General features: G+C 38.2%; 2 protein-coding genes and 1 non-coding gene across 4 annotated transcripts; 1 reads left to right on the top strand and 2 right to left on the bottom strand.

The window, feature by feature from the left end:
* Positions 1 to 16,353: 16,353 nt before the first annotated feature.
* Positions 16,354 to 22,325, bottom strand: LOC111891651 (methionine S-methyltransferase). Of its 2 annotated transcripts, none has more exons than XM_023887712.3 (11): positions 21,960 to 22,325; positions 21,002 to 21,195; positions 20,578 to 20,784; positions 20,384 to 20,479; positions 19,922 to 20,299; positions 19,207 to 19,443; positions 18,969 to 19,103; positions 18,578 to 18,898; positions 18,189 to 18,368; positions 17,082 to 18,041; positions 16,354 to 16,939 (listed from the first exon to the last, which is right to left on the bottom strand). In XM_023887712.3, the coding sequence occupies exons 1-11, from the start codon at positions 22,204 to 22,206 to the stop codon at positions 16,643 to 16,645; spliced, it is 3,252 nt and encodes a 1,083-aa protein (XP_023743480.1). In that variant the 5' UTR covers positions 22,207 to 22,325; the 3' UTR covers positions 16,354 to 16,642. The 2 variants fall into 2 exon arrangements, with proteins under 2 accessions (XP_023743480.1, XP_023743481.1); XM_023887713.3 differs by lacking the exon at positions 21,960 to 22,325 and adding an exon at positions 21,491 to 21,630.
* Positions 22,326 to 55,871: 33,546 nt separating this feature from the next.
* On the bottom strand, positions 55,872 to 55,977 carry LOC111891658 (small nucleolar RNA R71). Its single transcript, XR_002850276.1, has one exon. It is a non-coding gene; the product is annotated as a small nucleolar RNA R71 (small nucleolar RNA).
* Positions 55,978 to 57,065: 1,088 nt separating this feature from the next.
* LOC111891655 (uncharacterized) lies at positions 57,066 to 57,464 on the top strand. Its single transcript, XM_023887715.1, has one exon. It carries the CDS (start codon positions 57,066 to 57,068, stop codon positions 57,462 to 57,464), a length of 399 nt encoding a protein of 132 aa, XP_023743483.1.
* The last annotated feature ends 14,625 nt before the right edge of the window (positions 57,465 to 72,089 follow it).

Below are 72,089 nucleotides of genomic sequence, written 5' to 3'. Positions count from 1 at the left end.
ATAATAAAATATTTAATTTCCTTATATGATAATTAATTAATTATTTTGATTATTTTGGTAATTATCTTAAAAGAAATCTTGAATAAATCAAATATAGATAATTAGGATATTAATTGTTAATTGGAATTATTTGTTATTTGATCCTCCATGTTTTAAATGTTTAAAACTTGCCCTCAAGTTTTGAAATTTATATTTATGATTAAAAGTTTTAATTTAGACAACTTAAATTTCAAAACCCTAGATTTTAAAAGATTTAAAATACAACCCTATACTAATATGATATTACTAGTATAATATATATATGTATAACTAAATGCTAGTCTTACCGTTAGTATGCCTCATTCACGAAGCCGATCTATAAGGTGGGTATAAGGTTGCGGCCTATAAAATGGCGCTTAATGGGTGTACACTCACACCCACCGCTTGCTTGATTGGTGGAGGGTCGTTAGCCGAACGGGTAGGATAGGGCAACCTCATCCTCTCATTAAAAGTATAATAAGAAATATAAAGTAACTACACATATTTTTAAAATTTCCCAATCCTAGTTACTTTAGGAAAAGTGAATTGATGCAATCCCATGAAATTACACTTTGCACCTTGCTAAGATGTTAGTGGAGCGTGTGTGGTTTACCGGCACACTAATTGGTTCTAAGCGAAGGTGGCAAAGGGTGATTCATTGTTTATCATAGTTCGATGGAGCGTGTGTGGTTTACCGGCACATCGAATAGGTGATCGTTACAATGAAGGCACCATGTGAATTTGCATGGTAATTCACACCCGCTTTGTGATCCTCGGCATCCCAGTCACAAACAAGAGGGGCATATCGAGATTTAAACATGTCATTGAATAGTTTCAATGAATCTCATCCGAACCTAGGAATTCTCAAAAACACTTAGGACTAATAGTTTAAGTTTTGTGATGGAGAATTAGTGAATCGTCATTCACTTACCTTCAATTTATTTGCATGTTAGATTACGGCATCCCTTTTCTAGTATGTAAATGTTATTGTTGGATCCTATCCCTAATTTTTATTATTGGGTGATAATTAGGGATTCTTATTCTAATCTATCTTTGTCCTTTTTCTAATCGTAGATGTCGAACGCAAACAATGCTGCTGCTAGTTCTTTCACGTTGATGAGCCTTTGCCAAAAGGTCACCTTCGATGGAACGAACTTTAGCGAATGGATAAGATACATTCGCACCATTGCTCGCTATGAGGATAAGGAGTATGTCCTCGATGAGAAGCTCGAGAAAATCAACCCCGAAGTTGCTACTCCCGCTGAAATCACCGCCTTTGAAACTCATGAGCGAGATGCAACGAAGGTACATTGCATCATGATCGCCACCATGAACTCCGAATTCCAAAAGTCCTACGAGGACATGTACCCGTACGAGATGCACCAAGACTTATTGGAGAGATACCATCAAAACGCGAGACAAGAGCGTTATGAGATTTTCACCAACATGATTTCCGCAAAGATGGGTCATGGAGAATCTCTTACCGTGCACCTGCAAAAGATGCAAAGGTATGTCGACCGCCTTCGCAAGTTAAATGTTGACTTCGGTGAGGACTTGGCGATCGACATGGTGCTTCACTCTTTGCCTCCGATGTACAACCAATTTAGGATGACCTGCCACATGAACAAAGAAGAGGTCACCCTAAGCAAACTCCAAGGTCTCTTGAGGGTCGCTGAGAGCAACTTCAAGGACAAGGCTGTTGCACCCACTCCCAATCCGTCCGCTGCTCCTGTCTTGGCTATTGGTCAAGGGAAGCGAAAGAAGAGGAAAGCTTCATCGAAGAACTATCGCAAGGTGAAAGCCCGAGATGGTGCCTCTTCTAGTGGGACCAAAGTTGATCCCGCTAAGCCCTGCTCTAACCCAAAGGAGGCAGAGTGCCACCACTGCCACAAGATATGACATTGGAAGAGAAGCTGCCCGGATTACCTGCAAGCAATCAAAGAGTGAAAGATCAAGCCGTCTTTCGCAGGTATATACACAATCAAATGTAACGATTCTAATCATGCTATTTCTTGGGTTCTTGATACCGGTTGTGGTTATCACATTTGTTCTAATGTGCAGGGACTAAGAAGAAGTAGGGATGTGGAGCAAGGAAGGATCAATCTAATCATGGGGAACAGAAGATCGTCGCCTGTGACCAAGATTGGAGTGTATTCTTTAGTTCTTAGGAATAGTTTGGTTTTAGATTTGAACAATTGTTGCTATTCGCCAGAAATGGCTAGAAACATCATTTCATTTCATGGTTTATATAGACAAGGATTTAGATTTTCTTTTAATAATGAGAATGGTTCTATTTTAGCTTATCTAAATGGTGTCTTTTACCTTGAAGCTATACCATGTAATGGAATATATGAAACCTTTATGATTGTTGATAACTTAGGAAATGATGTTTTGAATATTGATTCTTCCACTAGTATGGATAAAGCATCCTTGTGGCATTGTCGTCTTGGACATGTCAACAAGAAACGCATAGCCCAACTCCAAAAGGATGGAGTGTTGGAGTCATTCGACCTTAGGGAAGATGACACATGCGAGTCTTGTTTGCTTGGAAAGATGACTAAGTCACCCTTCACGAGTACATGTGAAAGGGGCGAGGGTCTATTGGACCTAATACATACCGATGTATGTGGACCATTTAGATCAACCACGAAGGATGGGAACCGCTTCTATGTGACTTTTACCGATGACTATAGTAGATATGGGTATATCTACTTAATCAAGCAAAAGTCAGACACCTTTGAAAAGTTCAAAGAGTTCAAGAATGAAGTGGAGAATCAATTGGGCAGGAAAATCAAGATGCTTCGATCCGATCGAGGAGGAGAGTACCTAAGTCTTGAATTCCACGATTATCTCAAGGAGTGTGGAATAGTTTCACAATTGACGCCTCCTAGGACACCGCAGTTGAATGGTGTGGCAGAAAGGCGTAATCGAACTTTATTGGATATGGTTCGCTCTATGATGAGTCGTGCTTCACTACCAATCTCTTTTTGGGGGTATGCCTTAGAGACTGCCGCCCATATCCTTAACCGAGTCCCTACTAAGAAGGTTGTCAAAACACCTCACGAGATGTGGACAGGGAAAGCTCCCTCGTTGGCACATGTCAAGGTTTGGGGTTGCGAGGCTTTCGTAAGACGAGATACTCACGACAAGCTTGAACCTCGAAGTGAGCGATGTATTTTCATCGGCTACCCGCAGACATCCTTTGGATATCTCTTCTATAGACCGAAGGACAATGTTGTCTTCGTTGCGAGGAGAGGAGTTTTCCGGGAGCGAGAACTCATAAGCCAAGGAGACAGTGGGAGGCAAATCGAACTTGAAGAGATTCAAGAGTCGATAGATGAAGGAACCTCTACCGCTGGCACTCAACCCGAGGAGGAAACTCCGGTTAAACCGATTGACGAATCCTTACCTCTTAGACGTTCCGATAGAGTTAGAGTTCATCCCCAGTTTTATGGCCTTCATATTACCACCGAAGGGGACACGTATATTAGTGATAGTACACTAATAAATCTTGATGAACCTAATAGCTATAAGGAAGCCATGGCAGGCCCGGAGTCTGCGAAATGGAAAGAGGCAATGGATAGCGAGATCCAATCCATGTATGATAACCAAGTTTGGAATTTGGTTGATTATGTGCCCGGACATAAGACCGTTGGGTGCAAATGGATCTTCAAGAAGAAGACCGGCGTGGATGGAAACGTGCACACATATAAAGCGCGATTGGTTGCGAAGGGCTTTACTCAAACTCCTGGAGTTGACTATGATGAGACCTTCTCACCAGTTGCGAAGATTAAATCTGTTAGAGTGATGCTAGCTGTTGCCGCATTTCATGATTATGAGATTTGGCAAATGGATGTCAAGACCGCTTTCCTTAACGGGAAGTTGGCTGAGGATGTTTACATGGCTCAGCCAGAGGGGTTTGTGGATCCGAAGCATCTGGATAGAGTGTGTAAGCTTGAAAAGTCCATTTATGGACTTAAGCAAGCGTCTCGCAGATGGAATCTTTGCTTCGATGAGAAAGTCAAAGAGTTTGGATTTGTACGAAGCGAAGACGAATCTTGTGTATATGTCAAAGCCAGTGGGAGTATAGTAAGCTTCCTCGTTCTATATGTCGATGACATATTACTCATAGGAAACGACATCCCGACTCTGCAGGAGGTTAAGTCCTGGCTCGGGAAGTGCTTCGCTATGAAGGACCTCGGAGAGGCTTCTTACATTTTGGGAATAAGGATAGTAAGAGAAAGAAGTAAGAGACTAATTGGACTTAGTCAGAATACTTACTTAGAGAAGGTACTAAAACGTTTTAGTATGGAAAACTCGAAGAAGGGAGAACTACCGATACAAAGTAATGCCAAATTGAGTAAGACTCAAAGTCCGAGTACCATACGCTTCCGCAGTTGGCTCAATCATGTACGCTATGACTTGTACTCGCCCTGATGTAGCCTTCGCTTTGAGCATGGTTAGCAGATATCAAGGGAATCCCGGCAAAGCACATTGGATTGCGGTGAAAAACATCCTTAAGTACCTTCGGAGGATGAAGGAATGGTTCTTAGTCCTCAGAGGGAGTGATGACTTGAAGGTGCGAGGGTATAGTGACGCCAGTTTTCAAACTGACAGGGACAACTACCGTTCGCAGTCGGGCTGGGTCTTTACCCTAAATGGAGGAGCAGTGACATGGAAGAGTTCCAAGTAGGAAACCGTAGCTGATTCAACGTGCGAATCAGAGTACATTGCAGCGAGTGAAGCGTCGAAGGAGGCAATATGGCTAAAGAACTTCATCGGTGATCTTGGAGTTGTACCTGCCATAAAGGAGCCCATGGAGATTTTCTGTGATAACGAAGGAGCGGTTGCCTTAACCAAGGAACCGAGGGATCATGGTAGATCAAGACATATCGACAGAAAATATCACTTCATTAGACATCGTGTAGAAGAAGGACAACTCGTAGTGAAGAGGATATCATCAGAAGATAACCCAACAGATCCGCTTACGAAGGGACTGAGTAGGGTTAAGCACTTGCAGCATGCTAGGAGTATTGGGCTGAAGGATGATATTAGCATAGATTAGATAGTATTAGAAACGTGTAATAGATAAATGTAATTAACATTTGATGATTAAATAAAGGAGTTTTATTTATAAGTAATGTTACTGTCTTATGTTAATTGTTTAACTATTGTTTCATTTTGCATGTTTTGACTTCCAGAATAATTGAAATTATTAAGAATAATGGAATTGTTCAAATTGTCCACAATCGTTCATATGTTGGAAGTAGATATGAATGAAGATTGTCATGAATTGGTATGTAGATTGTCTAAATGGTGTTAGACATAGCAAAGGGTTGCTGCAACGTTCATGAGTGCTTATGAACTAGTTTTGAGCATTGGAACAAACCCGCGCTTGCTGGAATCACCTTATGGAATATGATAAAAAAAAGGGTGATCGCAAGACGATAATATCATATAGTCTTAAAACCTAGATATATGGTTTGTTATTTGTTAATTGATTGTCCATTGATAATGCGAAAATGCATCAGTAACTCGGTGTTATAAAACGCATTGTTGTGCATAGTTGGTTAATGAATAAGTAAATGCATATAAGTCGAAGTTTATCTGTAACTTTTATCTAAGAAGGTAAAAGCGATATCTCGGCCGCTCGATGATTTGATTTGACTTATGTGCCGGGCCCGGTCAGAACTGAATTGATGTGTTCGATTAAGTTCTATGTCGAATAAATCAGAGATCGAGAAACCTAAATGCTTGACTAACCATTCCATAGGATTGTCAGCATGATATCTGACAGAGGACTGTACGATCCCTTATCTAAAGGACAAGATTGATTAGATCAGAGTTGACAGCGTCTTTGAGAGCTACGATTGCAAACCGAATTGTACTTATGAATATAGTTACTAGACTTATCCAAGTGGGAGACTGTTGGAATAGTGTCTAAGACTGCAACTATATTAGACAAGTATTTGACCCGGTTGTGCATGGTCCTTTTGGGTTGCCTTCACCATAGCAACTTGATAGAATGATTTAATAAGAGAGAGTAAATATTATTAATATATTATGAGAATAATATAATGAATAATATATTTGTTATTTGATTAATATAAGTCATAGAATTAATTAGAATTAATTTGGTGACTTAAAGAGATTAATTAAATAAAGGGGTATAAACTGTCAATTGTTTGATAATTAAGCTTTAGACTGTAAATCCATTGGGATATGCTTTGGACGAATTCTAAGAGTGTTAGGATAGCCAAAATCGTCCAAAGGCTTATCTATGGAATGGATTTGGATAGCCTTAAGAGAAGATTATCCAATTAGGGTTTAGGTTGTAACCCTTAAGGAGTCTATAATTATAAATAGACCCCATTGCATAGGGAATTCGATACCTCTCCTAAAGTAAGAGAACTCTGGCCGAATTCCTCCCCTCTCCTCTCTCCTAAATCATTCTTCTTGCTATTGGTGTTTGTAAGCCATTAGAGGAGTGACATTTGTGACTCTAGAAGCTCCAAGACAACAAGGTCAACAAGGAACTCAAAGGTATGATTCTAGATCTATTTCAATGTTGTTATTTAACCTAATTAGTCATTAGAAGACTTGGATTCAAAGCATGTTTATTAGAAAGCCTAGATCCGAGCATTAGGGTTTTGCATGCGCACATAGGAAAGTTCTTATGGCTAAAACTCATCAGTTATAAATTTCGGGTTGTCACATATTGGGACACCATTTTTATCACTTAGGACCTCTTCTAAGGTCTGAAATGACAACTCATTATGTCCAAATCATAACATGCACCATTTGGGACTTTTGGGACAAGAATGCTTCCATAAAGCTAAAATGACTAGATCTAACTCATACAAGTATAAAGTTCCAAACTTTTTACCTTCTGGAGCTTCTAAGGCACAAACCAACTTCAGATCTACAAGCTTGATCTTCTTCTCCAACTCCTTGATGCAACACCCTTTTCTTAAAACACTCAAAAAGCTCAAACACTCGAGGAAATAGCTAGGGTTTGGGGAAAACAACTCTAAGCAGTGGAGGTTGGGATAAGGGAGGGTCTTGTGCTCATAATGTTGCTTATATAGCCCCCAAACCCTAAATATTAGGGTTTCCTTCTGCCATGAGTACACCCTGCGTACAAAAGTGTACGCCCAACGTACTAGGGCGCGCCTAGTACGCTCAGCGTACTCCTCCTAATCCCAATAATTGAAATTTAGCCCTTAAACTTTCATGGCTTCACCCTTCTAATTCCAGGGACTATAAATGAATAATCTTGGGATTTTACAAAAAATTATACATTCACAGTCATATTCTCAACTTAAAACTTACATATATACCTTTAGATTTATATATTAGTGCTTTTTCTAATGTTTATTCATGCAAATATTTATAATTTAAGTTTTACATACTTCATTTAAAAGTAGATAAAATAATATATGTATATAATGTTTCTTCAATCTTATTTTTTAGAAGCAAACACAAAATTTATAAAAAATCACAGTTTAATACAAACTTAATACAATTAATTCACAGCTAAACACATTCAATTCACAGTTTAATAGAACTAACCCACAACTTAATATAATCAAATCACAACTTAAAAGGCTAGTTCAAACACTAATTCACAACTTAAAACTTACATTTCAAGATTTTAATTCATAATTTTATTAGGTCTGATTCACAATATTTATAGCTTAAAAAACATAAATGATTTTGTTAAAGCATTTCATAAAATACCTTACGTGCCTCACACTAATTTACAGTTTAATACAAGATGGAACACGGGAATTAAAACTAGAGGAGCCAAAATCAAATCCTTAAAATAAAAACATATAAACAAGTTATATTTATTAGTAGCAACTCGATCGACTAATTGATACTTTATTAGTACTTTATGAACCCCATTTATAGAACAATGGTGATAAATATGGTTAGATTGTTTATTTGAAAAATAATAGATTCCTAGATGGTAATCCGTTTGCTAATAAAACAAATACAAATGATAAAAAATAAGTATATTATAAAAATGTTACTATTCTATACAAAAGAAAAGAATAAGTAAAATAAACAAATAAATTCATAAATCCTAATATGTCATGGACTATACAATATAATTAATAAAGTTAACGTGATAAAAATATTGTTATATGCATATTAGTCTTATGATTCATTGTACTTTTATACACTTAAAGAAATAAAAAAGTGACAACACTTGATCATTACATCTATTTTGTCAGTCAAAGTATGATGATAGGTTATACATCATTTAGGAATAGGGTAACAGAGAGCACACCCTTTGATTTATTATAACAATAAAGTTCTTAAATAAATGAATAAGAGCACGGGAGAGAGTGAAAAAGGGTTTAATAGAGAACTAAAGATGTGAAACCTGGAGATACCATTTAGCAAGGTTGTAAAAATCGATTGACGGTAGTTCGACGGTCGACTGGTGTTAAGGGATTAATCGGTCATGATGGGGATTAATCGAGGATTAATCGGGGACCATAAATTATTAATAAAATATTAAAATTACTTAAATATTAATATATCTTAAGAAAAACAAATACTTCAAAATTAGAAAATAAAAAAAGTTGTAATTTGGAAATTTGAAAATACGAAAATATGAACATTTTGGAATAATATTTGAAATTTTGAAAATTTGAAAAATTTGGAGTAAAAAAAGAAAGTTGGTTTTTTGAATTTTTTTTTAAAAAAAAGTTAAAATTTTTTGACCTTATTTTTTACTTTTTTCGATTTTTTTGACTTTTTTCGACTTTTTTGACCGATTAATCCCGCCAAGGCCGATTAATCCTAAATTTCCGATTAATGCCCCAATCCTCGACGGTTGGAGAACGTCAAGCGATTAATCCACGATTAATTGCCAATTAATCCCGATTTCTGCAACCATGTCATTTAGCTACCGTTGTCATGACTTCTAAGCGACGGGAAGGGCAGCTTTTTATGGTTTTTTTGTTTTTAATAAATTTCATATTAAATAAATCTAAAAGTACTAATACCATGAGAAGTGATTATTATTTGTTCAAATTTAAATTGTAGATTTGGATTACCTATTACCTTGAAAACTTTTAATATTTTTAATTTAATTTGAGTTTTAATTTTCGCACACATATATCGTATAAGCAAGTATCTGTCACTGGATTAATAAAACATTTCAGTACTATCATTATAGTTTATAAAACAATTTACAACTCTTATTTATAATATTTACAACGTAAAAGATATTAATTCACTATTCACAACTTAAAACATATTAATTCATTCATTCACAGTTAAAACGAACTTTAACACTAAATGGTTGAATCATTAAACAACCTAAAAAACTAACTTAACATTATTTGAAAAAACATTAACTAAATAACACACATTTTAAATTCAATTCAAAATATAACCATAAAATGTAAAGTGTAAATAACAATTTGATGTAAATATTATATCAAATAAGCAAAAAAACATGAACTCACAACTTAATAGTAGAAAAAAAATATAATTAACAAAAAAAAAAAAAAAAGAGATTAAAGCATTAACTTCACAGCTCAAAAGACCTTGAGAAGAGATCAATGGTAGTGGCGACGGTCGTCAGCAGTATAATGTCGTCGGTAGAAGGTAACAAAATCCTTTGTGAAATAGAACAAAACTCTTGAATATATATATATATATATATATATATATATATATATATATATATATATATATATATATATATATATATATATATATATATATATATATATATATATATATCAGATTTGAGCATATATGGTGGGAGAGAAGGGAGTGATGGTCGATAGTGGTGGTGGTGACGGTGGTTCACGACAGATCTGAAGTTGATGAGCAGGTGATGAGCAACGAAGATGATTTAGGAAGCATAAATCTTAGATATAGAAGACAATATCTTAGATTTGACTAGATCTGAGGCGGATGTTATAGATCTAAAGGTGACGGTCGGTGGCGGTAAGATTGAAGACGGTGGCAAGAGGCGGCGGTCACACAATGATGACAGATCTGAAGGCGATGTTATATATTAGAAGGTGTAGCTTGTAGATCTGACCATATCTGGCCTAAGAACATCACCAGGCATGACGAAAAATCACCGAAATCATTTAGATCTAATCAGATCTGAGCAAAAAAAACACAAAAAAGAAGCGACGGAATCACACCACCGGAGACGACAAGTAGATGTGTGGTTCACCGCTGATAGGAGACAATGACGGGGGAGGTGATGGCGGATGACGGTGTTGGCGGCCGGTAGTGGGTTGTGGCCGATGGTGGTGGTTATTGGTATTGGTAGGAGAATTTGAAGGTGTTCATAAGTTGGAGATTTAGAAATGTAGGATAATGTGTCTGATCTATTCTAATATTTTACCAATTTATTTGTTGTTAAAATTACCATGATGCCCTTCTTGCTTTTTGTCCACTAATAAAAAAAATCAAAATGTTATAATTTATAAATATATCTTATTTATAAGCTAAAATAATGGTTCTTAATCTTTTTTAGTTCTTATTTGAACATATATATATATATATATATATATATATATATATATATATATATATATATATATATATATATGTTGTATTCTAACTAATTATTGTGTGGATGTAGGAATCAATATAGACCAATCATTTCAAAAACCTAAATAAGGATAAAATGGTAATCTTACCTATTAATTAATTTTAGTAATTAAATGATATTTAATTAATCCCTAAAATATTGGATTACTTTCCCTCAAAATACTACCTGCTTCTCTATAACCTATCAATCACCGATCTGTTTCGTCTTCTCAACCTAACCCTAAACCAGGAAATTCTGTTAGAATTTATAGCTTTATTTGTAGCTGAATTGTTTATTATATTATAAAATTTTGAAAGAATTAGAGTTGATGATAATTTTGGGGGAAATGTAGTGTATTTTGGATTGGAAAAGAAGATCAAACACATTTTGGATTCTGGAAGAAGATAAAGTGTATTCTAGATCTCGTTAGAAGATGAATTCATTAAAAGAAGGAGATGATCATTCTTACAACAATTTCAAGAATGTTCTGGTGATAATCAACAATTTCAGAATAAATGTAATTTATATTCATAGTTGTATTTTTTAAGAAATGAATGTAATTAATTATTTTAGTAATATTGATAACATCAGAATAAAATGATTTTTTAAGATAACCATAATCACATTCTCTAAGAATGTCTGAATTATCAAAAAAAAAAAATCAGAATTTTAAAGTTAAGAGAATTAGTTATTCCATAAAATCTCTAATTTTCCTTTTTTAAAATTATGTTAATTGACTAAAATACCCTTATCATGAAATTAGATGGTATTTTGCAGTTATCTTTAATTCAATAATATGTATTAATCACTTTCTAAAAATAACTAAAATGATTGGTCCACAATCAATCCTACATCCACACAATAAATAGTTACAAAACAATATATATATATATATATATATATATATATATATATATATATATATATATATATATATATGTGTGTGTGTGTGTGTGTGGAAAAGTTCAATACAAAACCATAATTATTGGTTCTCTAATGAACCAAATATATTTTTTTCAAATTCTAGAGCTTATTCTTTATCGAAAAAAAACTAAAAATATCTAAATTCATAACTTGACATTGTGAATGTTAAATATATTTTCCGGATTCACCGTGTGAACATAGATTCAAATTGTGAATGTTCAAATATTCACATTGTGAATTTGACGAAATTTTTTTTTATCGAATTTGATATCATTGGAAAAATAATAAAATGTCATGAACTTTTTGTATTTTATAGGTTTTTTTTATAAATAATAAGTTCTAAAAATTGAAAAAAATATTGGTTCCTTGGTTATTATGGTTCTCTATTGAATTTCACCCTATATATATATATATATATATATATATATATATATATATATATATATAGAAAAAACATTATAAATGGTCCCTGTGTTTTCCCAGATTCTAAAGTTTAGTCCCCGTGGTTTAAAAATCTCATAAATGGTCTCTGTGCTTTCAAAACTTTTGACAGATGGTCCTTATTGCTAACTCCGTTAACTTTTTTCCGTTAAGTGAGGGGCATTTTCGTGGTACACCTCCGACGATGGAAAGGTAAGCTACAACCTTGACTACTGATCGAAGAACAACGATGCGTGGTACACCTCCGGCGTCGTTCTCGAAAATGGAAAGCGGCTGCGCGTCAAGTTCAAGGATTTCAAGTCAGGCGACGCTGATGAGGTATTCTCTAAGGGTAATTTCTCCAAACACGATGAACTGGATGAATTTCTCCGTCGATTTCGTCCGGTGTCCGTGCCGGTCGAGGAGAACGAGTGCTCCACAGTGATCGAAGGCATGACGGCGTATGCTACTTATAAAGTCGATGGATCAATTCGATACTTCGACGCCATTGTTGATGGTGTATGTATCTTACCTATAATTTAGGGCAAATACGCAGTTTTCGATCACCTGCTCGAACAAGTAGACAATCGCATTCTGTTCTCACTAATCATTTCAGTATCATCTTCGTCCAATTTCGACACCTTTATCTGACATAAATCATACTGAGACGTTAAAATTCTCTCGTTCCATTACTCATCCGTAGCCTTCTTGTCCCAAATTGAAACTCTCTTCTTACTTAATCTGAATAAAACTAACTAGAAGAAGAAGCTTCTGTATAAGAAATCTGTAACGCCCGCAAATCCGGGCTAGTCAATTTAGAGGCAATAGGGGTCGAAAACGACTTCTCGACAAAAGATTACTTAGAATAAATAATCTTAACCAAGTTGTAGTATATGTCACGAGGTTTCCGTACATATAAAGAACGCCGAAATCCGAGTTATAACGAAGAAATTATGACCCGTCGAAGTTTCGCGACAGAACCGGCACGATACCGGGAAGCGTAAATAGTGAATTTACGATAGAGCGAGATTTAGCCTTAGCGATCTAAACGAAAGTCGTAGAATATGTTAAACTAAGAACATCGATAAAAAGAACGCCCAAATCTGACTTCGTATGCAGAAGTTATGATTTTTCGAAGTTTCGGACTAGCAGTGTACAACTCGAAATTCGAATATTAGATCGAGCGGTTTTTAGCCGACACGACCTAAACGAGAATCAAAGATCTCGTTGAGAGTAGCGTAACGAGAAAAAGATGGGCGAAAACGGATGTCGGATGAAGAAGTTATGAAGATTTAACGGACCAATCGTGCCCCGGCCCGTTAATAATATAAAATTTAAAATCGAGCCAAAATTAGCCAAACGAAAGTTGTAGAGTACGTTCCCACCTTGGCGTGGATATAAAGAACGTCGAAAACAGAGCTCGTATGCGAAAGTTATGATTTTTAGAAGTCAGGAGTGGAAATTGTGAAATCTGATGCGAGATGGATGACGTGGTTGCATCTGGGCCGTCGCTTGTTGATCAAGGCTTCACTTCGGATTGTGACACGCCACCCTCGCAGTACGCCCCGCGTCCGAAGAGGTTACGCCCCGCGTAGGTCCGATCTGATCCATCCGATGGGTGTGAGACAGCTGGGTCCGAGCTGGTGATCCTATCCGAGGAGTACGCCCAGCGTACCCTCGGTACGCCCAGTGTAAATCCGAGCTTCGGTCCCTATAAATACCATGCAAATTCTTCCGGATTTTTCACACATTTTCACTTCTCTCTCTAAACTACTTTCTCTCTCTAACCCTTTTGGAGTCCCCTAAGCCCTAGTTAAACCCTTAGCACCCTAGGGAAGCCCCGAGGCTCCCAGAGTCCCGAGAAAAAGGAGTTTTTCGGTTTCGAAACGCTGCTCCAATTAAGTCCCGGTTTTCGATAAAATTCGCTGTAAGTGTGCTACGCTTACGCAATTTTTAATATAGCTTTCAAATAATTATAGGAATGTTATTAGGTCATTAAAATAATTATTTGGGCTATTATTATGAGTTATATTGAGCGTTATTAACGCTTAATAATAGTCAGACTAATTAATTTGTCGCGGTTATCGTTAAACTAAACCCTAGTGGTATCGGTACTAGGTTTTATCGAAGGAATATCGTTTTGAGAGTAATCGAAGCGCTGTCCAAGTGCTGAGTCACCACCTACTCAGGTGAGTGCATAGTTACTTTCAGCTTACACATAGATATGAAGTATTTTATATAAATTACGTGCTGTGTGTGTATATTATCTGTATACTTGCTATCTATGCTGGATGAACGTTTTATACATGTTTTCAATGATTTAAACTGTATATGTATTTTACATCTACAAAATGTGTTGGGTAAAACATGGGTAGATGTATTAGTTGTTGTGTGATAAAATGAAATAATGAGATGCCTCGTTATAGCTATTCTTGATGATCTAGTCATCTAGCGGAGTATAGATGACGACCACGGACTATTCTAGACAGTCCAGTGGAACACTAGCAGGCTCGCAACCTGTAGGTGTTTATTCGAACTGTGTGTTTAACCGAACTATGTGTTTATTCGAACTGTGTGTTTATTCGAACTGTGTGAACTGTGTGCTCACCATATATACTCCATCCCAATGATAGTTCTTTGACTAAGTCCCTTGTGTTAGATGTTTTAGGGACGTAATGTGAGGATAACGGGAATGGGTAATTGGGTTGATTGTTTGATGTTTAAAAATAATAATTATATTATTGTGGGTTGAAAACCCTATGTGCTCACCAGGTTTCCCAACCTGACCCACTCAGTTTATTTATATCACAGGTGTTGATATGAAGTCACAATACACTGATAGATTTAAAGAGATGTAGATCACTAGTGTAAATATTTGTAAGTTCTGTTTATGCTTATGTTTCTGTATTAACGATGACATCCCAAACGTTTTAAAATGAAATAAATACGTTTCTTCGAAAATGTTTTAATAACGTATTTACCATGTTTTTCTGGGAACAAATTCCGCAACATTTTTATGAAATGAAGTACTCTGATTTTTATAAAGCATAAACAAACCGGTCTTTTCTGGCCGTTATTTTGGGGATGTCACAAAATCACTCACCAATCACCACAACTTCCGAATTCATATCAGTAGATAGATAGATTCGAAAATGCATATTACTAGTTCTGTTTTGTTTATTTAGGCAAGCAATTGTTCTTCCCATTTTGTTCATAGTTTGTTGTTATCCACTGGATAGGTTTGTTGCAAAGAGCATAAACTTGAGAAGTGCGTATGCACTTTTTTACTATGCTGGAAACATGGCCCTGGTGAAGGCACCGTAACTGCACAAAGTATTGTTGATATATGCTTCATTATGTCTGGTGCCCCTGATCCCAGAGTTACTGACTTTGCAAAGCTTGTGATGGAAAAACTCTCTTCTCAATCTAGTCTCACACCCAAGACTCCATTTTTGTCTAGAAAAACAAGCTCAAACCAAACTCTTAACAAGTCACAAGTAAGTTCTTCAGTGCATGACATTTTCTCTTGCAGTTTGTGATTTCTTGTAATAATTTGTAAAGGGTTCTTTCCTTGATTTGTAGGGATTCAGTGGTGATGTAGATCAACTAGCTGAGAGAGAGAGAGAGAGAGAGAGTATTGGTTTTAATGTCTGTATATGTGTTCTGAGAGAGAGAGAGAGAGAGTATTGGTTTTAATGTCTGTATATGTGTTTTGAGAGAGAGAGAGAGAGAGAGAGAGAGAGATTTTATATATTAAATAATTATATTTAGTTTTTTCTTTTTTAAAAAAATAACTGAAAATATCATAAATGGTCCCTGTGGTGTGAAATGACGAAAATGCCCCTTACTTAACGGACAAAAGTTAACGGAGTTAGCAATAAGGATCATCTGTCAAAAGTTTTGAAAGCACAGGGACCATTTATGAGATTTTTAAACCACGAGGACTAAACTTCAGAATCTGGGAAACACAGAGACCATTTATGATGTTTTTTCATATATATATATATATATATATATATATATATATATATATATATATATATATATATATATATATATATATATATATATATATATATATATATATATATATATATATATATATATATATATCTTATCTTAATCTTGAAAATGAAGGAATCTTAAGGAAAATGTAACGTAACCATCAATTTCTTGTTAAAATCCTATGAATGATTACCAGCAAACCAGATTTAGAAATTAATTAGACAAATAACAAGGACAAACAAATTCCCACGTCTAAGTGTAGCATAGGATAAACCAATCAATACTAGGCCATAAATATAATGGATTCCATGTCTCAAAAGTACCAATGAAATTCAACATAAACATTAAGAGAACCTAGTTAATGCAAAATGAGAATCAAAGGATACCAATTTCTTCAAAAAAGCCACAAAGAAGTAAATGTCAATTTAATTAACATTAAAAAAAATACCCTAGAAAGCTTGTTCTAGTACCATATAGTCCAGTCAATTTCAATGTTTGTATAAAATACAACGGTAGGTAACTAGGTGTCTTTTACATACACCCATACAAGAAAATACGTATACAACACTTGAAACTTGTGGAACATCACACAATAACTATAGTTCAATAACATGAACACAAGTAGTTTATTTCGCGACACCTAAGTCACAAAAAAAGAAGATAAAAACCAACAGCTTCCACAATGGGAAACGATTAGAATTAGTTGACAATTTGCTTGAATTTGGCAATGCAATCCAAAGCACGATCAAAATCAATGTCTTCTAGGGCTAATGTGAACCTGCAATAGCCAGGGATCCCGGTCCATGAAGCTCCATTGATGCATAAACCTGTGGTTCTCAGCATTGCTTCTCGGATGTTGGTGTCATTCAGTTTCACTTCCCATGCTGAACCATCTTTGTCAGTTTTAATGGTTTTGCCAAGATAAGCGGAGGGCTTTGCAATTAGGGAAACGCCCCCGTGAGCTTCAATGACTTCCCACCCGCAACTCTCCAGTGTCTTTTTCATGTACATGCAAAACAAGCAAAGAATAGATGATGTTTGTCGGGAGTAAAGGTTGTGTAGGCAAAGACTTTCTTTTTTGGACTGAATAAACTGTTTGAATGTGAGTAAATCATTTTGCTAAATTAAAATTTTTTACCTGTTTCAAACGCTTCAATCGATCAGCCAGAATTTTCCCCTGTTTCTCACCATCACCCGTTAGATCTCCATTTTGCTCTCTAAGATCCAGCAATTTCTTGGCAGTGTAGCGAATAGTACTATGAGGCTTATTCAACCCCAAGAATCCATAACAAGCATCCGCCAAAAACCTCTGATTCAAAACTAGAAACCCAGACGCAAGCCCTCCAGTAGGCATTTTAAAAAACAACCCACCAAGCAAACACACACAAAAAGACGAGTTCCCCTTTAACTCCGCCAAACTTCCATCCAAATTCCAGCCTTCCCAACCCTTCAAATTAAACTCTACCCCCGAAAAGGAAGTATCAATAATCACCCTCGCCCCATATTTAGCACAAGTTTTCAACAAACTTTTCATTTCTTCATTGCTATAAAGTAACCCAGTCGGATTTATCGTGGGACCGGAAATGTAAACCCATGGTTTCGTGACAGTTTCGAGTGCTTTACCAAGTTGGTTTTCGGTCAGTTTAAATCCGGTTTCCGGGCAGGTCGGGATGGAGACGATGTTTGCGTTTAAGAACCGGGCAGCGGCGGTGTAAGTTCCGTTCGATCCGGTGGGTATGCAGAGGGTTCCGTGTTCTTCAATGCAGCAGAGCACAAGTTTATTGAAAAGAGCGAGCGGGAAATCGGCGTATATGAATTCAGCGGTGTGATCGGCTGAGAAACCGTAAGCGGTTTTGATGAACTGTTTGATGCTGGGTGTTACATCGCATTCGGATTCGGTTACGTTTTGCCTTGCGAAGCTTTCAAAGATGGCGGCTTTGACTGGGGTTGGTGTAGGGAGGAATATTTGGTCCACATCCATGTGGATTAGAGAAGATGTATCGGTTTCTTTGATTGATAATTCTGCATCTGTTAGAACTGAGATTGCGGAACTTGAGAATCCAATCATGTCGCTAGATTTTGTGTTTTCGGTTTCTCTCTGAAAAAAATTAAAATAAATGAACCCAATGTACACGTTAGGTCGAAGATGTCAGATAATACAATTGAGATTATAGATTTCATGTATTTACAATATAAAGAATGATTAATAATTTATTGCTTCAAGTAGACGATGCAAAGTGCAAACCTCTGTAGGTGGACGTCTGTCAGGAAGCTTAAAGGACAGAAGCTCATTGAAAAGACAGCCATAATAATATTGGCTAATCAGAGCAGTATTGCCTTGTAATAGTTCCACACTTTTTGACAATCCATCAAAAATGGTTTGTTCTTCAGATATCACAAAAGCTACTTCAAGATCTGCATAAACCTGGAAAAAGAATAATAAAACTATGATGATCAGAGACCATAATGAAGATAAACTATGTGATAAAACTAACTTAATGAAAGTAAATTCAAGAGCTTTTCCTACAAAATGGATGTTTACAACCTATGATGTTTATACTCGCACCCTCGTCTACTTGAGCAAAGATAGTGGGGCTAAAGAGGTCTTTTTGGTGAATAAAGTATAAAAGATACCTGATTTCTCAACAAGCCGCATATGATGGCTGCATGAGAAGGCAATGGAGTTCTAGCAAGATATTTCAAGACTCCAATTGAACTGGGGAGACTGGAAAGCTCAAACTGGTCAGATATGTCGATAAAAAGACGAGAACCGATTTCTCTTGTGGTACGTAAAAGATGCTCAAAGGCTGAACTAGTAACAGCCTCAAATGGTGCAATCCCTGTCACCACCACTTGTGGCCTTAACTTTTTTATCAGCTCTATCATCAAATCCGACTGACGTGGCGCTTCAATAACAGTGATTCCATCTGTAGAAGTTTTCTTGTCTCCTTTTTGCTATAAACAAAGAAAATATTAGGTATAAATTTCAAATGTAGTGGGTAAGTAAGTTCATAAATTACCTTACCTCAATTTCTAATGATGTTAACCATTGCTTTGGTAGGTGTCGGGTTAGATGCTCATCAACAATGGCAAGACGTGGAGTGAACAATCGAAGGGTATTCTCAATAGCTGTGGCCCTTGAAGGAAATATAGCAACATTCTTGCAGAATAATCAAGGTTAAGCAAATCAGAAAATGCAACTTCCTTGTTACATATTTACATAAGACTGTTGTAAGATAAATTATTAAGAGAAGTCTGCTTACATCAGCGCTAATTGGTACATGGTGGTATGTTTTCATGAAGCCTGCAATAAGATCACGGAACCTTTTGCTTCCAGTTGGAGGCTCGTATGGAAAACGTGAGCTGTCTTTTAAAATACCAGCAAGATATGCTAGAAATGGGATCTTCTCATCAGCAACAGACTCGTCTTGAAAAGATAAATCCAAGGAATTGCTGATATCTTGAAACCCATTTTTGAGAAAGTCAAAGATTTTCTTAACCTGTTGATTTGTTTGTTCAGTATTTACCCAATTATGCAGTAACCAGAAACAATACCTTTGTGCTTTTAGACTCCATTTGTTATACAAGACAAGACAAGATTTGTAGGGCCATTTTCAATGATGAGGGCATTTAGGTATATTTTGCATAGACGAGAGATCAAGAGTCAATCCCTCTCCCATCTTTTGGGTGGGACAAAACTGTCCAGTTCAGTGCACGCCAAACACAGGACAACTTGTTCTGTCCTGTTGTCCACAACAGGACAAAACAAGAAGACATTGAACTGCGTTTGGCATGCATTGAACTGAGACCGATGTGATATCAACCGGACAAAATTGCAACTTTTTGTCCCACTCAAAAAGCTGGGACATGGACTCACTCTCAATCTCTCATATGTGCAAAAGACGAGAATACCCTCCTCATATCCATCATCAAAAACAACCCTAGAAAGCTTGTCATATCCCGTGTAATTGTAAATACCTGGTTGGGATTTCGAAGTTGACAGCTGTAAACAGATAAAGCATGAGAAATGCGTCCACCAGCCTTTCCAAAGGCCCATGCTGTCCTAGCACAAATTGGCTGATCTCCAACAAGTCCCATGAAGAACTCAAACCTGTGTGGATTATTCTTCTCAATTTCAACTAAAGCCGAAATGTCAGTGTCAGAAGCCTGAAGAATTTTGGTTTGCCACAGCTGGTTAACGCGGAGCCCACGGCGTTCAAATAAACGTTTACAGACACCTTGTCCTGGACGCCCTCCCATATTAAATATCATGATTCCCATAGGCTTGATCACATCAATTCCTTCTTCAACTGCCCTTGCAATAAGACCTAGACCAAATTGATCCTCAACAAATCCCTGCATATAAAATGGTATCCAAAATGAAATGATTTTAAGGAAGATTATAAAGTAGTTATTGGTAAGTATGGTAACCCCACTTACCTGAAGTGCACAATAGTTACTCAGTGAATGGAGAAACTCTTCACTAGCATTTTCTGTAATAAGCTTGGACATTGCATCGGGATTTGGATTAAGAATCTAGAACACAATTAGGGTGAAATCAATATGGGAAACATGAGGATAATATAAATATATAATCATCAAGACATATCAAATGATTGATGAGGATTGGATACCTGTGGTATGCATCCAACAATTCGTTCAAGCTCTATGTGGTTATCTCTGCAATATGATAATAGATCAGATTCATAAAACTCTACCCTGTCCAGCAAAGTTTTCTTCTCATGGTCATAAACAAGCTCTCCATTTTCATCCAAAGCATTTAGATACAAATTTATCCATGAAATCTTTACAGCTCTTGGATTTATATCAAGCCCATAAACCTGCAAGACATTATGTAAAAGAAAAATGAGAAATCACAGGGAAATTTTGAATTGTATAGTTTGATTAAAAGACATGCTTTCATTTTTTGACTGTTGTAAAAGGCTAATTATAATAAGTGATGGAAATAAGAGATTAGTTCACTGTTCACATAGATTCTTACTAAAATCAACATCAAAATAGATAGGAATAAAGTTGAGGGACAAGAATAATGATGACCTTCAATGGTGACCATTTCTCAGCAATGGCTATGGATATCCATCCATTTCCACAACCAAGCTCAGCAACTGTCTTATCCTTGAAGATGGAATCTGGATGTCTGTTCAACCCTTCATAGAAAGTAAATGACCAGTCCTCTGGCATAAAGATGCTGGGTATCACCATCATTGTTAATTTCTTTTTCTTTTGGTAACCTGTATCAGGATCATAAGGCCAAGCAACATTTTAGTCAAACTTTGCATAAAACACTGCCTATTAACAAAGATAATGTTAACAACTGCTTTTACACCATAACAAGAGTATTCCCAGAACAGTGATGACTACAATTGATCAGTCTCTAAAGGCCTATCTTAGTTTGTGAGCACGGGTTCATGGGTTTAGGACCATAACTGATGAATATATATAGATGTTGTCGAATCAAGTACAAGATAAGGGATAAAATTTTGGGGGTAATATGTATTATAAAGCCGATAAATGGAAAAATCTTACTCTGAATTAATCACAACTTAATGATAGGGATATATGAAGTTTAACATGGGGCAAATAGTGAAGATAGGTTTTAGTGAGTAGGAAGAAGTAAGACACAGATTCGTACAGCTGAAGTAATCGTTTGACCATTCTCCCTAGTTCAGGCAGGATTAACCTCATAATCTGTACGAATTTCACCTTTTTTCTATTTCGAGAAGTTTGGAATCAAACTCTTTCTATATTTAGTGGATAGTTACTATTACTGCCACTCTTTTTTTATCGTAATTATCTAAAAAAAATAGCTATACAGACAAAAAGACAAAAGAATTGCTGTTCAAACAGCATCATCATTGCAATTTGAAAATGAAAGGGCTGATTACAGAGTGTATTCGGAACACACACACATGCACTTAAAACAATCACAATCAAGTAAAAAAATTAGTGGGGAGCAATGTGCAAAAACATTTAGATAGATAGAGAATTTTAGGACCTTCATTCCGTTCGAGGAATATATCTTGGATTTGGAAATGGTAAGTATCGAGGCAATGTTCTGAGGCGCCATCGGTTTCGAGCTTTTTCTGGAGATGCGTGAAGAAGATCCTGGCTTCGGTTCGGGTATCCGGGTTCTCGAGGCGCTCCAAGAGTGATCTTAATGCACTGTAGGCAGAGTCACCTGACTGTGAACACTGCTTTAAGAACTCATCTACCGATCCATACAAGCCCTTCACTGCAGCCATTGATGGCGATCGAATCGGGTGATGAGTGTTAGCGGAGAATACGTGCGTTTTTCTTTTGTGGGATAGAGAGAGAAAGAAAGACTTTGTTACACAGTGTGGGACTGGGAGAGAGTGATGGGGGATGTTCGCGGGATTTTAATATAAAAGGTGTGGTGATGACTTCATCCGTAAATTAAACTTACGCCCCTTTAACTTTGAAAAATTAAAATCCAAACCCCTTCCTTTGATGTTGTTTGCTTTTCATTTAACCTAGATGTTGTCCCTTCCCTGTATCGTGGGGGATGCAGAGGTTTTGCTTACTTTTTTATAATCACACGAAAGGAAAATACTATGATTCATCATTTTATCGATCGGTGTACAAAGATTGAAGGGTGGAAATTGTTGTTGTTCAAATTTAACAGGTAAAAATGGCATTTTACAAAACAAATAGATGGAAACTCTCACTCTATAAAACAAGAAGTAGAAAGTATCATTCTACAAAATAAATAGTGGAAATTACCCGTATATAAAAATGTAGGAACCAAATCTACCGACATTAAAAAATTCATAGCCAAAATACAAAATAAGAAAGGAGATTTATGGCCGAATTTAAAAGTAAAAAACTTTTATGCCAAATTATGAAATCAAGAAACAATACTATTTATAAAGGATTGGTTTTTATTATATATACGTATCATTGTTTCTTTCAATTTAACAAATGTCAATTTGTAGTAATTTAGAGATGTTTATTTTCCATTTTTTATTTACTTTATGTTTAATTTTTTAATTTAGTTTCTATAAATTAAATATATCATAATAACTATATTAATTATAAGTTTCAAATTTCAATTTCAATTTTTAATAAATTACAGTTTAAACTTTCATATTTTATATTTTATTATAATTGACCATCATAGTATACAAGTTTGACAGATAAACACCTACTTTTAATTTATTTATTTTTCACATGTTTTTTTTAAATTTATTTTCTCATAATTTTCACTTTTTTCAAATTTCATATACAAATAAACTTCCCGTTTACTCTTTCATATTTAACGTTTTGTTTTAATCGATCCGTAATATACGGGTCTCACAACTAGTATCGTAATATATTTACAACTACTAGATTATTAATAATTTTAAATTGAAATGTTTATAAAAATGACAACAAAGAATGAAAAACTTAATTAAAATAACTAAACATTCACGTTAAAAATCTCATTTTTGTTTGGAATAGGTTATTTGGGATTGTCATGTTTCATTAAATATTTTTATAAAACTGATTTTATTTATATTGAAATTCTCTTTTGAAATATATAACATCATTTGTTTTTTATTAAATGTCATATTTTAAGCATGTGTGTCATATTCACTTTCTATTGGTGACGTTTCTTTAGCATTTTTGTTGGATTTTATCAGTGTTGTAAAAATTTCGATTAGTTTTCAATTAATCTCTTACTAATCCACAGGTGGTATGCCACTGAGTAGGTGGTGTCTAGAGATTAATTACAAGTAGTGAACTTTTCGAAGCCGATGAATTTTTAACACTGTTAAGAAGTTATGTCAAATAAAAATATTTGAGAAAGTATTAGTATTGAGTCATATTAACTTATTTTGTTATATATTTATCTTTTTAAAATTTAACAGATTTACAATTTAGGGTCTCCGACTAGACTGACTAATCTCTAAGGCACCAGTGGACCGACTTAATATCGCTTAACGACTTTTACAACCATGAATATTAATAAAAATGAAGCATTTTTTCCTAAATTTCGAAATTGTTCATCAGGTTGCGAATGTTTCTTGAAATTCCTAAATATTGTTGTTTCTGTCCGGAATACTTCGACTAATCCCTATGTGGTATGCGATCGAGTAGGTGGTGTCTAGCGAATAGCAATTAATCTATGCCTACAAGTAGTGAAGTTGTCGAAGTTGATGAATATTTAACATCTTGAAAAAGTTGCGTCTTAATAAAAACTATTTGAGAGAGTTTTAGTGTTGTATTAGTCATATTAACTTATTTTGTTATAATATTAGTTGTTTTTTTTAAATAGTCAATCATATATTAGTCGTTTTTTTAAAAAGAAAAAAAACTCTAGCAAGAAGCTAGAGAGCAATAAAAACCGTTACAAATTGTTTAAAGACAATTGCATTCCGCAATTCCAATTAAAAGGAAACTTTCTATGTCTATTATACACCTAAAGGAAAGAAAATCTCTAATTTAATCAAAAATCATGTCCATTCTCATATTATTGCCTTCAAAAACTTTATCATTACAAAACCTTTATAAATACCATAATACAGTGTAAACCACCACATCAATGACATTTCTCTTATTAATGTTGCATCTGATATTATCCACGCTATCGAATAAAGTGTTAATGCAAGAGAAAGAACTAACTTGGATATCTAACCATTTAAAAACACATTCCGAGTTCTAGCTACCACCTCACATCTAATAAACAAATGATCCAATTGTTTCACCGGCAAGTTGCAAATTGGACATTTAGTACGAGGAACATCAATTCCTCGAAAATCAAGATTACTTTGAGTCAGCAATCTATCCATCATAATTCTCCACACAAGAATATTAACTTTCCTATAAATGAATCGATTCCATTTAGTTGATGTATCAACATTTGGCAAGATCTTTTTATCTATCCACCTTTTAGTATCAGCTATATAAAAGTTCCCATCTTTTCCTATAATCGAAGCCCAACCATCTACATTATCAGTCAGATTTACTTCCAAGAGCGGATTCAACAAACCGTATTATTAAGTGCTTTCCTCCCCTCTTCTAATAATCTGACTCCAACACCACTTTTAATCATCAATCGACTTTCTATCTAAGATAACACAATTCTAAGCCAGCTCCAGGTGAAAAAGACAAAGAAAACAAGTAGACAGTTTTTGATCTCCAAGCCACATATCATTCCAGAATTGAATGTTTGGCCCACTCTTATTGGAAAGAGTGTCCATGGTTATTAACTATTGCTAATATTTCTAATAATAACAGATTCCTTTTGGATTGACCTCATGACCTATCTGAGAAATAAAAAAACAAAAAGAGTATTGGAGAAATTATTTTATTAATTTATCATGTTTTTATAAATTAATTAGAAACTATTTTGGAATTAACTGGGAGTTAATTAACTAAAAGGATTGAATTTTAATTTAGACAAAATTGCAAGAATGGTCCCTGTGGTATATCGAAAATTGCCACTTTGGGCCAAACAGGTTTGGACTAGTACTAATGGTCCAGAATGTTTCATTTTGTTGCGAGTTTGGTCCATTTTAGTTTGATTTTTTATAAAATGACGATTTTACCCCTTTCTATTTATTTTTGCTTTTTTTTATTCAATTGTTATCCTAACTAAAAAATAAAAATAAAATAAAAGAAGAGAATCTCTCTCTCTCCCTCACTCTCTCTCCATCCCTCCCCTCTCTCTCTCTCTCACTCTCTCTCCATCCCTCCTCTCTCTCTCTCTCTCTCTCCAGCTAAGAGAACATCAACACCCTCACTTTTTCCCCCAAGCTTCACTCTCATCGGAAAGATTGAACACCACCAGCATAAAAGATGAACACCACAAGATCGAAGCTTTGGCAGCGAAACCTTAACCCTAAAAGTTTCAGGCTGCGACACACAGATTGAAGCTAAGGATTGTAACGGCGGCAACCTCTGTAAACCCTAGGGTTTCAAAAAACGAGAATGGTGGCAGCCTCTGAAAACCTCAGGGTATCATTCTTTCCTTCTTCAAACTCGATTGAATCTTACCTGAGGGTCGTTTGATGGAGCCAAGAGGGTCGAGAAATAGTGGGGACTATTTGAAACGTTGGTAGGGCTTGAGTTTTGTAAAGATGAAGCTTGTCGATTCTCAGGAAGCGGTAGATCTGAAATCATTGTTTGCAAACCCTCGTTACCCACGAACTCCGGCGGTGCTAGGGCTTGTGTTCTGTTCATGTCGTCGATTCTCAGAAGGCGGCGATTATGTTCTGGAGAGAGAAGAATAAGAAGAATAAAAATGGCGTTTCATATTCGTGCGAGAGAGAGAGAGAGAGAATCGATTTTTGGGTTTTGTGTGTCTGTGTTGAATCTGTTGAAAAATCGATGAATGTTTGTGTTGATTTGTTTATTTTTTCTTCAGATTTCATGTGTTTGTGTGTTCATCCGATTTCATGTATGTTTGTTCATCTGTGGTGGTGGCGAACGGTGGTGGTGGTTGCTAGAAAATCCGGCTAGTATTGGTTGTTACCAAAAAATACGACTGGTGTTAGTGGTTGCCGGAAAATCCCATGTTCTTTGAACTCATATAATGGAGGTGGTAGAAGGGGAAGAGGTGTAGAAGTGGGGAGGGAGAAAGAGAGAGAGAGAGAGAGACAGAGAGAGAGATTTTATTTTATTTTATTTTATTTTATTTTTTATTATTTTATTTTTTTAGTTAGAAAACAATTAAATAACAAAAAGAAAAAGCAAAAAACAAATGGAAAAGGGCAAATCCGTCATTTTTAGATTTTTTAAACTGATTTGGACCAAAACCGCAACAAAATGAAAAGTTTGGGACTATTAGTGCTAGTCCAAACCTGTTTGGCCCAAAGTAGCAATTTTGGACATACCATAAGGACCATTCTTACAATTTTGTCTTTAATTTATTAAAAGGTTTAATTAATTGGAACGTTACAGAACCCCAAGGGATAGAGTTGAATGAAATCTGATAATCCATATTAGGGTTTTGGAGATTTTTTAGGACTAAGCAACTAAAGTCGATAAATAAGGAGATATGGGTCAAACCCTATATGCTCATTCCTTGCTAGAAATTTCGTTCTCCCTCTTCATCTTCTAAAGATGAATGAAAAATAAACCTTTATGGTTTTTATTTTTCGATTTTTTCCATCATCTCTCCTAGTTTTCTTGGTTTGTTCTCTTGGTGTTCTTGGGTGTGATACCATTAGAGGGATTCTACTTCGGGTCCTCTCATCCAAGCAAAGGTGGCAAGAATGCGATCTCAAGCAAGGAGATCTCTAGCTTCTAAAGAGGTATGTAATTGTTATTACTTTTGTAGTTGCTATAATATAAATAAGTTAGATCCTTATAGGTTGCATGAACACATAGGAATTGTTGTATGTTTTCGTTACGCATAATCGGGTGTAATATGTATAAAACTTATCAGTTGTATTAGAGCCTTAGTTTATGATTACTTGCAATGTTTAATCCAAACTGATCTGAATTAAATCTTGTTTGTAGCTAGGGTTTTTCGATTTTAGGGTTTTAGGGTGCGAATTTTTTAAATTTCGTTTTACATGGCCGCTTTTTGTATTGTTTGTGACCTAAGTTGGGGTTTAATGACCATGATCGTAAACTAAAATCGAAATTAAACCTGGAGCATCGACAGGGTATGGTGTGCTCATGGTGATTGGCTCATTTGAAACTCTAACTTACTCAACAAGTTTTCTAACTTGTTTTACAAGAAATCAAACCTAAATATTTTTTGAATTTTAGATACTTTTATTTTAATTATTGTTTATAATAGAGATTATATATTAGAATACTAAACTAATATTTGTTATTAACATTGCATCCTTGAATGTTTAATTTGAATTATTAAAGAACACTATGTTCTAAACTATAAGAAAGAGCAGTGATCAAGTGTACATTGTATACTGACATAGTGAAGTGAAATGGAATTTTATTAAGTTAGGAGTTGACTATGGTTATCATAATGATACGAAAAACTTTGAAATGTCCATGAATGAGTTGCATGACATGTTGAGGGATTTTTGGAACTAAGATGGCCATTCATAGAAACTTTGGCTTCAAATACTCTTACTTTTGCTATCATGAATGGAAGTGTCAAGAATAAGAAAGAAAATTACCCATGGGTAAAGGCGGTTAGAGTTGGCATACCTAAATCTAGTATACCTAATTCCAAGCCCAAACTCCAAGGAAAAAAAAGAAATGCTTATTCCAAGACATGTTCCGATAAGATATTTGATTCCATAACAAGAAAATAACCAATAAAGAATACATGCCTATCATATATGAAAAGGCTGAAAAGCTTCATGCCAAGGAGTATGGCACAGTCAAATATATGAATTTAAAATACCATTGGAACATTACTTCTTATCCTTAAGTATTTTAATAAGGATAAAGTACTTAAATTTGCAAGAATATGTAGTGAATAAAGGGAAGTTAAAGATTGAAACATGGAGAAGAGAATTTGATCATGGATAACAAACCCTTATTGTTATTCATAGGATCAAAATACAAATCATCCTCCCTAAATGTTTAGTCTATGGAACATAATTTGATCATGGATAACGAGCCCATGCTACTAATAGGATAAAAAACAACTAGTTGTTCCAAATGGTTAGTCTACAGTCAAATATATGAATTCAAAACACCATTGGAATATTAATTCTAACCCTTAAGTATTTTAGACATTTTCAAGAATGTGTGGTAACTAAAAGGAGGTAAGAAGATTGAAACATAGAGAAGAGACTTTGATCATGAATATCAAGCCCTTGCTATTCATTGAATCAAAAGACAAGTTTTTCTCCCCAAGGGTTTACTTTATGGTCTTGTGATTCAAATTGTTTATATAGTGTCTCATGAGATTGTTCTGGCTTATTTAAATGAAGAACGTTTTACATGCTTTCTATTTAAAATCAAATCATGAACTTGAAACTAGTATTGTAATAATAGTTCAACATTACTTTGAATACATCCAAAAGGGTATAAACAAAATGTATTTGTGGAATCATCTTCTTGGACGTATAAATAAGAAATACATTACCAAGTATCCAATTGCATTGGATTTTGGAAATCACTTGACCATAAGTCTTATGATAAATGCAAAACTTGTTTATCAAGATAGATGATGAACACATCACTTAGTGATGTAAATATTTGTTGGAATTAGTTTGCATAATGGGCTATTCAGATTAACCACAATACATGGTAAGACCAGCTTCGATACTTTCAAAAGGTGTGAACATAATTATCTGAATAAGTTTAGAACCTTTCGTGTGTCCAAAGCTTTCATAAAACAAAGTTAACTGGGGAGGTGATAAAATACTTAGATCCAATTGTGATAGTGAGCATCTTAGTCAAAATGATCATCTAAGGAATAGTAAAACAATTTCACGAAGTGTCTCCACCCAGAACATTGCTATAATCAATGTAGTTTGATAGAAAAACAAATCATTTTTTGGTTTGGTATTTAATGAGTCATGTTATGCTCACAAACAAGTTCATGGATTGTACCATGAATAGTGTTACAAGAAGTCATTTGTCTTGTGTGAACTAAAAAGGTTCATGAAAAACTCTATATCTCTGAGATGTGGAGTAAGGTTCATTCCTTACTAGCACATATAGAAGTCTACGATTATGAGGCTTATGCTCTCCATGGAGTGCTCAACAATCTAGAAGTTACAATAGAGATGTGTTGTCTCGTTCGATAATCCAACAAACCTTTTGGGTGGTTGTTTAATAAACCCTTTGAGAACAAAGTGTTTGTTTCTCGAAGGGCAGTCTTACAAGAAAGGGAGTTGATATCCGAAAGGGCTAGTGGTAGCTATATTGATCTTGATAAATATTCAAAAGTAAACCAACGAAGAACCTAAAGTTATCCCTAGCATTTAATTTGAGTTTGAAAGACCTATTAAGGAAATAGTTAATGCATTCACAAAGTACCTACTTAGTTTTAAATTTATAACCTAACAAAATTTTACTATCTAAGCACCTATAAGCAGTGTACCTAGTCAGTTAATAGTGTAACTCATGCAAGTCGGGTGTAGATCACAAGGAACAAAATTCAATTTAATAAATTGAATACTTCTAACTAAACTATAGAGAAAACTTTACTTGGGGGGGGGTACTGATTTTTCAAGATCAGAGCAACTCAATTTCAACTAGAAAACAACAAAAACAAAGCAACTCCAAGAATTAAAAGAATACTTCTGTCTAGATTCGGTTTCACTTTCTCCTACGGTTGATTTCTATTAGATAGATTATATTGATTACCAATTATCTAGATCTTATGGCCAAATTACTAGCATGTTGATTTATTGATATTTGGATACTTAGCTATATTTTTAGTATAGATTTATATCATTTATTAGCTAATTATTCACACATTATGGACAAAAGGTACTTAATATTATTCAAATTATATTTTCAGTCTAAAAGGAAAGCTTGGAAGCAAAAGGAAGCAGGAGTTATGATCGAAGGCTTGGGAGTGGAAGAAAGAAGGAAAATGCTTAATTCTGAAGCTACTCGGCGAGTAGGGACGACTACTCGACGAGTCCATACGAAGGTTCGCAAAGAAATACGAGAAGTCCTTGCCGCATACATATTCAACGAAGGGACTCGACGAGTAGGTAGGCTACTCGACGAGTAGCCCCTGTTTTGAGATATCTATAAATTGAAGCCACAAATCCGAATGAGGCCCCCATCTCTAGCTTTTGGAGAACTTACTTGGCGACTAAGGAACTTGCTGGAGATCAGAAGAACGTGTGAAGAACCATAATCTTGAAAGAATAAGGCAATCTAGTTAACTTTCTACTTTACCTTTGATTAGAATGATGTTTGGTTTAATTAGATTCGTTTTTAGATCTTCATATACTGAAATCATGAACTAAATTAGTTAGTTTCTGTTTAGGAAAGACGAATTTTCTCCTATGGTTTGATATACTCTTTTGATTAATTGTTTATTGGTGATTTTGTTAAATTAAGCTTGTTAAAGACCCTTATTCATTAACCATAACTATTTTATGTTAATTGCTAAGTAATTAAGCTGCATGAACATCTCTTGATTGCTTATCTCATATAAATTTATGTGAACACATTGCTATATGCCTAGGAATAATGAATAAGAAACTAGGATTAACTAGAGAATGGGTAAATTAGTGTGTGGGCTTGATTGATACACCATCAACAAGAGGTTAGTTGAATCACCAATTCAATTAGTTAATTACAAGTCTTATTTAATCCGAATAATTGAACTAGGAGGTTTATTAGTTTAATCACTTGATCACTGCTTAAATTAATCTATTTCCTAAGGATTGGTAATAACAAATGTGAATCTAATCACCATAATCGGTAACCAATAACAATTAATCTACTACATTAACATAAAAATTAACCATAGGAGTAAATGAGTTGAACCTAAACAGAAACCCTTTTTGATCATTGACTTTAGTTGTTTTTACGTGTTTTCAGCTATTAGTTGAGTAGTTAAGTTGTAGTTAAAGTTTCTAGTCTTGTAAAACTAGAGAAAACCCTATTTTCATTACTTGCCTTTTAGATAATATTAGTTACTAGTTTTAATTTTCCGTTCCCTGAGTTTGACACCCTACTTATTTATCTATACCACCAATTGACAGGTCTACTGCCTTTTGTGTGATTAATTTATAATTTGGAAGTAGGATTAAAACTAGTTGATTAAACGCACATCAAGTTTTTTGCGTTGTTGCCGGGGAACGGTTCAAAAATTAATTCTAATTTCTAGTTTTATCGATCATTTGTATGAGATTTATCTTGCACAAAGTTATTTTTTTGGTAATTTTGTAATTAGGATAAGTTTTAATAATTTTCTGTTTTTAGAAATTAGTAAGAAATTTTTCTGTTTTTGCTTTGAACTTGCCGAGTGCAATCGAAGCGACTCGGCGAGTCCATCGCTGATAAACAGTTTCGTGTTTTATTTTATTTTTGTTCTTTTTACGCGTTTTTCTTGTTTTGTTTGCAGGCCTTATGTGACAACCCGAAATTTCTATTCTGAACAAACCATATCAAGCCAATAGATGTAGAACAGTTCAATGTAAACTCAGATTTCGAGTATAAGTTTGGCAGTTTTCAGGATTTTACACTTAAGGAGATATTAGGAGAGTGGATGCACTAGGGTTTTGTGCAACACTATTATTCCAAGACTCTAGGACATTAGAGTTCGTTACAGGAATAAAAATATTTTCTGCCAAAAATATTTCATGACTATAAATAGATTTCTGAACTAAATTCATTCATTATTCATAATTCCAACTAGAGAAAAGTCGTTTTCTCTCTCACGGATCTTCGGGTTTTCATCCCAAATCGTGAGTACACTTCTCTAGTTGTGTTATAATGCTTTTTTTATGCTTATTAACATAGATTATATGTCAAATATATGAGATCCGGGAGTTTACCGCCCAAGAACGTTCTTGGGGAGTAAACTCCAAAATGAAGCTTAATGGCCATCTAGTCCCATTTCCTTGTTAGGTATCTAGCTTAGGATAATATGTATGAACATTTAAGACTAGAAATCAATCAAGAACACCCAGCTTTAGGAGTTTACGGCCCAAGAGTTTCTTGGACCGTAAACACCAATTTCAAGGGCTTAAATGTGCCCTAATCACCCCCAAAGGCTTAGGTTTTATTATAGACATGTACCCTAAAGTGATTAGAACCTAGAAAACACATGGAAACACAAGTGTTGAAGAGTTTACGGCCAAGAGTAGTTCTTGGGCCGTAAACTCCTATAAAGGGGTCAAAGGACACCCTAATTCCTTCCTTAAGCCAAGAGACCAATTTGGGCATGTACCTATGTAACAGCCCAAAATCTCAAAGTATTGTTAAATTGCATTTTGGGGTGTTTTAAAGGAGGGACTCGGCGAGTTGGAGCCAGACTCGCCGAGTAGGGTCGCAGATTTGATCGTGGGTTCGCGACTGGACTCGACGAGTCCAGGTATGGACTCGGCGAGTCGACGCTGTTCAGCAGAAACCCTAGCCGTTTCGTATTGGGTCGTATTTAAGGGTTGCATGTCGTCATTTCACGTCTTTTGGCCGATTGTGGAGAACCATAGACGACTGTGGCATTTGGAGCAAAACTTGAAGGCCATTATTGACTTTGAAGGAATTGTGGTGCAAGAAGAGGAAGGATTTTGGCCAAAGGAAGAGCATGGGGATCGAGTTCTGAGGTTTGGAGACACAGAGAGGGTGTTATTCAGGTAATATTTCGAATTATCCTCTGCTATGTTGATGTGTTATGGAATTAGGGTTTATGAAACCCATTTGGTGATTTGATGGATTATTATGTTGTTATACAAAAGTTTATACCCTAGTAATAGGATGATTAGAGGTCCAGAAGTCCCATTGGTGTGTTTTTCGGGAATAAACGTATCTCAGGAAGCAGTTGGATCGACTGCATGGCATGGACTCGCCGAGTCGGATGATCAGACTCGGCGAGTAGCTTGAAGATTCACTGGGACTCGCCGAGTTGTTCTTCAGACTCGGCGAGTGGAGTCGGGGTGGCCCCGCGATTCTTCCAGGAGTGACTCGTCGAGTCCAAGAGGATACTCGACGAGTAGAAGGGGAATCTCAGAGGATTGAAGGACGACCAGACTCGCCGAGTCGCCATGGAACTCGCCGAGTCCAGTCGAGCTGACATTGGACTGTTGACCAGAGTTGACTGGTGTGATTCTTAGGGTCAGTTAACGTGGAAGATAGAAGTATTAAATAAGGGATATATGATGTTACAGGGAGCTTGTAGCTCGGGGGATCAAGTGCAAGGGATTTTAGGAGTTGCTATCTTCCAGTGTCCGCGAGGTGAGTCTTCTCACTATACCTCACCCGGAAGGGTTTGATTGTGTGACCGGAAGGTCAAGTATGCTATGTGTTATGTTATATGCTATAAATGGAAAGTTAGCTGCTACGCGTGATATACATGCTTATATATGGGCCGGAAGGCAAGGTATTATGTGACAGAAAGGTCAGGTATGATATATGATATATGTGCTTTATGTGTTAGAGTATTTGTATTATGTGTTATATATGTTATGGGCCGGAAGGCGATATGATGTGTGATGGACCGGAAGGTCGGCGTGGGTAAGGCCGGAAGGTTTACCCAGCAGGGACGGAAGTCCCCTGAGACACATGGACCGGAAGGTCGGGCCGGAAGGCAAAGTTATGTGGATCGAAAGATCCGGGCCGGAAGGCGATATTATGTGGATCGAAAGATCCGGGCCGGAAGGCGTATGTGCGTAAGGTATATTGGGGAACTCACTAAGCTTCGTGCTTACGTTGTTTATGTCATGTTGTTTCAGGTTTTTACAGTAACGCGGGATGGCAACGGTTCGATTGTACACACCGAAGAAAGAGTTGTGTTTTGGAGGATCCTGGTCTTCTTTTATAACGAAAATGAAACTACGTTTTGTAATTTGAATGTGAATCAGATTTTAAACAAGTGTTTTTAATATTAAATTGATTAATTAAATGAAAATTTTATTTTTGGAAATCTGGGTGTTACAAATTGGTATCAGAGCCTTGGTTTGAGGGATTCGGACGCGCCTACGGGTAAATCTGGACTCAAACTGAGGAAGTAAGAAAAAGTTTTCCAAATAAATGGTTTTCTAAAAGTGAATAAGAGTTCAAAGAAGAAGCAAGAAAGAGCAGTGTGTACAATCAGCCAGAGCCAAACGGTGATTTCCCAAAATACCTTTACTTTTGTATTATGAATTATCTATTATGCACTTTATGAGACATTATTGCATGCTAGAGACAGGCTAGGTACTTCACATCTTAGGACTAGAGTGGCCTGATTTGTGATGCCTTAGTCTAGGATTTGCTGTTATATGTGCGTTATGCTTTTATGTGTATGTGATGAGTGAGAGTATCTAGTTGGAACGCACAAGGGGTAAAGCTACGGAGTACAGAGGTACTTCCGAGGATGAGTCGAGAAGGTGGAGCTACCACAGATGGGGAGTCCTATGTATGCTTCAATGCTCGAATGCTGCTTGCTTTGTGCTTTGTGGAGTTATCGATGATGGGAGTCAGCTACTAAGTGAGTATGACGATACTCAGGAGGTAGAGGGCTGGCATCATTAGGAACTCTTCAGCAGCTGATAGCAAAGAAGTGGGAGGACGGCGGAAGGGACTAGGGAATAAACCTAGCCAAATGAGTGCGCTGGTAGAGTAGAGGATTTCGCTGGAAAGCGAGCACGCGCGATGAGATGGGTGAAAGAGCAGGTTTATCAGCTACTTAGGAACTCTGGGATGGTCCGTGTGGAAAGTATGGGTAGATGTGGCAGGTAGTATGGGCCCGTACTACTGAAAGCAGAGGACCCATACTTGATACAGGGGGCATTCTGAAGGTCCTAAGGAACAGATTGAGGGGTGATGTTATGGTTCGGATACCATGCATCGGATCGGATACAGAGTGATGTTACGGTCAGGGCACCATACATCGGAACAGTTTGAGGTAGATGTTGTGGCTCGAGTGCTACACATTGGAGCAGATTGAGGAGTGGTGCTATGGTTCAGGTACCATACACCGAAGCATGTTGAGGAGGGATGTCATGGGATGAGTACCATGGTTCGTAGTGGATGATGCTTGTGGCTATCTTGTTATCCGGTTATCGATCGGACGAGCACGAGCGAGCGGGATGCGAGGATTCGCGAGATCCGGCGTGATGAGGTTGCTGCATTGTTGCGGGCTGAGTCGCCAGAATTGTTTGGGTCGATCAGGACCACTATGATTGAAGTAGTTTGATGAGCGATATGCAGCTTTCGCAGAGACGGCTGCCGCGGCGGTTACAGCGGCTGTAGCAACGGCAAAGGAAGGGGCTAGTCGGGGTTGTTAGTATCGGGACTTCTATTATGCGAAGCCTCCCACATTCGATGGAGTTCAGGACTCGATTGTTGCTATGAGATGGTTATCAGACATGGAGGGGTGTTTCTCCACGAGTTTATGCCCTACTGATCAGAGGGTGGGGTGTGCTCTGAACCTGTTGAGGCTCGGGGCGAAGGATTAGTGGAGATTGACCACGAGGTCATTTTCTGATGCGCAGAGGGCTGCGGTTTCATGGGATCAATTCAGAGGGATGTTCAGTACTCGCTATGTTCCGCGGGATGAACAGGAGAAATTGGCTCGGAAGTTCGTTAAGCTGAGGCAGGATTTGGAGTCGGTGACTGAGAGCACCGGGATGTTTGTTGAGAGGGCGATGTTTTGCCCTGAGTTCGCTTCGGAGCAGGCTCAGATGCCCGATATTCGAGTAAGCTCAAGGGGGTATCAGACAGATCGTGTCTGCGCGGAGATGCGAGACCCTGTTGGAGTTGCAGAAGGCTGCCATGTGGCGTGAGTTAGAGGTTAAGTTGCAGTTGCGTGAGCTGGGACAGGCCCCGATGCAGTCGCAGTCGGCGCCGAAACGGTTCAGAACCGTAGACGTTGAAATGGGGGATCGGAGCGGTCACACTTGTGGGAAGTGTGAGAGAGATGGCACCGGAGCTTGTTGGCCAATGGTGCATGCCGCGAGTGCGGAAAGGAGGGGCATGGTGCACGGGATTGTCGGCAGTCAGTGCCAATTCGGGATCCCAGGATTTGTTATCAGTGTCGGCAGGTTGGACATTTGAGGGTCAAATGTCCACAGCTTTTGCAGGATCGGTGCAGGCTCTAGCACCGGCCACCTTGAGGAGTTCAGGAGGAGGACAGGATGGAGTAGAGCCCAAGGGCTCAGGGTTGTGTTTATCGGCTTGCGGCAGAGGGAGACGGAGCAGTGCCGGGGGGGCAGCTGCGGGTATGATGCTGTCTTGATGACTTGATTAGCTTGCGTTGTTTGTGGCGTATTGTTTGTGCTGGTAGTGTGGATTTCGATGCGGTATTCGTTGTTTCGCGGGATTGGCATGGTTATGGACTGGTGCTTCAGGTTTCGTTCTGGCATTCGTTGTTCCCTGATGGTTTGGTATGGTTATAGTCTGGTGTTTTAGTGCCGGTAACTTTGTGCGGTTTTCGATGCGATATTCAACCTTTGGCAGGTCGTGGGTTTGGTTATGGGTTATTGCTTGGGAATTCCGTTGGTCATCGTTGTGAGGGTCGATAGTGGAGATGCGGCACTGGGTTGAATGACGGGTAGCATCTGCAGTTGTGGATTGGATAATTGAAATATCGGATTCTTTTGAGCGGATTGATCAGGGGGGGGAGATGTGTTTTGCTGGGGGTTGCTTACGCTTGTGGGAAGTAGTCAGTGGGTGAATGTTCTCCTTGTGCAGGATTGTTCTGAGAGGTCGTTAATGACGATCGGTGGCAGTTAGTCAGTGCTTTAGTGGGGGAGAATTAGAAAATTCTCCGGGAGATCGATGAGTATGCGAGGGTGCTTAGCTGCCGGGATTCAGCAGTGTTTGTCAGCGCAAAGTATAGGCCGACGAGAGTGAGTGTTGGATATGCAGGGCGAGATACAGACCTAGGGCATTGATTGTGGAGGCCTGAGAGGAGGTCGGGATCGAGCTTGAGTAAGTAAACGGAAGTTTGCGATCAGAGTATTGGTACGTTTGGGGTACGTGATGGTTGTACTGCATCAATCCCACGGGATTATGTTGTGCATGTTTCTAGAGCTGGAACCGGAAGGTTCCCAGAGTTAGAACCTGAGGGTTCGCAGAGTTGGGTGTACAGACCCACAGAGATATAGCCTCGAGTGGCTAGTACGTGTTATGAGAGTCGGTCCAGTCATACTGGAGACTCTGTTGGTATTGCTGGATTAGTTTGAGATTTGCGGATCACGTATGTTGCAGTGTGAATGCATTGGAAGGTCTGGCCCTGGGTTGTTGATCTTGTTTAGCGGAGGCAGTGATTTTGATGAGTGGAGAGAGTGCATGGGATTGAGAGCCCCTGCAATGAGAACCAGAGTATGTGAATGGCAGTTACGCAAAAAAAAAGGGTGGTGTCGCTTGGGGCGAGCACCGTGGCACCGGTTGGGGTGGCATTATGTTCAAGAGAGTTCCGTGGAAAAGGAAAAGAGGAGGGTATGTAACTCCGAAGGGGGTGCAAGTTCACGAAAGTGAAAGCTGCAGAGCAGAGTTATGGTTAGAGTACTTCGAGTATGGTTCTGAGCATCGTGTTCGTGGCAGTGGAGTAGGAACCCATCCGGTTGGGATGTCTGTTGAGGCTCAGAAGGGATGCATGGAGAGAGAAAATTTTAAATTTTCAGTGTGAATCTGATCAGAGTGTAGGGTGGATGTAGTGGTTCATCTTGGGAGATGTTCGAGGATATCATCAGGGTATCGGGTCTTCCAACCTACGAGTGTTGGGGCTAGTTCAGCATGTGTATATGATGGCAAGAGGAGAATTTGTGAGAGTTACTCTGGGAGTGAGAATGGATCTCTCAGTTGGTCTGGGATGGACAAAGTGGGCTTTGGATCGGGGATCCGGTGGTTCAGGGCTTCCTAACCCTTAGTGGTCGAGTGATTGTTGGGGTTTAAGAGCAGAGTTGCATCTTGGGTGGTTCTCGGTTACAGAGAGAGATGGACAGTACAGAGTTTGGGTTTCAGTCGACAGAGCAGACTCAGCAGGTTAATGAGAGTTAGTGATCGTTTAGAGTTAACAGGAAGGTTATGCAGGCAGACGCCGTTGCGAGTATGTGATTCAGGTCAGCGACTTCGTATTTCTGTCGGGTGCTTCGATTTAGGAAGAAGGGTAAATGGGGGGCCCCGGTATGTTGGGTCTTTTCGTGAAGGTGCGAAGGTAGGAAGGGTGGCCTATCGTTTGGAGCTGTCAACGGAATTGGGACGGATCCATGACACGGGTATGTGTCGCAGTTGGATAGGTGTATAGCGGATGAGTCAGCAGTGGTTCTACTAGAGAACGATTAGTTGGATGCGAGCCTGTGTTACGTCGAGAGGCCAGTGGCCGTCGGAGATCGGAAGATCAAGGTTCTGAGGAACAAGGAGGTACCTCTGGTAGTGGTTCAGTAGCGACCTCAGAAGATATCGGAAGTGTTTAGGGAAGCCGAAACGTGAGATGCGGGAGCAGCAGCCAGAGCTATTTTCAGAGTAAGACTTCGAGGGCGAAGTCTAATTCTAGTGGGGGAGAATTGTAACAGCCCAAAATCTCAAAGTATTGTTAAATTGCATTTTGGGGTGTTTTAAAGGAGGGACTCGGCGAGTTGGAGCCAGACTCGCCGAGTAGGGTCGCAGATTTGATCGTGGGTTCGCGACTGGACTCGACGAGTCCAGGTATGGACTCGGCGAGTCGACGCTGTTCAGCAGAAACCCTAGCCGTTTCGTATTGGGTCGTATTTAAGGGTTGCATGTCGTCATTTCACGTCTTTTGGCCGATTGTGGAGAACCATAGACGACTGTGGCATTTGGAGCAAAACTTGAAGGCCATTATTGACTTTGAAGGAATTGTGGTGCAAGAAGAGGAAGGATTTTGGCCAAAGGAAGAGCATGGGGATCGAGTTCTGAGGTTTGGAGACACAGAGAGGGTGTTATTCAGGTAATATTTCGAATTATCCTCTGCTATGTTGATGTGTTATGGAATTAGGGTTTATGAAACCCATTTGGTGATTTGATGGATTATTATGTTGTTATACAAAAGTTTATACCCTAGTAATAGGATGATTAGAGGTCCAGAAGTCCCATTGGTGTGTTTTTCGGGAATAAACGTATCTCAGGAAGCAGTTGGATCGACTGCATGGCATGGACTCGCCGAGTCGGATGATCAGACTCGGCGAGTAGCTTGAAGATTCACTGGGACTCGCCGAGTTGTTCTTCAGACTCGGCGAGTGGAGTCGGGGTGGCCCCGCGATTCTTCCAGGAGTGACTCGTCGAGTCCAAGAGGATACTCGACGAGTAGAAGGGGAATCTCAGAGGATTGAAGGACGACCAGACTCGCCGAGTCGCCATGGAACTCGCCGAGTCCAGTCGAGCTGACATTGGACTGTTGACCAGAGTTGACTGGTGTGATTCTTAGGGTCAGTTAACGTGGAAGATAGAAGTATTAAATAAGGGATATATGATGTTACAGGGAGCTTGTAGCTCGGGGGATCAAGTGCAAGGGATTTTAGGAGTTGCTATCTTCCAGTGTCCGCGAGGTGAGTCTTCTCACTATACCTCACCCAGAAGGGTTTGATTGTGTGACCGGAAGGTCAAGTATGCTATGTGTTATGTTATATGCTATAAATGGAAAGTTAGCTGCTACGCGTGATATACATGCTTATATATGGGCCGGAAGGCAAGGTATTATGTGACAGAAAGGTCAGGTATGATATATGATATATGTGCTTTATGTGTTAGAGTATTTGTATTATGTGTTATATATGTTATGGGCCGGAAGGCGATATGATGTGTGATGGACCGGAAGGTCGGCGTGGGTAAGGCCGGAAGGTTTACCCAGCAGGGACGGAAGTCCCCTGAGACACATGGACCGGAAGGTCGGGCCGGAAGGCAAAGTTATGTGGATCGAAAGATCCGGGCCGGAAGGCGATATTATGTGGATCGAAAGATTCGGGCCGGAAGGCGTATGTGCGTAAGGTATATTGGGGAACTCACTAAGCTTCGTGCTTACGTTGTTTATGTCATGTTGTTTCAGGTTTTTACAGTAACGCGGGATGGCAACGGTTCGATTGTACACACCGAAGAAAGAGTTGTGTTTTGGAGGATCCTGGTCTTCTTTTATAACGAAAATGAAACTACGTTTTGTAATTTGAATGTGAATCAGATTTTAAACAAGTGTTTTTAATATTAAATTGATTAATTAAATGAAAATTTTATTTTTGGAAATCTGGGTGTTACAACCTAAATGAGTTTTGGACTAGCTAAAACACTTAGAACACCAAGAGTGAGGGAGTTTAAGGCCCAAAAGGTTCTATGGCCATAAACTCCATAAAATGGTGCCAAATGGTGCCATAAACTCTTCTAAAGCCAAGTACCAAAGCCTAGTTTAGTTCCTAGAAATGTTTGAGACTTGAAAACACCATAAAAACCCTCCCAAGGGAGTTTACGGCCGTAAACTCCAAGGGAATGTGGTCTCTGGGCCGTAAACTCCCCAAAGGAGTTAATATGGCACCCAAACACTTGTATAACCTTGAAACAATTCCCCACTAGAGTTGTAGTAATTCTAAGCTTCAATTAGGGACCCTAAGGAGAGATTACGGCCAGGAGTTTACTCCCCTGGGCCGTAAACTCCAAAACATATGGTCATTTGACCATAAACTTCCATTAGGGGCATTGCACTCCTTTGTTGCAACCCATTAGCCTCCTAGCACTTGACCAAAAGTGTTTTCCTCGCGCTTAAATGTTATTACTTGTATAATTAGTGTTATGATCACTAATTATTTATATACATATGTTTTCATATGTAATTAGGATCATTGTGTGTGTCTAAGTCTTCACTTGACACCAAGCACTTGTCCGATCCTTCCGTACGATAACAGTCCGTTCAATTCCAGTCACTTACTGCAGGTGAGTTCATACCCCTTAACTAATGTTTTAAACTATTTTTAAATGTTTTATGGGGGGATACAAGTAGAATCATGCTACTTCTTATATCAATCACATGTGATTAATAAGTAGAATTATGCTAGTTATTCCATCAATCACATGTGATTAATATACAACATTCAAATGATTTGGCTACTCATTAGCCGTTTTACCAAACAGTTTCCTTCAAATGATTTTTATAAACATTTTATATGTTTTAAACTCCTTATTACACTGTACATCTTACTCTGTACATTACCTTTCAAACTTATTTTCAACTGTGTTTCAAACAAATGTTTCCTTATACTTAAATTGTTTTATCAAACTTATGCCTTCAAATTGTTTTATAGATTGACATCAAGTCGATCTTTTCTTAAAATAATATTTATGTTTCAAATGTCTTACAAAACTTATTTATGCTTTTATATTATAAATTGCATGCCTCTATATGTATAGTTATATAAGAAATGTTTAAAAGACTTAGGAAGGCTATCCACCCTATTTCCTTTTCGCGCTTGAGATGTGGTCTGGTGGGATATCGGGTACTCGTCCGAAAGTCGTTTAAATATTAGTTATATATCATGTGTACATATATAGTCATAAAAGGTCCTTCCAGTTCATCCCATGCCCTTGGGTAGCAAGGGTATACATCCTTGTCCATACGTACTAGTTAGATTACTAGTAAGCTACCATATGGGTAGTTTAGGAAGATACTAGAACTATTACTAGAACACGATATCATTCAATGAGTCAGTTCATTGATGAGTCAATACTTTCTAGAACATTACAGTACATTACTATACTTGCTAGGTAGAGAGCACGTACATTACAGATAGAACAGTTCGTTACATTACACTTACATTAATATGCCAATAATTGTGATCCACTGTATGGAAGCATGCCTTAATTGTCATGCCCTGGGTTGTAGCCAGAGTCTCTTGAAGGGAGAGTGTGAGTTTGCGTATAGATCTATACTGGATTGACTATCCTACACCTTGCTGCTAGCTACAGCAGGACCGGCAGGTCTGCAGGTGCCAAACGTCATACCTTATTTTCGACTATACTTTGTCGTTGTTACCAGTCTATAGTATGGTGCAATTTATCACATAATGCCTTAATATAAATCCGGTTTAAGGTAGTTAGTACGGCTGTAGTTCTTATAGCACTACACCATAGTACTAGTTCATTTTCCCATTTCATTCACTTCGTGAACATTCACACGACGCACGGTAATGTAGAGACTATATTTTTGTTAATGATAGATATACTTGGGAAAATACATACTCTTACACGAGACACACATCCAGACACTAGATGCCTTGGTAGAAGGCTACATTCAGAACAGTTAGGTCTTGGTAGAAGACACCTTCATGTACTAGTAGGAATCATAGGGATTTCTAGGGTTTTTCAAACACTTACAGTTCATATACACTTTCAATACATATACTTACAAATTCTTACATACAAATTAAGACACTAAATACTTATGATCTCACCAGCTTCAAAGCTGATACTCGCTTTCAAAATTACTTGTATCCTCAGGTCATCATAGACAGGTACTGATGCAAGGAGAAAGGAAGATGGAGCTTGTTCAAGACTTATCTTTCATTTTGATTTATGCTTTAGTGTTCATCAAAATTTGACAGAACACATTTGTATAATAATTATATTATTAATGCAATGGATGATGTTGTTGCTTGTTTACTACTTTACATTGTTGTTGATATTATACATGACATCCTCCGCCCCAGAACGTTTCCCCCGTTCTTGGTTTTTGGGTGTGACACCTTACATGACCAGAGGATCCAACACTCCCTTGGTTCTTCCACTTGAAGTCCCAGAATCCGCTTTGAGGAAAAACAAAGGCAAGGAGGTTGAAAGCTCAAATACACCTAAGAAGTCACCTTTGAATAGCTTGAAGACGGTTTTTGGGAAGAAAAAGAACAAGAAGCCAGGAGAGACCAGCAGTCGAAAGAGCGAAGAAAGCAAGTTAGAGAATATTGAAGATAATCCAAAAGAAGCAGAATTCGAATACGACTACGAAACCGAATACGAAGAAGAAAGCGACTTTGAAGGCGAACTAGCTAATCCCATGGCTAACATAGATGAAGTTTATCACACCCCCGAACCAGACGGCGGAAACGTCCGGGGGCTGTCGTGACTCAATTGAATACCATAACATTGAATATATATGAAACAAACAACATTCGTCACCATTCATCAACAGAATACAACCAGTAGTGTTTACATGTCATACATTGTTTGAGATATTACATTTCCAAAAATTAATATTGTTTGGTTCATTCAAAAATAAACTGCAACCGTCACTGAGCATGATTTCCCTTGATTCACTGGTTTCCTGAGAATACAAGTATTTTGAAAAACGTCAACATATGAAATGTTGGTGAGTTCATAAGTAGTGTTTGAAATCGAATGTTTATATTGTTTGAAAAACCACCAGAAAATCCGATATTTTCTGAAAAGAAAAGCTTTCAAAAACGTTTGTGAAGATCCATAGGTATGCTTGTTTGTTTCTATACTTGCAAAAATTGTTCATTTAAGATGTATGCGTTTGAAATCTGTATGTGATAAAAACCCTAGGGAAACCCGATGTTCCCCTAGTTCTTTTGAAATCCATTGAGTTGCGTTGAAACCATTACAAAAATAGTGGTATCGGTCCCAAGCGACGTTGGAAGGTTCTCGAGCATTGATTATTTACTACAAACCCGCATTACACAAATGCCCGGTTTATAGATATACCAACGATTCCCGAAGGCGTCGTCAGTACTAATCACGTTATCCAATCGCCCGGACTATGAGTGGTCCCACATCCGAAGAGAAAGAGGTCACTAAGACCCCGGTAACTCTATTAACCGGCTGGGAAAAATGTGTGCGAGGGGTCCCCGACCCGCCTCGTAAAATGTGTAGACTTTTCTAGCAATACCATGGCCCTTGGGGTCCAATGATACAAGCCATTGAAAGTCACCCTACGTTGTGCCGAGTCGGTAAAACTCAACACTTCGTAGTAAAAAAATGTCTTCGGGCCTTAAGATCAGGTCATTGGGCTAGCTAGGCCCAACAAACAAGATTTTACACTTTTGGGGCCCGAAGATGGTGCGTAGACGTCTGTGCACACTCGTATGTATGTGTATTACCAATCGTTATTTGTATGTATCAAAGAGTTAGTAGTTGTGGATTTTCATTGGCTCGAGACCGAGCCAATTCGTTTAACAACGACTTTTGGTATTGTAATGAGTTGTACTTCGTTGGTAGTTGAGGTATCATTATTTGATCACATTGTACATAATGAATCAGCCTTGAAATATTTCTGTTTTCAGCCCCTCATTATTTGTAAAATTTACATTTTCAACCCTTTTATTTGAATATTTCCCGGTTTGGTCCTTAAACTATTTTTCTTGACATTTTAACACCAAAAATTATTGAAATTAATATTTTCCAGCATATTTTTCAAAGAAAACAGTTTAAGTCCCTGAAAATGCAGTTTTTCTCGGTTTAGTCCATATTTTCGCAATTTTGACAATTTTAGCCCAAAATGGAAAATTTTTGCAACTTTGGTCCTTTTTAAATTTAAAAAGCATTTTAAACCTTTGAAAAGGGTTTGGGACACTTATAGTCCACTGTTTTACAGAAAGTTACAGTTTTGGCCCTCTAAAACAGAAAAATTCGCATAATGGGCCTTATTGGGCCGAAATTTGCATTTTTAGCCCAATAGGCTTGAAATTTATGTTTTTAATCCACCAATTAAATAGAATTCCAGAAATGGCTTTATTGAAACTGTTTTGACACATTTCAACCATCAGAATCTGTAAAATGTCATTTTGGGCCCTTAATTTTGTATTTTTCACATTTTTGGCCCAAAATGTGTGTTTTTAGCTTAAAGGAAATTGTTGCTAACCACTTAGCTATTTTTCTTGTATCACTTATTATGTAGGAACATATTTGAAGCTAATATCATAAAACATGAGTTATATCTCGGTTTTGAGGGGTTTAATGGCTAGATCCAACATTAAAACACATATAAGCATACATATAAGCATGGAAATCATACAAGGCATACAAATACATATAGATCTACACTTTCACTTGTATTCCCCCCCACAAAAACTCTTAAAAACAGAAAATAGGGGTATGAATCTCACCTTGGGGTGTTGGTTCGGTTTTTGCAATGAAAATGGAAGGAAAAATGAAGTGTTTTTGGCCTTGGCTCCCTTTGGTGAAGATCTTGAGTTTGAGATGGTTTGAGGATGCTAGATCACGATTTTTGTATAGATTAGGGGAGGATTTTGATAACAAAAGAATTTAAACCATAGATCTATGCATAATCTTACCTTAGGAGATGATTTACTTGCAAAAATCCCTTTGGAAAGTCCCTAAATTTCGAGATCTTTGGAGAGGGGAGGGAGAGAGCTTCTTGAGAGAATTTTTGAGAGAATTTTGTGAGATGTGTGTGTGTGTTGGTTATCCTCGGCCGAAACAAGAAGAGAAGAGAGAAAGGAAGTGACTTTGAAGTGATACATGCATGGAGGTATGTGATATGCCTAGAAGTCCATTAGATAATAGTGAGGTGGCAAGTGCTAAGTCAACCCTTCTTCTTGGGCTTTTCTTTTGGGCCGAAAATGGGAAGGAAAAATAAGGTGTTTGGGCTTTTTGCTCCTAAGTCCAACATTAGTGTTAATTAGGGTATTTATTGGACTTATAAAATGAAATTGTGATTTTTGTGCTTTATTAAGCTAGGTTAGGTTTAATTATGGATTAAAACTTGTGTTTTATTTCCTTCTAGGTTCTACCTAGCCCAAAATATTGGAATAAACGAATGTGGGTCCAATTAGAGCCCAATTAGGGTCCTAAACCCATGATAGTCCAATTGAAAGCTTATTGGTCCATTTGGATCCAATAAGGAAGTCTTAGTCCAAAATGGACTTAACCAAAACTTCTAGGGTTTCCAATTGTTTGATGACTATCTGTAGTACTTGTATCTTGCATTTGATTAAAGTTTTTGATTCTCATTAACTTAAATGTATAGATTACATAGCTTAAAATTTACAGTTGTGACATCATCCCCCCGTTAGAGGGAATTTCGTCCCGAAATTCTGTTTGAAAGCTAGATTTGAGAAAACTAGAACAGGTGAGGGTACTTCTGCTTCATTTGATCTTCGCGTTCCCACGTGAATTCTGGCCCACGCTTTGCGTTCCACCGTACCTTCACGATCGGGATGCGACTCTGCTTAGTACGCTTCACCTCCCTGTCCATGATTTCGATTGGTTCTTCGACGAACAGGAGATTCTCATTGATTTCGATTTCGTCAAGAGGAATGACGAGAGTTTCATCTGATAGGCACTTTTTCAGGTTAGAAACATGAAACACGGGGTGCACACCGTTTAGCTCCGGGGGTAGTTGTAATCTGTAGGCTACCGGACCTATTCGGGCGACGATTTCGAAAGGTCCAATGTACCGTGGGTTTAGCTTTCCTCGTTTTCCGAATCGTATAACCCCTTTCCAGGGTGAGACCTTCAACAATACTCGATCACCGACCTGGAACTCTAAGGGCTTTCGCCGTTTATCAGCATAGCTCTTTTGCCGGTCGCGCGATGCCTGTAATCGAGCTCTGATCTGGACAATCTTTTCTGTGGTCTCGCGAATGATTTCCGGTCCTGTCATTGCCCTATCTGACGTATGTGTTCCTGCTAGCTGGGTGTCGCCTACTTCAGCCCAACATAACGGTGATCTACATTTACGCCCGTACAGTGCTTCGAAAGGGGCCACCTTAATGCTCGAATGATAACTATTGTTATATGAAAACTCGATCAACGGTAGGTGGGTATCCCAAGACTTTCCGAAGTCTATCACACATGCACGAAGCATATCTTCAAGCGTCTGAATGGTTCGTTCGCTTTGACCGTCCGTTTGTGGGTGATACGCGGTGCTCATATCAAGATGAGTTCCCATTGCCTTGTGGAGCGACTGCCAAAAGCGTGACGTGAATCTACTGTCCCTATCTGAGATGATAGATTTTGGCACTCCATGAAGTCTTACAATCTCTCGTAGGTACAAACGCGTCAGCCTCTCCATCTTGTAGGACTCTTTGATGGGCAGGAAATGGGCAGATTTCGTCAGTCGGTCGATTATTACCCATATGGTGTCCAATCCGTCCGACGTCTTGGGCAGCTTGGTCACGAAATCCATAGAAATCCCCTCCCATTTCCACTCAGGGATTGCCGGTTGCTGTAGCAATCCGGAAGGTTTCTGGTATTCTACTTTCACTTTGGCACACGTAAGGCACTTACTAACATAAGTTGCGATTTCCGCCTTCATGTTAGGCCACCAATAGTGCTGCTTAATGTCCAAATACATCTTGTCCGAACCAGGATGAATGGAGTATCGTGTCTTGTGGGCTTCCTTCATAACGATCTCCCTGAATCCTCCGATTTTTGGAACCCAAATACGGTTCATGAAGTAGTATACCCCATTCTCTTTGACTTCCAGGTTCTTCTCCATTCCGCGTAATGCCTCGCTAGTTCTGTTTTCCGCTCTCATGGCCTCTGCCTGGGCTGATGCAATTTGAGTGGTTAGATGAGACTGAATGGTTATCGAGTGCGTTTTCGTACGTCGATTTGTGTATTCCTTCCGACTTAATGCATCAGCTACCACGTTGGCCTTGCCTGGATGGTACTTGATCTCGCATTCGTAGTCGTTTAACAACTCCACCCATCTTCGTTGTCTCATGTTCAGCTCCTTCTGATTCAAGATGTGCTGGAGGCTCTTGTGGTCCGTAAAGATGGTGCACTTTGTACCGTACAGGTAGTGCCTCCAAATTTTTAGGGCGAAGACCACAGCTCCCAGTTCTAGGTCATGGGTTGTGTAATTTACTTCGTGCGCCTTTAGTTGACGGGACGCATATGCTATTACTCTTCCACGTTGCATGAGAACGCAACCTAAGCCTTGATTTGACGCGTCACAGTAAACTACAAAATCTTCCGTTCCTTCAGGTAGAGATAGTACAGGAGCGCTGCAAAGAGCTTGCTTCAAGGTTCGAAATGCAATCTCTTGTCTGTCTGTCCACTTGAATGGCACACTCTTTTGCGTAAGCAAGGTAAGTGGCTTGGCGATTCTTGAGAAGTTTTGGATAAATCTTCTATAGTAGCCTGCTAGGCCTAAGAACTGACGAATTTCCGTGGGCGTAGTCGGAGTTGCCCATCCTTCCACAGCTTTGACCTTAGAAGGGTCCACATGAATTCCGTCTTGGCTAACTACGTGGCCTAAGAAATTCACACTCCGAAGCCAGAACTCGCACTTGGAGAGTTTGGCGTAAAGCTTTTCCGATCGCAGCGTTTCTAGGACTTGTCGAAGATGTTGGCCATGCTCCTCTTTGCTTCGAGAATAGACGAGGATGTCATCGATAAACACAATGACGAAGTTGTCCAAGAACGGTCGACAGATTCGATTCATTAGGTCCATAAATGCGGTAGGTGCATTTGTTAGACCGAAGGGCATTACGACGAATTCATAATGTCCATAGCGGGTTCGGAAAGCGGTTTTAGGAATATCCTCTTCTCGGACTTTGAGTTGATGGTATCCGGACCGTAGATCTATTTTAGAAAAATAGCTAGCTCCTTGGAGCTGGTCGAATAAATCATCGATTCGCGGGAGTGGGTAGCGGTTTTTGACAGTGAGTTTGTTCAACTCTCTGTAATCGATGCACATTCTGAAAGATCCGTCCTTCTTTTTGACAAAGAGCACCGGAGCTCCCCATGGCGAGTAGCTAGGTCGGATAAATCCCTTGTCCAGAAGCTCACTGAGTTGGCTGGACAATTCCTGCATTTCAGCAGGTGCCAACCGATACGGTGATTTAGCGAGGGGAGTTGCTCCTGGAACGAGGTCGATTCGGAATTCAACCTGTCTCTCTGGGGGTACTCCTGGAAGATCTTCGGGAAACACGTCCGGATATTCACACGCTACCGGAATGTCTTGGATGTTAGTTTCTTCTTTGGTCTTGTCCACTATGTGGGCCAAGAACGCTAAGTTGTTCTTTCGCAGATGTTTTTGTGCTTTGATGCACGAGATAAGACGAAGATTCGTGCTAGGTTTGTCTCCGTAAATTACTAGGGTTTCGTGATTCGGGAGACGAAGGCGAACGGCCTTCTCGTGGCACATAATCTCAGCATGGTGGGGGCTTAACCAATCCATGCCGATAATCACATCGAAACTCCTAATTGACACTGGCATCAGATCTATTCGAAAGACGTGCTGGTTAAGGGTTAGGGTACATCCGATGTAGACCTCCCTAGTGGATTCGGTTTTCCCATTGGCCATTTCCACCGTATAGGTTTCATTTAGCTTCTGGGGTTGTTGTTTTAGTAAGTGTTTAAACTTCTCGCTTACGAAACTTCGCTCCGCTCCGGTATCAAATAAGATGCACGCATAAGTGTGGTTTAGGAGAAACGTACCGGTCACAACTGCGGGATCATGAACTGCATCACTCTGACCCATAGTCAGCATCCTTCCTGCTCCTCTGTTTCCTGAGTTGTTGTTGTTGTTAGGGCAATCTCGACGGAAATGTCCCGTCCTTCCACACCCGAAACAGGTGTGGCTAGGCCCTGCGTTGTTGCCGCCGGCATTGGTGTTGTTGGTGTTGCGGTGATTGTTGTTGTTGTTCTGGTTGTTTCCCTGACTCTGGTTCTGAGAAGGATAAGTCCTGCAAAACTTTGCAGTGTGTCCCCTTCGATTGCAACTGGTGCAATGGAACTCCCTACATTCTCCTTGGTGATGGAAACCGCACTTGTTGCATTTGGGATGGGTGCCGGAATAGGGTCTTGAAGTATTTGAAGTAGCTGAGGCTGGAGCATGTGATGTGACTGGTACCGGCGCAGTGACAGCGTGAACTGCCACCGTTTGTTGCTTTTTAGAGGTCTCGGGACCTTGACGCCCCTTCCTCTTGTTGTTCCATCCCTTCTTACCATCGCTCTCCTTCTTCTTCTCAGTCTCTACCGGTTTCTCGCCCTTTTTGTGGTTATGATCATAGAGCCTCTTTGCCAATCTCTTCGCGCTGTCAAACGTTTCAGGGTTCGCAGCTATCACGTTCCCTTGAATGGGGGATGTCAGTCCCCAAATGAATCGTTCAATCTTCTTTCCCTCTGATGTGATCATTCCCGGGCACAATAGAGATAGTTCGCTGAATCTCGATATGTAAGCATCGATGTTCCCATTCTGCACCGTGAGATTCCATAGTTCCTGCTCCATCTTCTGTATTTCGCCTCGGGGGCAGTACTCAGCCGTCAACATCTCTTTCATCTCTGTCCAGGGAATAGAGTTGGCGACAGGAAGTGTCATAGCTTCCACATGACCATTCCACCAAGTGAGCGCTTGGTCCACAAAAGTGCAGGCCGCGAACTTCACTTTCATCTGCTCGGGGCACTCGCATATCTCGAATACCGACTCTACTTTCTCGATCCATCGCTTTAGGGCGATCACTCCTCCGGTACCGTTGAAAGTTCGGGGTTTAGCGTTCGCAAAATCCTTGTAGGTGCACGTTTTAGTGAGTCCTTGGTTCGTCCCGTTGTTCGAACTTCCGGAGCCTTGACCATTGCCTCCTCCGTTGTTTCCTCGGTGAAGTTGTGCCATAGCTGCTGTGACTGCAGCAGACACGGCTGCCTGGAAAGCAGTGGAGTCAACTTCCGGCGGGGTTGGTTCGGGATTTCCGCGAGTAGCTGGGCGAGGCATCTTTCTGTCATGAAACGGAAAGATGTTGAGTGTACGTGGTTTCGGTGAGGTTATGATCCTATTAACTAGGCGTATGGTGCGAACCTAAGCATTACTATCATCAAGCATGCAATCATAATGTCTCAACACATAGCAACTGAGAATAATTTAGCAAAACACACAAAAGTTCATTAATATTATCCGTGTTTAGTACAAGAAAATTTGCTCGCAGGAGCATACATAAGTAACACTAATCCGACAGCATAACGGCTCCATGAGTAGTGTAGTCACTTAAACATAGAGCCGGAGTACATAACATAGTTCCTAATAACCTACTATGATAAGTCTATCCCTAACCGCGATGAGCTGCGTCAGGAGGTGGTGCCGAAGATGTGGACGCTCCCTGAAAACGAGTCACCAAGCGTTCTGCATCCTGAAGTCGAGATTCCCACCTTACCTGCCTCATGTGAAACTCCCGGAGGACGTCACGTGTCTCCTGCTCCGCACGCTCGACTCTAGTCCACAACCGGCGTACTTGATCAGCAGTGTCCTGAGCAAGGTCGCCGGTGTCCCGTAACCGTCTCACTATGACCGGTAGGGCTCGGTCGGCCGGTCCTCCGTCCCTCAAGTCAAAGAACTCCCGTGACATGCCAAATGGGGGTCGCTGTCCCTGATGTCTGCTCCATCTCCAAAGATCCATGCCCCAAGGAGGGGTAGGTCCAGTGGGTCCCACACGATAAGCGGGTACCCTGATCGGGTAAGGGGGGTCGATGACCTCGGACTCTGCATCCGAATCACCCCCTTCGCTGCCATCGAGCTCCTCTTCGAAAGGTTCTTCATCTTCTTCGGGTTCGGCAGGCTCGCCCTCGACTTCTGCTTCCGGTTCCCCATCTGATTCCTCTTCGGGGTCCTCCTCAGGTTCTTCTTCAGGCTCTTCCTCAGGCTCCTCCTCTAGCCACCCGTTGTTTCCCTGATTAGGGAAGTAGGGGTCTCCCGGGTGATGAAAACCAGCCATGCTGTCTGCGCGAGTACGTAATTATGCTACATTATTCCTAGGGTACTATGACTATTACACAGACTAAGCAAATATTCTCTTTTTGGGTGATATAGGGTAAAATTTTTAGGTTCCCTGGCTATTCCGATCTCATCAAGACGTGTGTTAGTTTTACCTTGGAGAGAATGTAGTTGATCAGGCTACATTCACTCCTTGGTATCACTAAGAACAGTCCCGAATTAACCGAGATACCAGTATTATGGTGTTTGATTCAGCGTTAGGTCCTTACTCCTAATGCAAGCAAGTGTATTTTATTCATTTGTTTTGTTCAGAGTTATGTTAGTCCCTCTTATTGGTTTATAGTTGCATATCAATGTATGGCTCGACATGCTGGTTCACTATAAACAAAGCTCTGATACCAACCTGTCACACCCCCGAACCAGACGGCGGAAACGTCCGGGGGCTGTCGTGACTCAATTGAATACCATAACATTGAATATATATGAAACAAACAACATTCGTCACCATTCATCAACAGAATACAACCAGTAGTGTTTACATGTCATACATTGTTTGAGATATTACATTTCCAAAAATTAATATTGTTTGGTTCATTCAAAAATAAACTGCAACCGTCACTGAGCATGATTTCCCTTGATTCACTGGTTTCCTGAGAATACAAGTATTTTGAAAAACGTCAACATATGAAATGTTGGTGAGTTCATAAGTAGTGTTTGAAATCGAATGTTTATATTGTTTGAAAAACCACCAGAAAATCCGATATTTTCTGAAAAGAAAAGCTTTCAAAAACGTTTGTGAAGATCCATAGGTATGCTTGTTTGTTTCTATACTTGCAAAAATTGTTCATTTAAGATGTATGCGTTTGAAATCTGTATGTGATAAAAACCCTAGGGAAACCCGATGTTCCCCTAGTTCTTTTGAAATCCATTGAGTTGCGTTGAAACCATTACAAAAATAGTGGTATCGGTCCCAAGCGACGTTGGAAGGTTCTCGAGCATTGATTATTTACTACAAACCCGCATTACACAAATGCCCGGTTTATAGATATACCAACGATTCCCGAAGGCGTCGTCAGTACTAATCACGTTATCCAATCGCCCGGACTATGAGTGGTCCCACATCCGAAGAGAAAGAGGTCACTAAGACCCCGGTAACTCTATTAACCGGCTGGGAAAAATGTGTGCGAGGGGTCCCCGACCCGCCTCGTAAAATGTGTAGACTTTTCTAGCAATACCATGGCCCTTGGGGTCCAATGATACAAGCCATTGAAAGTCACCCTACGTTGTGCCGAGTCGGTAAAACTCAACACTTCGTAGTAAAAAAATGTCTTCGGGCCTTAAGATCAGGTCATTGGGCTAGCTAGGCCCAACAAACAAGATTTTACACTTTTGGGGCCCGAAGATGGTGCGTAGACGTCTGTGCACACTCGTATGTATGTGTATTACCAATCGTTATTTGTATGTATCAAAGAGTTAGTAGTTGTGGATTTTCATTGGCTCGAGACCGAGCCAATTCGTTTAACAACGACTTTTGGTATTGTAATGAGTTGTACTTCGTTGGTAGTTGAGGTATCATTATTTGATCACATTGTACATAATGAATCAGCCTTGAAATATTTCTGTTTTCAGCCCCTCATTATTTGTAAAATTTACATTTTCAACCCTTTTATTTGAATATTTCCCGGTTTGGTCCTTAAACTATTTTTCTTGACATTTTAACACCAAAAATTATTGAAATTAATATTTTCCAGCATATTTTTCAAAGAAAACAGTTTAAGTCCCTGAAAATGCAGTTTTTCTCGGTTTAGTCCATATTTTCGCAATTTTGACAATTTTAGCCCAAAATGGAAAATTTTTGCAACTTTGGTCCTTTTTAAATTTAAAAAGCATTTTAAACCTTTGAAAAGGGTTTGGGACACTTATAGTCCACTGTTTTACAGAAAGTTACAGTTTTGGCCCTCTAAAACAGAAAAATTCGCATAATGGGCCTTATTGGGCCGAAATTTGCATTTTTAGCCCAATAGGCTTGAAATTTATGTTTTTAATCCACCAATTAAATAGAATTCCAGAAATGGCTTTATTGAAACTGTTTTGACACATTTCAACCATCAGAATCTGTAAAATGTCATTTTGGGCCCTTAATTTTGTATTTTTCACATTTTTGGCCCAAAATGTGTGTTTTTAGCTTAAAGGAAATTGTTGCTAACCACTTAGCTATTTTTCTTGTATCACTTATTATGTAGGAACATATTTGAAGCTAATATCATAAAACATGAGTTATATCTCGGTTTTGAGGGGTTTAATGGCTAGATCCAACATTAAAACACATATAAGCATACATATAAGCATGGAAATCATACAAGGCATACAAATACATATAGATCTACACTTTCACTTGTATTCCCCCCCACAAAAACTCTTAAAAACAGAAAATAGGGGTATGAATCTCACCTTGGGGTGTTGGTTCGGTTTTTGCAATGAAAATGGAAGGAAAAATGAAGTGTTTTTGGCCTTGGCTCCCTTTGGTGAAGATCTTGAGTTTGAGATGGTTTGAGGATGCTAGATCACGATTTTTGTATAGATTAGGGGAGGATTTTGATAACAAAAGAATTTAAACCATAGATCTATGCATAATCTTACCTTAGGAGATGATTTACTTGCAAAAATCCCTTTGGAAAGTCCCTAAATTTCGAGATCTTTGGAGAGGGGAGGGAGAGAGCTTCTTGAGAGAATTTTTGAGAGAATTTTGTGAGATGTGTGTGTGTGTTGGTTATCCTCGGCCGAAACAAGAAGAGAAGAGAGAAAGGAAGTGACTTTGAAGTGATACATGCATGGAGGTATGTGATATGCCTAGAAGTCCATTAGATAATAGTGAGGTGGCAAGTGCTAAGTCAACCCTTCTTCTTGGGCTTTTCTTTTGGGCCGAAAATGGGAAGGAAAAATAAGGTGTTTGGGCTTTTTGCTCCTAAGTCCAACATTAGTGTTAATTAGGGTATTTATTGGACTTATAAAATGAAATTGTGATTTTTGTGCTTTATTAAGCTAGGTTAGGTTTAATTATGGATTAAAACTTGTGTTTTATTTCCTTCTAGGTTCTACCTAGCCCAAAATATTGGAATAAACGAATGTGGGTCCAATTAGAGCCCAATTAGGGTCCTAAACCCATGATAGTCCAATTGAAAGCTTATTGGTCCATTTGGATCCAATAAGGAAGTCTTAGTCCAAAATGGACTTAACCAAAACTTCTAGGGTTTCCAATTGTTTGATGACTATCTGTAGTACTTGTATCTTGCATTTGATTAAAGTTTTTGATTCTCATTAACTTAAATGTATAGATTACATAGCTTAAAATTTACAGTTGTGACAAAGTTCCCATGGGAGAATGGAAGAAAAGAATACGTGAGGATACCGGCTTGGGACTTGTGCAACCTGCAATTCCCACTACTGCCACTTTCAAACTAAAGGGTCACATACTCGCTCAACTCAAGGAAATCCCCTTCTACGGAAAAGATCACGAACACGCCTATAAACACTTGGACGAGGTCAACGATGTAGCTGATTATTTTAATGTTTCAAATGTGCCTCGCGAAACCTAGTTGCTTTGTATGCTTCCAGTTACATTCAAAGGTGCTGCAAAGGATTGGCTCAAGTCACTCCCTCCCGGATCCATCACTACATGGAACAAGATGAAAGAAGAATTTATTGACCAGATTTGCCCACCTTCGAAAATAGCCAAGATGAAGAAAGCTATTGCCAACTTTGAACAACAAGCTGGAGAGTCCCTTTATGAGGCATGTAAGAGATACAAAAGTCTACTAAGGAACTGCCCACATCATGATCTTAATAGCCAACAAGAAGTCTCCATTTTCTATGATGGAGTCAATGTAACAACTAGGTAGCTCCTTGACTCGCAAGGACCCCTCACAAAGAAGGCACCTCCGATGATCAAAGAACTAATTGAAGAATTCTCTAAGCACTCTAGAGAATACCATAACCCAAGAAATGATTTGACTCGAGGGGCGGTGAATTCCATTACCGATGACATGGCAGCAATGATGGCAAAGTTGGAAAGCATGGACCGAAGAATGAATAAGATGGACCAATCCATCCATGCTATTAGGGTAGGATGTGAAAACTGTAGAGGGCCTCACCTTACAAAGGATTGTGATCTTGATGAGAATGGGAACCGGAAGGTACAAGTGTGCTACTCAAGTGGTGACAAGTTTGATGATAATTGGCGAAAACCGAGGAAAGAATGGTTACCAAATGAAGAGTATAAAATGACAAGGGAAGAAAAGTATAAGCAAAAAGATAGAGGTTTTTACCAAAAGGAGGAACCGGTGCATGAAAAGAAATCAGATTTGGAAGACATGCTTACAAGATTTGTAGCCGCATCCGAGAGAAGACACAACGATACCGATGATACACTTAAAGATCAACAAAATATGTTGAGAGAAGACCAACTTATGATGAAAGATCAACAAGCTTTGCTTAGGAATCAACAAGCATCTATTCTCAACATAGAAAAGAAGCTGGGGCAACTTGCACAAAAAGTGAATGAGAGAAGACCGGGTGGACTTCTAAGCAATACCGAAAGTAACCCGAAAGGTGCACATATAAACATTGTCACAACAAGGAGTGGGAAGATTATAACCCCTCTGACTTCTATTCAACATGAAGATCCTAAACTGGTGCAAGAGGATAAAGAAGAGCATGCAGAAACACAAATTCCCGACTCGAGTCGACGGTATGGACTCGACGAGTCCGCCAGCTGAACAGAAAATCCAGCCTCCGGTAAAGCCATATCAGCCTCCACTTCCCTTTCCGGCTCGAGCTAGACAAGAAAAGAATGAAGTAGACTACCAGAAGTTTCTGGAACACATAAAGGCTCTTCAAATCAATATGCCATTCATAGAAGTGGTTGCATAAATGCCAAAATATGCAAAATTCCTCAAAGAGCTGCTAACCAATAGGAAAAAGATGGAAGAAGTAAAGAAGGTGGTCCTAAATGAGAACTGCCCAGCTGCTATGTTGAACAAACTTCCTAAGAAGAAAGGAGATCCGGGAAGCTTAACATTGCCATGCCAATTTGGAAACTTAACTACCATTTATGCATTAGCTGATTCAGGGGCAAGTGTAAATCTCATGCCTTACTCATTTTTCAAAAGGTTAGATCTTCCCGAGCCAAGGCCCATTCGTATGGAAATACACCTAGTAAACAATACGGTTACATTTCATAGGGGAATTTGTGAAGATCTTTTGGTGAAAGTGGACAAGTTCGTGTTCCCTATGGACTTTATAGTTTTAGACATGGAAGCGGATCCCTAAGTCCCGATCATATTAGGAAGATCTTTTCTTAATATAGCAAGTGCTATCGTCGACATGCGAGATTCTAAACTTACCCTTCTGGTAGGAAACGAATCAGTCACTTTTAGAGTTGATCAAGCCATGAAGCATGCAAGGAGTAGTGACGACACGACATTTTTGATTAACATGTTGGAAGAATTATTGGAAGATTCGAATGAATATGAGCCAAAAAAGTCCACCGTCACATTTGAAGAAGAATTTGATGCTGAAAGGGACCTACTGGAATTAGAGAAACTGCTCGAGGAAGCCAATTATAATGATCTGATCAGAAGTGCAGAAAGTTCGACTCGCCGAGTAGCCTCGACCAACTCGGCGAGTCCATTCGAAAAAACCCGAAAAATCGCGAATATTACACCGGACTCGGCGAGTCCCCTCACTGGACTCGACGTGTTCAGCATTCAGAACACGAAAACTGAGCTCAAGGCACTACCAGATCACTTGGAGTACGCATTTCTTGAAGATGGCCAGCAAAAACCTATTTAGTTGCTGGTTTGGCCAAACATGAGAAGGAGAGCCTTGTGGGTGTACTAAAGACGTTATAAACTTACTTGATCCTCTAAGGATATCTTAGGGCATTTGTATGGTTAAGAAGAGGAATCAGGAATTGTTGAAATGGTTAAATCAAGAAGATGAGTCATACTTCGTTCCAAAATCGAGTCTTAGAGTTATACTCAAAGATTGTTCCTTGAGTGACATATCTTAAGTAAGTTTATAACGTCTCATAAAATGTGGAGTAGAAGAATGTTTTCATACTCTTGCACATTTGAAATTGGTAGTTGTGATGTCTTAGATAAGACAAAGACCAACTAAGACCAATTACATGAAGTGTTTTTCTTGATAAGAACCCGCACTAACTCTTGAATATTTGTTTGTCAAGGAATGTTTTGACAAGAGAATCTTATATGTCAAAAGGTCAGTGGGAGTTTTAATGATCTTGAATAGTTTCAAAGAACAAACCTATTGTTTATCACTAGCACACGACTTGAGGTTTGTAACCTATCGTGTTGACATATTCTTGTTTCCGTGTCATTCCAGTTAAGTTGACTGTGAATGTGAGTTCTATGAGTCCTCATTTGATTACATAAGGCGGAGCATCTTGATCAGTGAAAGTACATTAACCAGTATAAGAGAGCTTCTCAACAACCTGGAAGCAATAGTAGGCCCTTGTTCTACTAAATGGCAAGAAATTAAGATTGAACAAGTTCAGTCCATATGAGTTTGGATTTGTCAGAAACCTTATCTTGTGATTATGGTTGTGACAAATTCACATGGATAGGAACACATACACCATAAAATCTAAGTGGTAAGAGGTTTCTCTCTACTTCATGAAAATGATTGTGAGGAAAAGCTTTCACTAAGTAGATTTTGAAGAGATAGCAGTTGTGTTAATTGCATTCTAAAGTTCGAGTATGATTACGACATCCATTTTCATAGTTTGAATTATGATAAATGGCAAATATTTTGAACAATTGGGACTTATCGCTATAAGTTCTGAAAAGGTTTAGACACCACGTATTGAAGGGTGTATGAGCTTGAGAAGTCTAGGAAAAGACTTATCAAAGCACCACGTATCAGAAATCTAAACTTTGGTAAGAAAAGTCGATAGGTTTTGATTTCTAAAAGTCCAGTTGATTTATGAGTACATGCCAAAGCTAGTGGTAGCATAATCGTTATGCTGGTAAGAACATAATTGTTATGCTGGTGGGAGCATGATTATTTTGTTAAGTGTTGAAAGTTAGCAATGCTATTTATAGGAAACAAAGTTCTAAATCTGCAAAGTCGCAAACTTTGGAAATTGTTTCGCTATAGTAAGACTTAAGGGAGAGGGCATCAATACTTCATTTTGAATCTAAGAGTTTAGATTGAAATTTTAATATAACTTAGTCATGAACGTATATGAATTTCATGTTGAAATGCTTTAACATAGGAAATTATATACATGGAAAAATTATAGCAAAAGACTGATCAAGTATCATGTCTTTATGTAAGACATTATGTATCGAACCCCATATGCTTTAGATATAGGATTGATCACATATGTTATAATATTCAATGAAAAAGGACCAGAATCGGATATGACTAAAATTATTAAACAACTGTCAAGGACAATCTAAGGTTCACCAAAGATTGGTTGCTTGGGACAGTTGGAAGTATAAGTAATGGATGGACCATATTGATATAATTTTGAATAGATAGGATTCTATTTAGAATGGATAGTCATATGGCAATTATGGAAATATTTCCATAATGGGAATTGGATATTAAGAATTTGTGTGTAAGTTAGAAACTTTTATGCAAGAAGGATGTTCAAGGAATGTACCTTGAATTTGAGACTTCATCTCCATAGAACTGTTCTGTAATAAATCTCCACTGGAATGCTTTGTAATATCATTGGCAAAGTCTTTGTGACTTTGGTACCTTGACATTACAAAAGGGAACATTGCATGTAAGTTTAGACTCTAACAGATTCTAGTAGTGGCAAGAATTTTGTATTCTTACACTTATAATAAGGATTATGGAATTGTGAAATGAGTATAACTGAAAATGTATCCAATTGATCTATTTCAAAAAGGAATGACCATAGATAAACATGGTGGCATGCGAGCATGGCATGACGGATGTTTTAATTCAAGTATTTAGTTTATTGTTCGAAACATTATACAATGAGTAAGGTCTAATTAATATGGTGATTAAATAATAAGTATTTTATTTATATTCAAAAGATTGAGACCATATTGGATTAGGTTATTCTTGTGGTTCACTTTGCATGTTTTACTTCCTGAATAACTAGGTTATTCAAACATCTACAGTCGGTCATACTTTGGAAGTAAGTAGTGAATTAAGGCTGTCATGAATCCGTCTGTAGATTGTCTAAGTGCTTAGACATAGCACAAGTTTGCTGTAGTGTTCATGAGTACTCCTGAAATAACATTTGAGTATTGGATTAAACCCACGATCATTTGAATCACTTCATGTATTTTATCACGAGTGATTGTGAGATGATAATATCTTATATTCCTGAAATGGAGACATATGAGTTGTTGTTTACAAGTCGGTTCCGCATTGATAATATGTAAACGCATCAATAACTTGATGTTATAAAACATATTGTTATATGTGATTTGGTGAGTAAATAGTACAAGCATATAAGTCAAAGTTTATCCGTTCCTTTTACCCAAAGTGGGATAAAAGCGATATATGTGGGACCCTCGATGATTTAGTGATGAAACCCTAAGCGCTTGGCCAAGCCTGGACTAAGTTGATGTGTTCAATTGTAGTCTTGTCACAACCCGAAAACCGAAGGCGGAAACATTTCCGGGGTTGACTCCACGTTGAGTATCAAATCCAATGCACATAGTAAGTAAAGTAGAACAACCATTACATTACATATAGAAAAGTTTTACATTTGTTTCAAAAGATATAGTTATACAGTTGTGATACATAGTGTAAACATAGACAAAACGAACGGGTCTTGTACGCACTCCATACTGGATCAAGTGGATCTTCGGGTACCTGTTCTATCAATGACCTGAGAACACAAGCGGTTTGAAAATCAGCATAATGCTAGTGAGTTCATAAGTGGTTTTTGTTTTGTGAAAATGTACATGTTTCCTTTCTGTTTCTGAAAATGTTACGCACGCCAAGAAAATCCCATATTTTCTTAAAATGGTTGGTTGTTGTTTCACAATATGTAAAGTAAAGTGGTACACTGACAACATGTTTACCCTTGTGAAAATGTACATTTAGGTTATCTGTTTTGTTATACTGTTCTGGTTATGTACTAATGGATCCCCAGGAAAGTCCCATACTATCCTGATTGTATATTACCAATTGTAAAAGATGTAAGGTTATCCAATTTGTTACACTTTTCTAGTTATGTAAATGTTTCCCCAGGAAAGCCCCATGCTTTCCTGAATGTTGGTTACCGTTTGTAAAAGATGTAAAAGATGTATTCTGGTTAGACCTGGTTATGTACAAGGTTTCCCAGGAAAGTCCCATACTTTCCTGAATGTGGGTTATCAATGTAAAAGATGTATACCGAAACCTGGATAGCTTGTGAAGTGTATAAAGTTGTTCATTATTACTATAAGTAAATCTCTGTTATCCTAATTGCGAGTTCCATAACCATACGATAGACTAAACCTGTGGCAATAAGTAGTCCACATTCTTATGACTTTCGTCACCCTTGAACCATTTCGGTTCGGCTGTAGCTAGCAGCCAGGTGTGGGGTAGTCAGCCCCGTATAGATCTATACACTCAAGTCACGCTCTCTAAATCCCAGAAATTCTGGTTACGGGTGTAGTCCTCCACTCGCGTATCTCTGTGGAGTGTTCACCGAGGACGTGTCTCCAATCATACATGAATAACAAATTTACTAGTAATAATATAATAATCCTCCACTCGCGTATCTCTCTGGAGTGTTACCGAGGACAAGACAGTGTACAAGTTTTATGTTCATATGTTCTAATGTCATGCTTTTAACTGATAAAATGTGGAAAACCATTTGTGAAATATATAAAACATAACATTTTATACACCCATTTCACAAATAATATGTTTACGTGAGCTGCATGTTCAAATCAGTATTAAAAGCATATAAAATGTGAAACACACACATGAAAACAAGTTTTTGAGTACAATAAATCCCTTGTACTTTGCTTGTGTTCCCCCCTGAAAACAATGAAAAACAGTGAAAAATGGTAGGGGTATGAACTCACCAGACGCGGGAATGCGACAGTTTCGGACACTAGACGTGGGTTCGAGGCTTGATTACTCGCGATGTCCCTATGTAAAATGAAATAATGTCCATACATATTCAATTAGATTTACAATTACTAATTATATGGAACATTACACTCCAACGAGGTTAAACACCTCAAAACGAGCGTTTAGAGTGACCCGGGTGACATCTACGGACGTGTAATGGCACTAGGGACTTGGGATTTGAGTTTACTCCCCAAGAGTAAACATTTAAAGGAGTTTACTGCCATATATCACACACACACATGAGTTCACGGCCGTGAACTCATGTTTGGGTAGTTTTGGGTGTTTTATGGCTTGAATGGAAATGGGGATTGCTAGAATGGATTTATCAAATGCCTTGGATTAATTTGTTTGGACCTATACACCATTTATGGGAGTTCACGGCTGTAGACATGGAGTTTACGGTCGTAAACTCCCCCAAGCTTAAACCAAAATTAATTTGAGGTGCTTAGGACAATCACATGTGATTCTAGATAATTTTCCAAGCCTTGGTATGAATTTTGGGCATCAAATGACATATAATTAGGAGTTTACGGCCTTGGAGTATGTTCTATGGCCGTAAACTCTTATATGTGGTGTTTTGTTATGTTTAAGGTCTCCAAACTTATTTTAGATGGTTCTATGATTTATTCCAAGGCTATTGGTTAAGTTTCAAGGCAATCTAACATGTAAAAAGGTGTTTACTCCCCATGTTTGAGGAGTTTACGACCCAAGCACATGCCTTGGCCGTAAACTCTCTTTTGTCCCTCAAAATTCATGTTTTAAATGTTTCAAGTCCCGATTTGTAAGTCTCAAAGTCGTATCTAAGTCCCAACAATGATTTGGAAGGGTTAAATGGCTCTAAAACCCCATTTTTAGGTGTTTACGGCCCAAGCATGTGCCTTGGCCGTAAACACTTGTTCCAGGTCCTAAATCCTTGTTTAAACATCAATTTGAAGGCTAAAGAGGTTAGATAACAAGTTAGGGATGTTACCTCTTTGATTTGGAGCCTTAAATCTTTGTTTTTGGACCTTTGATTATGGATGAGGAGAGAGGTTGGAGAGTGATTAAGGAAAGATGGCCAAAAGCTTCAAATGGAAGCTTTGAATCATTTATATAGTGTTCAGGAATTGGACATGGCGGAATTCTACCCGATACCGGCGTTAGGCGGGGCTTTTGGTCGCACCCAACCAAATTGCCGTAACCCGATATGGTTGATTCTAGAATTATTCCGATAACTATTATGGGGTGTTAGAATGATTTCAAATGGCATTAAGACACCCATTAAGTCATTTTAGATCAATACAAGTTAATGACTTAATTAAACAGCGAAATCGGAAATGGATTTGGAAACGACGTTTGGTTGATCGAATTGGATTACAATTTGAGTTACAAGAAGTGATATGGAATTTCGGGTTGTTACAAGTCTGTTGTTAGTCGTCATAAATTAGAAATCAGGAAACAACACATGGATAGAGAGAATGATTATAATCCATGTTTCATGTCTATACAATATATTGTAGAATGGAGGAATATTGGATCCCTTATCTAAGGACATGTCACTGATTGGGTCAGAGTTCGACAGTGGCTTATGGTAGCTACAATTTGCTAGTGAATTTGGTAGTTATGCAGGCAGTTATAGTTATTAGACTCATCCAAGTGGGAGACTATTGGATTAAGTCTCTAATCCCATAACTATATAAACTTGAATTGATAGTAGCAATGTCCTTTTGGGTTGCTTTCAAACCTGACAATGGAATAGGATGACTGTTAGAGAGAGAATAATGATTTATTAATTTATTACTTGGTTGATAAATTAATTTGAAATCAAAATAAATTATTTAATTAATGTATTATGTGAATAATATATTAATTAGTAATCATATAGTTTAATTAATATTTAATCAGAAATTAACTTAGAGTTAATTTTGGGATTAAAGGAATTAATAGAAACTACAGGGACTAAAGGTGACAATGTTCATTAGTTGAGCAATGAGCATTCTAAAACCTCCCTTAGAGAGGGGGGGGGGGACCGAAATCTGGATTCTCCTAGGCCTTGGGCTCTAAGGGTTCCTTGGAAGCCTTAGGGAGGAAGTTAAGGGATTAGGGTTATCTAAGATACACCTGCCTTATCCTAAACCTTCCTTATCACCTATATAAACCCATATAGGGTTGGATTTCGTCCCATGCACTCCAAGAAAGGCTTATAGCCAAACTTTCCACTCCTCTTCTCTTTCTCCATAGTAATCGTTGGTTGTTAGGTTTGCTTGTGAGCCATTAGAGGCGCGACACTTGTCGCACTTGCTACCAAAGGTTTTTCAAGCAAGGTTTTTTAGATTTTTATTACAATATAACAATCAAGGTATGTATTTTAATCCCTATTGTGTGAATTTGATTATAATACATAGAACTTAGGGTTTCTTCATTTGTGTTCAAGTTGCATGTTCAATTAGAGAAAACCTAGATCCAATTCAATTAGGGTTGCATGCACACATGTGATTATATGTTTTGCTCATAACCCATCAATTACCCCCATCACAATCTCCTTATTTACCATTTTATTTTTACCATCAATGTTTTCGAACCAGGTGGTCGTGAAAAACTTGATCTATCATCAGTGGGCGATTTGTTCATATTTTATTATTGTTGTATACTCATAACTTGCAGAATTACAAAGTATAGTTACCTTGATCAACACCTTATCACATGTTTTTGTTGAAGCGAACATTTTGCTCCTCTAAAGTAACATCCCATACTACACCTTCCTTGAATCAAGTAATATTACTTTGTTACGATATTAATCATATTTATCTTTTTAAAATTTAACTGATTTACAATTTAAGGTCCTCAACTAGACCGAATAATGTTTAAGGCACGAGTCGATCGACTTATAAATACTACTAAACGACTATTACAAGTTTTGATTTTAGTAAAAAATGAAGCATTTTTCGAAAATTTCAAAATTGTTCAATGAGTTCTGAATTTTTTTTAAAAAATTCCAAAATATGTTTTTTTTTTTCTGTCCGAAATACTCCGTATTATCATAACTCAATGTGACCTTTAGGTCTCCTAGCATGTATAAAAAAATCACCTAAGCTGCAAAGAGCCATGGTCAAATATCACCCCTCCCTAAATTCATCTTCTACGTATGTGTGTATGTATGAATACATATATATATATATATATATATATATATATATATATATATATATATATATATATATATATATATATATATATATAGAGAGAGAGAGAGAGAGAGAGAGAGAGTTTGTGTGAGAGAGAGAGGGTGACAGTGATGGTGGCGGTGATGATTTTGTTGACGATGATGGAAGACTACAAGGTTTTCCAAATTGTGAGGGTTCACAAAAAGTGATGTAATTTAATTGAGCAAGACTACTGAATGTGAATTTGTTTGAACCTATACATTTCGATTCAACTTTGAATATAAAAGTCAATCGCTAAAATTGTTTACTTATTAGTAAAACTTTTGAGCAAATCAAGGAGGTGTAAATGGAAAAGTGGAAAATCAATGAGATAGTAATGGAAGAGTAATTTAAATGTAAAATTTGAATTATATGCTTGCTAATCAATATAATTTTTATTTTAAAAAAAAATTATAAGAAAATAACAAGTAGAAAAACTAAAAATGTCATTTTTTAGAGAGTATTGGAAAAAATTAAAATTTATGAAAAAAATAACATGGGGCAAAACTTATAATCTTTTGTTAGAAGAAGATGAGTTACTTCATTAGTTAAATGGTTTGTATATAACCCAAGAATGTTTGTAAAAGAAGATGAGTTATTTCATTAGTTAAATCATTTGTATATAACCCAATAATGTTTTCACTCGATGGTACGGTGTTTGCATTCCATAGTATGTTATAAAGATTTGCAAATCTGATATACAAATACAATAATGGATATTAATGAAAGTATCTATTATAAACAAGTTTATTAACAAACATACAAAATATTTTTCTTTTTAGGAAAATAACCACTTAGAAAAATCATTCGAGACTGAAAATAATGCTTTTTGACATGTTGGATCATTCTCAACTGGCATTCCGTACTAAAAAATAAAAAATAAAAAATATAAAAACTTTTGGAATTTCAAGAATAACTCAAAAATACGAAAAACTCCCGACTCGTGCTCTGAAAAGATCATGCATGAGATGAAGCTCGTGTATCTGTATAATTCTGAAATTTCAAGATTTTTTTCTTTTATTACTCAATTAATCAAAAATTTAAGACAAAACTGCAAAAATGGTCCCTATGGTATGTATTTTTTTAGGTTTTGGTCTAAACCTCAACTTTTTTGGATTGGTGGTCAATTTAACCATGTTTACTTGTGATTAGTCCCGTAGAAAACTGAAAAGACTAATACGACTTTCTGATATACTTTTTATGTTTTTTCTATTTAATTTAAAGTTTTATTAATTAAAAATATGGGGCCCGCCTCTCTCTCTATCTCTCTCACTCAAACACACACATGATGAAAGAAGAACATCGACTCTTCTTCTTCATCCTCACTTCCCAGTAACAACTTGTTTTCCTACTGCTCATCTTACCTTCCTAATTTCAAATATCAATTCCATCCCCCCCCCCACCCCAAAGTTGGAGTACAAAGAACAAACCTGATTTCACAAACCCTAGACAAGAATCCAGTCAAAACCGACATCAGAACTCATGTATCCCTCTTCACCCTCGACGTTCACCAATCAACCGAGAAGAATCATTTTTTTATTCAGAAAGTTGTGTACACAGATCAACACAACACAAGTTCAACCTAATTCCATTGGTGGAATTGATATTCTACACGATTTCTACCAACTGATGAAACGAAGATCAATTTTTCGATTTCTGCAAAAATAAATAAATAAATAAATAAATAAAATAATAAAACTTGATTTTTGCAAAGAACTATGAATTCTTATGGTTGAAGTTTGAAATCAATTTTGTTCGAGAGTTATTAGGCTAGAGGTTCGTCATTTTCCTCTTCTAAAGTAATCAAAATGAAACTTGTGACAGATCATTTTTCAAAAATCTAGAAACTCTAGTATGTTTTCAGGGACGTAGTTTTTTATTAAAAGCATAACTTTTAGTAAACATTTGGAGCCAACATTACATCAAAAATTAAAGATCGACAACCACAAAGGGATGATTTATGTAATTTACTCTATTAAGAGGTTGTTGAATTCTAACGAAAATCATAGGCCACAAAAGCTAGAGTTTGACTAAATAAAATCAAAATCTTCACTTTCTTGTTTTGTGAGAACATGGTGGACATGATTTTTTTTATAAGTTTGATTTTGGTATTATCGTTTGGTTTCAATTTGAATGTTCTCTCATCCTCACACATCTGATTCTCTTTTATCCCATTTCAAAACAAATCTGACTTGGTTTTCGATTGCTTACATCGTCCTCTAATTTAGTTCTTCTCTAATTTCATGGTTGTTCTTGTGGGTTATATATGAAAGACTCGGTTTTTGATATATATATATATATATATATATATATATATATATATATATATATATATATATATATATATATATATATATATATATATATATATATATATATATATATATATATAGGGGACAGTTCAAATAAAAACAGTAAATAATGTGAGAACGTAAAAACACTTTTTTATGTTATTATTCTGCAATGAATTTTGTATCGACAACTTTATGTCATTATTCAGCAAAGATTAAATGAACAGTCAAAGGTTAAAATTAAAATTAGAATTTACTACCAAAATGCACGTATATAAGGTTATAATTGAATAATAACATTGTAAGGAATATATAACTAATCGAAAGTTAATATTTATATTAGAATTACTTCAACAATACACATATACAAAATTCATTACAGAATAATAACATAAACATAGTGTTTTTACGTTCTCACACTATTTACTGTTTTTATTTGAACTTATATATATATATATATATATATATATATATATATATATATATATATATATATATATATATATAGAGAGAGAGAGAGAGAGAGAGAGAGAGAGAGAGAGGTGGGCCCCATAGTTTTAATTAATAAAACTTCAAATTAAATAGAAAAAACATAAAAAAATATATTAGAAGTGCATTATAGCATATTTAGTTTTTTTGATGTACCAAAATCACAAGAAAACATGGTCAAAAAGACCATCAATCCAAAAAAATTGAGATTTGGAGAAAAAGTTGAAAAAAACACATACATCAGGAACCATTTTTGTAGTTTTGTCAAAATTAAGAAAAACACAACTAATAGAAAATGGATACCATAACAAGACTTAAAATGTGACATATAATTGAAAATTTATGATATCAAAATTCAAAATGACAATTTCGAAGATGATTAGTGATGAGTTAAGAAACTCTTTGATCGTTTAGATCTTCTAACAGGTTAAAAAACGAAAAACGGAAATATAAAACACATGAATGAATCAAAATATGTCGAATGATTCAATAGATTCAATCCTCAGTAGAGCTCGATAAAGAACTTCCGCTGTAGAGGTTGTTAGGGTTACAAAACAAGAATCAAATCTTTCAGAATTATTGACTTCCAAATCCTTACGTACTAAGATGCATGCAAGCATCTATAAATACAAAACCCTAGAAATAACTCACGGATGGACAAGCCCAATCCGGAGACAAAATGGACTAAATAGCGAGCCCAAGACGCAACACCTTTCAGACTCCACAATCTCCCCCTTTGCGTCAATTGGAGCGAGACTATCACTTCGGCTTGCTGGGTCCAGCTGCAGGAACTTTCTTAGTGGTTTCAAACAGACGTGGGATGAGAGCAAGGATGGTCTGTCTGAAGCAAATGTACCACTAAATCATGTCATCAAAATACTTCTTGTCATCTGCTGAATTCTGTTTGCATCGATGAATGATTCCCAGAACATGTTCCAAGCATGCAGTGGTGTAAAGGTGCTTATCTGACAAGGCGAACAGACATTTTTGGCCTTCGTTCCTTGTAAACATGACAGAATTCTGCTTTGGGTCGATTCTTCCCATCTGCATCATGTCCAAATCACTAGCAGAGCCCACAGGAGAGATAGTAGGCTTTTTCTTGAAAATGCTAGCGATCTCCTGATCCATCTTGTAGCATACAAGCATTCTTTTGAAGTGATCAATGATTGGACCATACTCAGCTTCGTTGGTGAGGAGGATGTTATGCAAAATAATCCAATCATGTGGATTCAGGTTGGGAAGATCAGCAAGTGATATAGCGTGTTCGGTTTTAGCAGAACCCCTCAGTACTTTGAACCGAAAGTTCGTGAAGTTCCCCTCACCAAACGGCTTGAGGACCCGAACGTTGATGATTTTCTGAGCGCTCCATGTCTGATACTGAGGTTGAGCAGACTTCAGATAGAATTCGACAAGCTCCCTATCAACCTTTGGATGAGGATGAGGGACATCAGCAACATTATCAAAAGCATGGAAGATGAAGGATTTTCGGGTCAATGGCATATCGAACTGAGAATCGACAGAATTGATTCGATCCAATGAAATCACTGGTTCGAGCCACAAGATGCTGGGAGTTTCAATTGCTTCTTTTATAAGCTTCTCGAGAGTCCATGGAGGAAAAAGAGTTTTCCTACTCTCAAGAAGATCATGAGCCTCCTTCATTTTTCGTTCGTTTGCCTCGAACTCTCTGGCAACGCGAGCGCTCATGTCAGCATCTTTATCCCGGCCTTGTTTCTCTAAGAGATCAGCGATGGTCTCTTTATCATCATCATCAATGTCTTCAGCAATCTTCTTTCCTTTGTCTTTGACAACCGAACCTGAGGGTTGACCTGCTGGAGGAGGTTCGGTTGCTTTAGTTGCTGTGGAAGTGGGAGGCGGTTGAGACACATCTTCTCCCCCTTGTTTCGGATGGGCCACGAACTCAAGAGGCCCTTCAAGTTTGCTTAGTAGGGCAAGGGCAGGAGCAAGCTTCTCTGCGAGAGAGCGCCTCACTGAGTAATTCAAGATCGGATCATGTGCTTCAATGATGTTGGAAAGGGCGGCGTGGACATCCGAAAGACACGATGAAATAACCGCATGCTCAGATTGAAGAGATGCAACTTCCTTTTCAGATTGGAAAAGATGAAGACTCTTAACCTTGAGAGCAGTGGTCTTGCGAGCAAGAGCATCCATCACTGAGTTCTCTGAAGCGAGATCTTCTTGCAGCTTTGTCAGGCGCTCCTCAACAGTCGCCTGAAACAATTTGTTGTCATCGCTGAGTGATTGACGAAGACTGGCAAATGACTGCAGTTTGGAGGCAACTGAGGTGGCCAGAGAGTCAAGCTTCTCTGCATTGGAATCACCGGTTTCCTGTAAAGACTGCAAAATAGAAGTAGCATCAACAAATAGTTTTTCGACTTTTTCGGTCGCAGCAGCACACGCCTTGGTAGAGGCATCGATAGTGGCAGTGGCAGAGTTGATAGAGGCTTCATGAGCCTTAGTAAACGTATCAACGAGCCCCTGAATAGTAGCCTCTGAGATAGTAGATCGTGAGGAAGAAGAGGAGGAAGTAATGAGAGAATCGATTTTCTCATGAAGCTCCTTGAGATGCTTCTTGGTGACAGGAGCATCATCATCATCATCACTTTGCATTTGATACGAACTGTAATAGACCGAGTCAAACGTCATGTCCTCTCCTCCAAGAAACGGTTCTTCATTATCTGCTGAGTGAGCAGGAGATGAGGGTGAGGGTGGAGGCTCGGTTGTGGAAGTAGGTTCGGGTACGGATGTATGTTCGGTAGTGGGAGTGGTTTCGGGTGCTGTAGTAGGAGCCCCCGTATCAGATACGTTGGTTCTAACGCCAGCCGTGGTTGTGGTGTTAGCTTTAGTGAAAATAGGAGGTGGTACAGGGATAGAGGTGGGTGGTATTTGAGTAGTGGAGGATATGGGGGGAATGGAAATAGAGATGGAGATTGGGGGAGGAGAGACAGTTCTAGTGGAAACAAGTACCTCAGGGGTAGGCGAACGTGGAGGAGTATTACCTCGAAGGGACTCTTCGGAGTCTGAACTCTCTTCCTCAGATTCGCTGGAGGAGGAGGCAAGAATAAGCTTGCGCCTAGGTTGAGTCTTCCTCTTCTTTGGTGGAGGGGATTGAGCTACCTTGGAAGGTTTGCGTTTCTTCGGAGAAGGACCTTTCGCTCCTTTGACAACCTTCTTGTCTTTTTCCCTTGTCATGTTTCTTTCCCCTGGGAGCAGGTCTATCAGCATCATGGATTGATTTAATCATTTCAGGAGTGAGCTCTCTGGGACCTGAGCGACGTTACTCCTTGTAAGTTCTGATAATACGGCTGTTGCTTGGAACACATCCATACATTGACTCAGGCATTGAGCCAACGAACTGAAATTTAGATGAATCAGAGACGTTTATCTTCGTAGTGTGGAAAGTTCCGATTGAGGAGAGTGGAGAATCAGCAACAATAGGAACGTGATACTTGTCCATCACCCACTTTATGACCAGTGTCCAGAATCTGGCATAGGAGATCTCTGAATGGCGAGAAGTGGATGCTAGACTCTGAATCAGCTGCTGCCATAAAACCGATCCAAAATCGAGATTGATGTCGTGGTACAACCCATAGAGAATGGTCATAAACAGACGAAACACCCCGTCTGAACCTGCACTTCGTTCCGATAACCCTTTGAACAACACGATGAAGAAGCCGTTCCACTGAGGAGGTAAGCAGGATTTCTTGAACTTTGTAAAGTCGTCAGAATTTCAGTATAACCCATGTTATAAAACATGGAGAACAACTGTCCCACTGGAATGGATTCAGGGTTAACCCTAGACTCATCAGGTTGAAACCCTAAAAGCGAAGAAAATCGCT

Source organism: Lactuca sativa, chromosome 9 (genome assembly GCF_002870075.4).
Source record: "Lactuca sativa cultivar Salinas chromosome 9, Lsat_Salinas_v11, whole genome shotgun sequence".
NCBI lineage: Eukaryota > Viridiplantae > Streptophyta > Magnoliopsida > Asterales > Asteraceae > Lactuca > Lactuca sativa.
The sequence above is the reverse complement of the archived record's forward strand: the minus strand, read 5'-3'. Positions and strand labels throughout refer to the sequence as shown.

What these genes read in the sequence shown, in the direction of transcription:
- LOC111891651 (XM_023887712.3), bottom strand. Translation starts at nt 22,206, where the DNA reads ATGGCTGCAGTGAAGGGCTTGTATGGATCGGTAGATGAGTTCTTAAAG. An exon ending in AACTTCGAAATCCCAACCAG is followed by an intron (nt 19,444 to 19,921) that starts GTATTTACAATT and finishes ACAAATCAACAG; the next exon opens with GTTAAGAAAATCTTTGACTT. An exon ending in TAACATCATTAGAAATTGAG is followed by an intron (nt 18,899 to 18,968) that starts GTAAGGTAATTT and finishes CTTTGTTTATAG; the next exon opens with CAAAAAGGAGACAAGAAAAC.
- LOC111891655 (XM_023887715.1), top strand. Translation starts at nt 57,066, where the DNA reads ATGCCAAAATATGCAAAATTCCTCAAAGAGCTGCTAACCAATAGGAAA.